General features: G+C 46.3%; 1 pseudogene; it reads right to left on the minus strand.

Moving 5' to 3' along the window:
- Positions 1-10,293: 10,293 nt before the first annotated feature.
- LOC115385811 (GTPase IMAP family member 9-like) lies at positions 10,294-35,036 on the minus strand (annotated as a pseudogene).
- Positions 35,037-72,089: the final 37,053 nt, after the last annotated feature.

Consider the following 72,089-nt stretch of genomic DNA (forward strand, 5'->3'; position numbering starts at 1 on the left):
CGTTCAAATTTGTTAAATTTATAGTATAAATCCTCCAGTGCAGTGGTAGACAGGTAACTAGTATCAGTGGAAAGACTGGAAAATTACCGTGTCATATAGTGATAGTGTATGATCTTTTTGGCTGTGTGCGGGGTTTTGGAAGGTGTTTTAAGATCATAATTGGCTTGCAGGAGTAGTGGTCACGACTGTGTGTGGGTGGTAGTTAATTCAGACCACGATTCGGAATCACTGTGTTATAATTTGTGTAGGAGGAACGAGGCGCAAAAAATGGATGGCGAATTTGACTGTGAATTGGAACATTTTGATTGAAAGACGTGCCGGATGATGATGGGCACATCCAAGTGCAATTGGAATCTGTTGAAAAAGGTGTTTAAAGCATATAAAAAAAAAATAGAAAAAATGGGTAACTGTTGTTGTCAAAAGAAAGAAAAATTAGAGGGAGATGCTAAATATTTGGAAAAAGCATAACCTGGGTCAACCCATAAATTGAAGAGATGAAAAAGTAAATATGAGTTAGAAGATAAAAAAAAGAGCCCTGCCTGCAGTCGCTGCCGACAGCGAGGCTGTTGGGAGGGGTGAGAGAGTCTGACAGTCTGACTCAGTAAATCGGCTTGGAATTCGTTAAAATGCCAAATTCTAAACTCTTAACTATGATTTAGTAATATGAAGAAAGAAAACGTTTTATGAGAAACCACATCCGACATTTGATTAATCTAAAAAAAAAAAAAAGAAAAACATTTGAGTTCACATGCACTGTTGAGCTGACCTGGAGACACTGCAGTTTCCTGCTGTGATCCAGCCCAGGAGATAAAGGGGGTCAAATGGTGCAAACTGGAGCTGTTGAATTTGTGGTGAAATTTTTAAATGTTCTTTAGAAAATGATGTTGAATAATCTGTTTAAAAAAATTGGAATGCTTATTATTATTATTATTATTATTATTATTATTATTATTATTATTATTATTATTTTATTATTTTTTTCTTTAAAGCATTGATTGAAATGTCAAAAAATGAACAGTTTTTTTGACTTAAGGATATTTTGTTTGGGTAATGATTAATGAGAAGGAGAGAGAGAGAAGTACAGCGATTGGAGAAAGGTTTGGGAGCTTGCAGAAGCGGGGCTTCGCTTATCTTGAGAGAAAAGATTCATGGGTGTGTTGTGGAATGTTGGCTGAAAAGGCTGGAGGAGTTGAGAGGTTCTTCCGTTCTGATGAAGGGAAAGCAGAGCTAAGATGCAGGAAAAGCCCATAGCTGCGTGTATCGGCGACTCCAAGCCCACCTTGTCGCCCTGAGAGGAAAGGTGAGGGTTCCGGTTTGTCCGACGCGCTGCCGCGTCCTCCAGAAAGCACACGATGACGTAAGTGCAGTTCAAATCGTTTAATTCACGTCCGTCAGCACAAACTGTCGGCTGCACCTCCAATGACCTCTTTGTGTGAACGTGCATCAACCAAAAACGGGCAAAAACACAGCAACGTTCAGCAAAAATGATGGCGACCCCGCTCTCCTCTCTCCCTCTGCCTGCAGGTGAACACACCTTTTAATAACTACCGGACAGTGACCGCCCACCACCGCATGTGAACACACAGGTCCGTGTATTAGGAGACTAAATCTGGCTACTGCACTGTGCAGATTCTGGACAGATAGTTTTGATTTGCGTATCATCATCGTATCATCATATAAGTTATTCAGGAAAGGGCAACAGCACAAAATAACTCACTAACAGCACAAACTCACCTCTGTCTGCGGTCCGGGGCAGCGGAGCGTCGCTGTCTGGAGAAAGCCTGGGATTTCCGGTTCGCCGAAAAAAAAAAGATCAATCTTGTCCTTTCAGGGCTTCCGTAGGGACGTAGTTACCCGGATGTTGCCTGCGAATTTCTGACTCCGAATTTTGGACACTGAATTTGAGACGTCGAATTTTTTTACACCGAATTTTTCGAGACGTCGAATTTTTTTGCACTGAATTTTTTTACACAGTTAAAAGAAGTCAGCGCTGGAAATTCAAATGCTTTTAAAATTCAAAGTCAGATTTCGATGCAAAAATAATTCAGGTCTAAAAATTCAAATTCAGAATCAGATGGCACAGATTTACTTCCATACTGTGTCCATTCAACTAGGCACTATTTTCTTTTTTTTACTGTGCAACTTTTAACAGTGTGACTGTTCATGCACGAGCTTGTGCAAGGACAGGTTGTGCTGTGGTCACCCACAGGCAGGGAACAGCAAGGATGCATTGATAAGTTGCATAGGAAATATAGAAAATTGTGCAGAGTGACTGCATTTTTTAAAAGAAATAAGTCAACAATACAAATGCAACAACCTTTTTTTGGAGTAAATGTAAACCAACCAAATCAAAACTCTGAACATAGGACTCAGGTCATTGAGTAATACCTCTCCATTGACTATATTGACAGTAAGCATTTTTACAATTTTACTTTTAAATTGAGAACATTGGGTTTTTTAACAAGAACCCAATTTAACATAAAAAAAAAAAAATAAATTAAAAAAATCTGGTTAAGTACTTCTCTTCAAACTTCTCAGTGAGGTGTGACACCAGGATATGGACAGAAGACATCTCTGGCTCGTTGTGATGACATCATCATCATCCAGGCTCTTGACAGTTTGCTTGCCATCAGGTAAGCCTATGAGGATCTGATGGACATCCTGAGAAAATTGCAAAAAAAAATACAAAATTTCAGATATAATTATGAATGGATGGAAGGATGATATGAATTCAAATAAATAACCATTATTCCAAATTTTTTGCCTTGATCATACTTCATGAATGGTTATAAGGTCAAAGTGCATCATAATGTGTTGTGAACTTGTAGAGCTATTTTCACTCTTTTAACGCACCACCATTGCATAGCAGAATATATATATATATATATATATATATATATATATATATATATATATATATATATATATATAAGAAAAGTGAAATTAGCTGATCTACAAACTAAAAGAGTTGAAATGCGATGCATTGTGAACTTGTATATCGGCAATTTTCAATGAAGATATGGACTCCAGCCAAAGAAGCACTGGGCTTAAAATGCTAAACAAATAAATGAAGATAATTACAATAAAATTATTTATGATCCAGGTGGATTTGCCATTTTTTAAAAAAAAAGATTTGGTTTCGATTAATTAGCCAGCCCAGTGTTGATAAAAATAAGCGACATTCAAATCTTTAAAGTAGAACTTACAAACTGGGGAATGACGTGCAATGTCTGAATCACATGATTCACTGGGAGCACAGCTGCTGCTTCTTCCTCCATGGGGATTGGAGATGAATCAGCATGCTGTAAACTCTTGTATGGATAATGAACAAGGTGACATATGAGGTGTGGGTCAATATGTAAATCAGTGCATGTTTTGCCACACTAGAGGAAGTCCTCAGACGCTCCGTGAGGATGTGAGGAGGAAGCAGAGCGTAGTGGCGGAGTGGAGCCGGTTGATCCACCACCACAGAGCGCCAGCGGACACGGCGCTGCGCCTCACGCAGTTTCTGGAGAAGAATGAGATGAATCTCCTCTCCCATCCGCCTGATTCTCCAGATGAAGCCTCCAGTGACTTTTTCTTGTTCCCCAGGTTGAAGAAGCAGCTGAAGGGACAGCGGTTTGCAGATGTGGAGGAGGTGACAGACAAATCACAGCCGGCAAAAAATGGCACAATTACGCACGGGTCTGACGACGCATTGGTGAAGTGGGAGACACGGCTGGAGTGCTGCATTAATGCGGATGGAGATTATTTTGAAGGCTACGGTGATTTTTTTATTTTCAAATGTCAGAAATAAAAAATTACAATCAAATTCCGGGAACTTTTGGGTACACCCTTGTATATATTAATGTGTGTGTGTGTGTGTGTGTGTGTGTGTGTGTGTGTGTGTGTGTGTGTGTATGTGTGTGTGTGTAAATTGTAGAACACATTATCAAAGCACAGATGCAAAATGCACAATTTCTCTGACTCAACCAAAAAACAAGATTCAGGAGAAAGCTTAAGATTTGACTGCAGCATCTTACCAAAAAAGAAAAAAACAACTGCCCATTTTTTAAGTCTTTATTTAAAGTAATATACAAAATTAAACATATTGGACACTATAATTTCACATTCACGCACACAAATGACGGTGATTTATAGGTCTGTCATCATGTCCTTGTTACCAGCATGTTTACCTTGTGTGGTTTGAGAGAGGATCTGAAAGGGGTGATCACATTTCCAGCGACACTGAAGACCCTCTCGGATGGTGCGCTTGTTGCGCAAATGCACATGTACTTGGTTGCGACTGTGGAGAGCAAGGGAAATCTCTCCTGGTTGTTGCGCCACCACGCCAGGGGGTTGTCGTTAGGGTGGAGGGGTTCCTCCTGCAGGTAGCGAGTCAGCTCCAGGTGGACTCTGACTCTCTTCGGGACAGCTGCCGATGTGCTTGTCCGTGACCTCAGCAGGTCTCCGAGTGTTTTTTTCTTTTTTGCCTCCGCTGGCTGCGCTGGCTGCACCGAGGCCTCTGGCTGGACAGCAGCCGATGCACAGGCCCCGCCCCCTCCATCTTCCAGGTGTAGTATTTCCTCCATCAGCTCGCTCTTCACCTCCCCATCCTCATCAGAACTGCTGCTCTGATATCTTGGGTCCAGCAAGCAGGACTTTGCCAAGGTTTTTTGAAGAGCAGCTGATCGGTACTTCTCCTCGAGAACACTGCACACTTTCTGTTTGATTTCTGAGGTCAGAGCGGTGTCTTCATCTGATGCTTGTAAAATATCTTCTCTGAGGAGTTTCAAGACAGGTTTGATTGATGAGACCGTGACAGAATTCTCGGCAGACAGCAGATCCGTAAAGTCAGCTGCCGGCTTTAATGCCGCGTTCACCGACTCCAGAACTGCAATGTCCTGCCAGCTGGGGAGGAGATGCTGATGTCGCCGATCATCCAGAACCCTTTTGATCGCGGGGATTTGCTCCGAGACTCGGTCCACCATTTTCTGCTTGGAGCCCCGTCTTGTTGGACAGTCCTGGATGGACGGAGTAATGGACAGAAATTACCTTCTCATTTTTTTTTAGGTTAAAAGTAAACATATTTTTCGTTTCATTGTATTTTTTTCTAAACAAAAATATTTTTTAAAATATAAAAAAGCTAGCAACTGCTATTTAAGACTGGATGTTTAAGCTCTGAATTTTGGGCACCATTTGAAACATTTTTTATAAGTGAATATGTCCGAAAATTAGGAACAATAACAAATAAGAAATGAATCAGTACAAAAATAAATTCGACAAGACATGAGATATAAAATAGATCTGAAGGCACACAAGCGACTCTGTTTACATTAACACAGGCAGAGGAGGCTGTGAGATCAGACCAGAAATTTCGTAAAACGGGAAAAGGTCATTTCGGATTTTTTTTCTTAAACATTAATTTTATATTATTATTTTTTATTAAACAAATTACGGACAAAACTCGTATGATACTATCTTCCAATGCACAAAGTCAATAAGGAGTTAGAAGATAACAGTAAAAAGAGTAAAAATCTTAAAAGCCCCTCCAAATTATTTCTCTATATTAATTCAAAGTATTTCATTTTAAAAAGCTGCTGAATTCGATTTTGGTCATAGTGCGCTTGACTTCATTATCGGCCTTGATGGACATTCAATGTCTAAAAACTTATATAAATCCTTAATTTATTTGAATCAATTCTTAGCACCTCCAATTTCTTCAAATAACCCATATTTATTTTTAAAAATGATATTAATTTTGTCCAGCCTAAGTTAATATCATGTCAATATTGGTCAGAGAATTACAGAAACCACCGGCGGAAAGTCAAAGTAAACGAGGATAAATGATTAATTTAAGGGACTTCGTCCACATTAATTATATATTGATACCACAGCGACTAATAATAATAATAATAATAATAATAAAAAGAAGAATACAAAGCAAAACTGGGATATTTTTATTTTATTTTATTTAGTTTGACCATAATAAAGGACAGTTACATTGCTTCTAAAAGCGAGCTTACCATTATGAGTGTGTGCTGCGGGATTTGGAGCTCCTTCTGCGCCTTGGCCAGATCCCTCCTCTTCAGCCAGCTGTGGGAGAATGCACCCACTAAGGAGCGGCACTGACCCATCGCTCGGGATGTGCGATCAGTAACGCTGGCCATTGCGTTCGTCACTGCGAGGTGTAAATTGTGCCCGAAGCAGTTCAGCCACGTCCACTCCAACTGTCTCACTGCTGCAGCGATGTTTGCCCCATTGTCCGTAGTAATGCACGCCAGCTTCTTTTCATCCAAAGACCACTCAGCAAACGCGCCGCGTAGAGCCTCTGCGATGTTGTCGGCCGTGTGGTTCTCCGGCATAAACACTGTTTCCAGGCAGCGTGATTTCAGAGTCCAGTCTGTGCTCAGGTAATGTACAGTCAGACTCATGTAAGGAGCCATATTTACGCTTGACCACATGTCGGTGGTGGCAGAGAAAAAGTCCACATTTTTTAGCTCACTCTGGACCGATGCTCAAACTGTGTTATACATCTTCGGCACAGCAGTTTCAGAGAAGTAGGTTTTACCTGGCAACTCGTACTGTTTATCGAATTTCTCGAGAAGGGACCGGAACGAAGGTTTCTCCACTGTAGAAAATGGTACCATCTCCTCCACTAGGTACCGTGTAACAGCGGTTGTTAGACGTTTATGTCTGTCACTGTCTCTGTTATATTTTCCAACTCTCGCGAAGGCTTCGCCAAGTCCAAGTTGTCGGCTGGGACCGGCATGAGCCCCGTGGCTCTGCGTGGCAGGTGGCGGCGGCAGCTTCACAGCCGGGTGGTAGCAAGCGAGGTGAGCCCTTCAATTCGATGTGTTGCCGCGTTTAACCTGAACCATTTTGCCACAGAGTTTACAAATTGGCTCATCTAAATTGTCCGGCTCCCCCTTCTCATTTGGTTTAAATCCAAAATGCTCCCAAATGGACGAAGTAATGTTTTTCTTTGCTACCAGCGTGTGCGCCATTGCTCCCTGCTCAACGTGGTTGTGGCACTGCGGTGTTGGCGATGGCCCATCATGCACCGCGGTGGGCTTCGTGACATCGCGATATTTAATTTTTGCGATGACCGCGACAGCCCTATCATGCACAATTCACTTTTTGTATGTTTTAACCTTGTTATATAGTTATGTGTCACGCCCTGTGCCCCTGCGTCCTCGTGGAGGCGCTGGGGTCCTGTTCTGTTTGTCCTCATGTTCTCCCGCCTCGTTACTCCCTGATGTGCCTCACCTGCCCTGCCCTGTATTTAAGTCCCGTGCTCCAGGTGTGTCTTGTCGGCTCCTTGTGGGTCTGTCTGTGTGCCTCCATGTCCCTGCCTGCACCGCCGCTCCGTTTGCCGTTTTGTTCCTGAGTTCCCGGTTTTCCTTGAGTTCTGGATTCCCTTATTTTGGACAATGAACACTTTTGTACCCCACCTGGCTGCATGCGCCTGGGTCCTTCCACCCTGCACCCGTGACATTATGTTCTCACCAAAAACACCTCCAAAGCATTTTTTTCCTTTGTGCCTGTGTGTTTGAGCTTTGCTCCTGTTTGTGCTGCTCAGAGAGGCAGCCCCTCCCGCACCCGTGAAAACGCTCTGTTTCCCATGGTCACGTCACCCGGTGAAGACGGCTCCCCTGAGCCCCCCTCCCGCAGGCCCTCGGCAATCAGCGTTGCTGCTTTTTTCTAACTCTGGTTACGGAGATAAACTTTAACCATCGTCTGAAAGCAACAATCAAGCAAGAGCAAGAGTCTGAAGGGTCTGAAGGGTCTGAAGGGTCTGGAGGGTCTGGAGGGTCTGGAGGGTCTGAAGGGTCTGAAGGGTCTGAAGGGTCTGGAGGGTCTGCGCTTGGTGAGTTTCTAACAGGAAAAGATGTTTTCGTGTGTCTTTGTGTGTAGAGAAGCTAGAGCTAAAGAGCCAAAGCTAGCTAGCGTATTTGTTTTGAAGCTCTGATTGGTTGAAGTAGCTGTCAGTCAAAGTCCACAGGGGGAGAGGCGGGATTTCAGTGACACAGAGCGTTTTCTCTTCCGGGTTTCAGAATTAGCCCCAGAAAATCTTATATTTCACACAAAATGACTTTTCCTTAGCGCCAAAAATAAACTATAACCATGTTAATGCCATTTCTAGGGTTTGGACGAGCTAAAAAAGCAGGATACAGGCCCTTTAAAGTAAGACTCACAAAAGACTTTAAACTGATACATTCACTGTAACTGTCGATAACCGACGTTTGCCAGAATGACTACAACAGGGCTACTCAACCCTGGTCCTCGTGGGCCGTGTTATGGCAATTTTATTTAATAAAGGGCATCAGCCGGTGAGTTCGTTTTGGTATCTTTTATTATGCTGTACAGCAGGAGAAGTCACGCAGTCAACAGAGTAACAGAGTGAGTTCTGCCCTCGCAGGGGCGTGCACGCCTCTAATAACTATCTGCTACGTTCACTCCCAGGGGCCTTGACCGCACCCAGCCATAGGCTGGACACAGGAAGACTCCCACGAGTGCCCGCAGCTGCTACGCTAAGATTATCAGGAAAAGTAAATTCTAGACAAAGCATTCGCGGTTCCCCACACATCTGAGTGTGTGAGAGCTACGGGTATTTATAACAAATAAATCTAAGCACTGCAAAACAGTTAAGCATGCACTCAATAGAAATTTCCACCACAGGCCCAAAGAGGGGAAGGCTCCATGACGAGGTCCCCTGCTGACATTGATTAGCATATGAAAGACCAAGTCACACCTTGTAAGGCAGACTCCTGAAACTGGCTGTCTGCAGCCTTTTGCTGGCACAGGGCAGATATACCGGCTGTAGGAGACAGAATTAGGTGTGGGTGCACTGTTTGTTTAAGCGTGGGTGTGTGTGTGTGTGTTGCGGAGGCGGGGTTCACTTGGAGTGGGTGTGTGCACGTGTGGATGGTTGTGCGTAAAGGTGCGCGCTCACCTGTGGGGCAGGAGGGAGAGTCAGGGTCGGGGAGTAGCCGTATTTTTTGTTGGCCGCATCGTTTTTCCACATCTTTTGTTACAGTTCAACTTCTGGTTTCATGTCATCATCCTCCCGTTGCTGCGCCCTGATAGCTCTGTCTGTTTGCTCCGCAATAAATGCACCAAACTTATCTTTGGATCAGAGCGTATTTTTGCACCTATTAAACAATCTGCGCGTCTCAAATCTACGACCCCGGGACCCGACCTCACACTCTCGGCGGCTACAAGGCTTGGAAAGGGGAAGCCGCATCACCGGCCATATGCTCCTTCTGGGTACTCCAGCATACAGCCCTTTTTTTGCTGTAACAGCAGCTTTGGGCTTCACGCACAAATCAAACTCATGCTGCCAGTTACCAAAACCTCCACTGAAAGAATAATACTGCGTTTCATACATCTGATGATATAGTAACAAAGATATTGACAGAATACATTTATGATGCCAGAATACATGCAGACATTTTAGCTGTTTTATTGTTAACACTAGTTTACATTCATTGACTCTAGTCCAAGAGCTCTGGTGAACAGGAAGTAGGCTGGAAGTTAATGGATGTGATGCACTCTTTGGCTGAATCAGACCACACCAGTTTTAGAAACATTCAATTCATGTTTTTTTTTTTGTTTTTTTGTTTTTTCAATGAATTGAACAATTAACCTACGGAGCCCCGGACATGACATAGCAAAAAAAAAAAAAAAAAAAAAAAAAAATTTAATTGTGGCAGATAGCACAAAAAAACAACAACAACAACAAAAAACGTAATACCACCACTGGGACTGACTACAGTGTCACCATAATCACTACAACCTTCATTTGTCTTTTTTCGAATTTATTGGATATGGTATTTGTCTTCACTGTTGCAGCATCTTGTAAATTGTAGACGGTCCCCTAACCCCGCAGCACAACACGGCTGCTCCGGCTGAAATCAGTATTGTTTCTGCTGCTTGATAGACAGATACTTTTAGTAAAAATGAGCTTGTAGCTTATCGTCCACCTCACAGCGATGGGATGGAGGCGCCCTTTGTGTGTTACTGGCGTTTTGTTAAAGAGTTAGTGAGACTGAAAGTCCGTATCTGTCCATATGCTGCCAACTTTACTGGACTGGTCAGGATATGAGTGATATAACTAATTCGTGGGAACGAATTAGTAATTCGTGCGCACAATTTAATTATTTCGAGGAAACGAATTAGTAATTTGTGGCCACAATTTATTATTATTTTTTTTTACCATGTCATGTCCGGGGCTCTGTATTAACCAGACAACAAATTACTGTTCACACAAAAACAGTCTAATACTCCTTTTTTAATTATTAAAAATCCACCTTTTTTAATTAAAATGTATGTCTTGGGTGCTATGCTGGTTCCAGGGGGCTACAGCACCACTAAACCACACCTGTAACACTGATTGTAAATAAGACCAAAAAGTAAGCAAAGAATTCAGAAGAAGAAGATTAAAAGAACTTCAAAATACAAAGAACAAAGTGTCAGAGACATCTCAGAACTTTTCTTTTTCTGGCTATTTGAGAAAAGCAAGCAATAACATTGATAAAAGATAAATGAAAATTAAACAGTAAGAGAGAGAGAGAGAGAGAGGTGTAACAACCATCAGCCTGCCTCCATGATAAATATCTGCTCAGACGTCCTTCTTTGGACACCAGAGGGCAGTGTGATGATCTGAGAGAACCTGCAGGAGCTCCACCTTCATTCTGTCAAAGCATGACAGAACTTGCAACTTATCATCTAAACAAATTTCCAATGGCCTCTCCCACAAGTCGAAAGCCTTGTACATCTCTTGCGGGTTCCTCTCCATCTCTTGTTTTTCTTTGCGCATTTTTCTCCTCTTTGTCCCACAGGATGCGTCTCTTCTCCTCCTGGATGGCCCTCTCAGCCTCCTGGAACATCTGGTTGGTGTAGTGGCTTCCTCCGTTCTTCTGCACCACGTTTCTGATCTTCTGCAGCAGCTCCTGGACCTGAGAGGGATCTTTGTTCCTGTTGTTGAAGACGTGGTACTGGTAGTTACATCTGGCCACCAGTTCCTGCAGCTCAGGGCATTCAGCCAGGAACTCCTCAATAGCGCAGTCTTCCAGACTGTCTCCATGAGTAAAGAGAACCATACAGTATTTGTCTGCAGCCTGGCCAAAGATTTCTTGGATCCTTTGCACCGTCTGCTGCTCCTCCTCGGTGAATCTGCCCGGCCTGATGACCACCAGGAAGATGTGCGGTCCAGGAGAAGCATAAGAGATGCACTGGCATAAGTCCTTGGTGGTTTTGTCCACGCTGGTGTAAAACAGGTCTGGAGTGTCAATGACAGCCACCTGCTGACCAAACACTGCAGCTTTGATTTTGGAGCACTCCACCGTCATGGACTTGGCACTGAACTTGGACTCAAAGCACTGGCGGCCAAGAATAGTGTTTCCTGTGGCGCTCTTCCCGATTCCGGTCTTTCCGACCATCACGATCCTCAGCTCACTATTGTTGGTGAAGTAAGAATCTGTGTGGAGAACAGAGAGAATGAAGGAGGAGTTACAAACTGCTCGACATCAAACACAGGTTTGAACACTTTCTGCTGGATGAGAAATTAAAAAAAAAAAAAAGCTACTCTAACAGAGCTAAGAGAGAGAGAGATTTTTTGAGTATTATTTTCTGAACTGGTTCCAGGCCAATGACGGCCCAAAGCAACAGTTTTGGTGACCTTCAATGAATTACAGTTTGTTAGTTCTAATCCAACACTTTAAAAAAAATGATCATGACTTTTACATAGAACCCATTACTCAAAAAAAAAAAAAAAGATTCATTGGATGAACGCAATTAAAATATGTGCAGGATTCCCATCCAATAAAGATATGTAGCCCCAACTCAAATCAAGTACATCTATACATGACTCTATGTTTGAGACTGTCCAACTTGTTTTGTTCTTTTAGATCCAACCATAACTAAATCATTCTGTGTAAACCAATTAGTTCTATGAGTTCTACTCATTTTTTTGTCAAATATGTTAAATAAGTTGGCTGCCCACTTGTAAGTAGATTTATTTCATATTAATCATATTGTTTTTTCTTGTTTTGTTTTTTTGTTGAACCTTAACATTGTGATTTTTTGGAAATACAATACTGTCATGGCCCGATGTAGACTGATGCTGTACAGGGAGCTTCAGGTTTCAAACTTTTCCAACTTTCTTTCTTGAGCTTTTCCTGCATTACAGTTTAGCATTTTCAGCTCAGCATTCACACATGCAGTTTCTTCAGGAACTGCACTTTTTTTTCTAGTTGCTTTTACATTTGTTTTGACTGATTTTTTTTTCTCTTCACTGTTCTGTGCCAGTTTTCTCCCTCCTACAGATGTTGATTGATAGTCTGTCCTCAAGTGATGGCAGATGGTTCCCCCTGGTGGCGGTCCTTCCTCTTGCAGCAGTGTATCTGGTCTTATTCGGTGATTAGTAGGTGTGGATAAGTCTGGGGACTGCCCTTCATTTTGTGTTGTCCATGCCACTTCAAGGTAACCTCAAGGCGACTAAGTGTCTGTGAGTGGCTGGTAGGCAGTATTAAAGCACATTTAAGATGACGCACGACTTGCTTTTTATCTCGTATTTCGTTTCCACACACACTCACACCAGTTTTACAATCACTACATTAGCTCCATGTGTGCTTAATAATTGATTTTTGATTGTTTATTTATCCGTATGTCTTTCAGAATTGCGTTTACCCTGTGAGCCACCACAGCCTCTGTGCTCCTCTGGCACTGGGCCATTTTTAATTCTGAAGTATAGAGCAAGCACACCCACAGCAAGGTGCCTTTGGAACTGTCTGCTGGAGGACCTCGGGGCCACAAAGGATGTTCAGGTTGATTTTCTCATCAGGTTTACCTGTTCTCAACCTTATGTTCATATTTATTTTTTATTATTTGATCATTTGTCGTGTGTGTGGGTGAGTACGTATGTGTGTGTGTAAGAGAGAGAGAGAAACTGTGAGGCCACGTATCATTTTACCAAATAAAATACTAACAAAAGAAAAATAAAAAGATCAAACAGTGTAAAAGCAGAGGGCAGTTTGTCATCATTGCAGTGTTGCCTGTCATGATTCATCTCCATTTCACACTAAGTTATAACAGCATCAGGTTTTAAAGTTTCCAGGACTTACCTTCAGGTTCTGAGATGTTTTTGGAGTGTTTCTCCCATACACCCATCAAGTTCATTTTCTCCAAAACTGTTTTAGTGACTTCAAGACTGCGATTGCTGTAGGTCTGCTGCATCGTATCCACTGTGTTTTCTCTGTTCAGTTTCTCCAGTTTACTCTTTGGGATTGGTCTGAATCCATCAAGAACTCCATCTTGCCACAGATACCACTGGAACCTTCCAAAATCTCCATCTACCAAATCATCCAGAATTCGCAGGAGGACTTCTTGAGGTGAGCTCATCTTTGACCTTATGGAGAGTCTGACTGATCTCACTAAACTTTCAGTCTGTCTTCAGAGTCCCTGGAAAGACCACAGTGAAGTGCTGGATTCTGAAAAACACAAAACGAGAATATTCATGAGGTCTGTCGCAGTCAACAATGTCATTTTGTCTGGAACTACCACTGACTTTGTCTTTTAGTCATATTGAGTGCAGACCAGGACATAGAGACCAGGTGTCAGAAATAAAGGCCAGGGGTTTTGATTGTAAACTGTACTTGGAAATTAGAATGGAAGTACCACAGAATCCTTATTCAAAGGTATATTGAAGGCATCAGCTGTGCCAGCCAGCCACATTTATTATTGCTTACCGAGTCTGACATTGTGAAAATCTCTAGGAAAGTCTGCGATGGAAAGTTAGAGCAATGCTGAGTGCTGTGAGCAATGAGGTGAGCAGTATGAGCCCCGGCGTTCGCTGGGCGTTTACTCTGGAGGAGTGGGTGGGATGGAGGGAGGGGGACAGGAGGGTTTTAGGGGGTTTTGATACCCTGGAGCGGCTTGGATCTGGGCTCTGGGATGGCTGTCGGTTGTCTGGGCCCTGAGGGTCTCTCTGGCCTGCTTCTGGCCTTCTCAGAGGTCAGAGGTCATGATCAAGCTGATCTTTAATCACTCTTCACATTCTATATGTGGACCCGGTTCCCTTGTTCTCTTGTGGTGGGTTAGACTAATGGAGATCTGTAGTAGGCCTCTCCTGATGCTCTTGTATAATTTGATATCTGGATCGCCAGCTTCTCGTCCCAGTCCACCACCAGCTATAATCTCCAACTGAAGTCCGTAGGATGCGCTCTGTCATCTCTTAAAGCAGGTGCAGTAGCCGCTCATCTGGAGTGTCGATATTAATTTTTTTTTTTTCCTTTTTTTTTTGTCTGCATTCATCTCGAAGTCAAACAACACCTGCTGTCAACTTCTAAGATCACTTTGCAATTTTATTCTTTTTGCAATTTAGTGACCATCACCAGCCCTCATATCTATGATAGAGGGCAGTGTGACACCACGTGAGGGTTGTGAAACGTTGTGAGGGTGAGGGAAAAGGGTGAGGGGGGACTGACTAGATGGAGATGATAGAGCTGAGGGTACCGATGATAGAGGACACCAACCAGTGTCTGGGCGCTGAAGGGGAACAACCGGTGTGTTCAGGTAAGTTCTATACTGCACAGTGAGTCTAAGCAGAGGCTGGAATGATCATATAGACGTGCATGTGATGTTACCCAGTCGACACCAATCCACGCCACCGGAGCCCCCATAATGCCACGCCTCGCGACCCAGGGGGGAACCGGGAAAGGCCGCCACCCCGGAGGCCCGGAGGCAGCCCCCAGGGCGGCCCCCGAGGGAGGCAAGGAAACAGGGCGAGCCCGCCGCGCACCCCCCCCCCCCCCCCCCAGACCCCCCATCCGTCCCGCCCCCGGGGCGCCAGGGGCCAACCAGGACCCACTGGGGCAGCCAGGGGCACAGGCGACACCCAATGAGCAGCAGCGACACCAGCCCAGGGGAAACCCACCCTAATGCTGGACATGTCTCTGGGGCCCAGCGCCCCCAAGAGGGCCAGGAGGGAACGCCACCAGGACCCAGTCGGGGTCTCTCCAGCGCCGGGGACCAGGGACACGCCCAGATAAAATCCTGCCCCCCCACCCCCCCCAAAACAAAAAAAAAAACAAAAAAAAAAAAAAAAAAACAAAAGAACAGAGGGTGCACCCCACACGCTGCGGGGGCCCAGAAGACACAGCAGGCCTGCCGCCAGGACACCCAGGCCCCCCCCCCAGTCCCACCCCCGACAAGCACCCCCCACAGGGCCGACCTGCATCCGCACCACAGGTACCCGGGGCCAGCGGGCCGACCCCAACACCCCAGCCCCACCCGAAGCAAAGGGCCACCAGAGACCCCCCGTCCCCCGGAGTCCCATCCAGGCACCCCCCCCACGCCCAGGAACCCCCGCACCACCAAGGAGCAGCCCGTGAGCCAGAGTGAAGCCAGATTTGATCTAGTGGTCTGGCCAGGGAGGGGGGGCTGGTCCCCACGAGCCAAACCGTATTGGTTTGTTGTTCACCTTCCCTACCTATTAATATGTGACCCGGTTCTTAGCGAGCTACATTCTCCCGACCATGTGAGTTGTGATTAGAAAGTGCAATGTGGTGCATTAAAATTGGGCGGAGGAGTGGCGGGGGGCCCAGCCGAGGGCTCCAGGGCATTCTTGTCCTGAAACCTACCCAGCCAGGCAGAGCCCCCGTCCCCCCCAAACCCCCAACCCAGGTTATGGATGAGTGAATGTGGTGCATTAAAAAAAACAGGGGACCTTTCCCCACCTCCCCCCAGGTGTGATGCATTAAAATTGATGTGTAGCATGTAGTATGTGGATAAAGTGACTGTGTTTGTGATGTATGAGGTGAGGCCCGTGCGGGTCCAGCCCGCCTAACCAGGACCACCGGAGGGTGGGACGCGGCAACTATCCCCCAGCAATGCGTGAGCCCAAGTGCAGAGAGCAAGAGGTCCAGGAAAGACCCCCGGGAGACAGAACAACCCCCGGCAGGACCCACAGAGTGTCGATATTAATTAAAGACGTCTTCACTTTGTACTCTCTTCCTTCTCCTACACTCTTGTTGTTGTTCTTTGCTTGTCTGTTCACATGTTTGTTTCCTTCTCTCTCTGTCTCTCCTCGCGTCTTTCTGTCCCCCTGTCGAGTCCAGCAATGTCATGTATCAGTGCTCAAAATAAATAAAATGAAGTAAGAATCCATGTAAACAAGAGGAGCTTTATACTTATCAGCTCCTCTTAAAGAGCAGATCTGTCTGGAACAGAACAGCAGCCAGAAGCTCCATTCTGCTGCCTCCATGCTGGACAGGACAGGTTAGAAAAAAATATGAAATAACTAAATAAATAAATAAAAAGATGGGGGGAAAATGTGTAAGTAGGCCATGTACACAACAGTCAGTCATCACTGTTGATAAATGCCTCTTGTTCTTAACCACCATAGTCGTGGACTTTTGAGACCATTTGCCTTCAGAAATGTGTTTCCAGTGTCAGTGGCCACTGTCAGGTTATGTGTGGAATGTGGAACCACAGCTCTGCCTCAACTTGAAAAAAAAATCAATCCTGAAGATACAAAGGACAACTCTATTCTTCTCTTCTTTGCTTCTCCAATAAGCAATTTCATTCAAATAAACACCCAATGAATATTTCATAATTCCAACAACTGTCCCCATAAAGCAAACAGTTATGAAAAGTTTCAGCTTTGTTCACTTAATGATTCAAGTAACAATATTAAACTTCAGTTATCATATTTAATGTTTACGTTAACATGCTTTAACTTGCTGTTTTAAACTTCAAGTATTCACCTTTTAAAAGATGGCTATCAAGTGTACACAACAGAGGGCTGTGAAGTAAACACATCCAGCCTTGTCTCCCCTCCTCTCAGGTTTATCAGGAGACGTGACCATGTCTTCCAGTGAGCATGGGCGACAGCCACCAGAGCTGCCACCAAACATTTGGTTTTGGTGCACATATACGGCTGGACGGAAGCGCTGCTGCAACAGACAAGTCCTCCAGTGGTGGTGGTGGGGGGGGGGGGGGGGGGGGGGGGGGGGGGTGTTGGTGTAGATCTGTCACTGTCTGGGAGAGACTCTGGAGCTGCTCTCTGTGTCATTACGCCTCCATGTCTGCCTCGGGAATTTCCACAGATATTTGTGACTATTGTACATCCACCTGAGGGCTGATGAAAAAAACGCTCGTGAGCTTATCCATCAAGTCACTCAGAGGCTTCAGTCTGTCTCCTCACATCATCCTGGGTGACATGAACCACTGCACCCTGAGAACTACGCTGAGAGACTTCTACCAGTCCATCACACGCCCAGCAGACAGAACAAGACCACTGATCTCTGTATGGAAACATCAAAGGTGCCTAGAAATCCATCCCTCTGCCTCCTCTCGGTTCCTCCGACCACAGCTGCATCCAGCTCCTCCCTGTCTACTGGACTGTGCAGAGCCTCAGAGTGAAGACCTGGGACCATGATGCCTGCCTCACTCTGCAGGGGGGCTGGATGCTACTGACTGGAACACATTCACTGAGTCCTCTGCCAACATAGATGAACTTACTGATGTGGTGAGCTGCTGGGTTACATACTGTGAAAACTGTGTTATCCCTGTTAAAACGGTAAAAATATATCCTAACAACAAGCCGTGGGTTTCTAAAACACTCAAAGATCCGTTACAACAAAAGAAAGCAGCCTTCAGGGAAGGGAATAGATCATCTCTGTATAACTTGCAGAAACAAAAATATAATATGAGATCAGAGCCTGTAAAAAACCTAACGAGAAAATTGAGAGTCAGCTTTTTAAGACAAATGACTTGGGTTCTGTTTGGGACAGTCTGAAAACGATCACTGGGGTGAAAGAAAGTAGCCGGAAACACATTCAACTCAACGGCTACAACTCAGACTGAGAACTCGCTCCGAGCCTTAGTGGCTTTTATGTAAGATTCGATGATTCTGATTTCCATAGAAAACACACTGAGCTGAAAAACCACCTCTCATCTGCTCCTCCTTTAAACCCCTTCTTTGAAGGGGAAGATGTAATTAAGTGCTTCAGAAAATGTAAACCAAAGAAAAGCCCGGGCCCTGATCATAGAAGCGGTCACCTGTTAAAACTTGCGCTGAACAGCTTGGCCCTATCTTTAACTATATCTTTAACATCTCTCTCTCTCTTCAGACTGTGCTATCTCTATGGAAACAGTCTATTGTAGTACCTGTTGCTAAAACAAGACATCCCAGCACACTGAATGATTTCCGGCCGGTGGCGCTGACCTCCACAGTGATGAAACAGTTTGAGAAGTTAGTTAAAACGGAGATACGAGCAAAAACCGAGGCTCTACTAGACCCCCTCCAATTCGCTGGTAGGAACCACAGAGGTGTTCAAGATGCCACAGATACTTTACTCAACCTGGTATGCAAGCATCTCGAGGGCAGCAAGAATCATGTCAGGTTTTTTTTTTTAATTTCTCATCAGCTTTCAACAGGATCCAGCCTCACATCCTAGTAGAGAAACTCGTAGACCTGTTTGGTCTGGATGGAGTCTTGTGGGCTGGATTCTGGACTTCCTCACTAACAGATCACAACAAGTCAGAGTGACTGGAACACTGTCCAGCCTTCTACCATCCTCAACCGGTTCACCTCCAGGCTGGGTTCTGCCTGCACTTCTTTACATTCTTTATACTAATGACTGCTGTAGTCGTCACACAAACAGATTCATTATAAAGTACGCTCTGTTATAGTCAGCCTGCTCCATGATGAGGAGGTCGGCCACGGCCAGGTACTTGATGATTTTGTATCCTGGTGCGATGAATTATTCTTACAAATCAACGTTCCTAAAACAAAGAAAGTCTGCATTGATTTTAGATGCTCGACCATCCATAGTCCAGTAATTGTACCATCCATAGTCCAGGACCATCCATAATCAGGGAGTGGAACTGGTGAGCAGCTACAGATATCTGGGCACTATAGTAGATAACTCGCTCAAATTCACTCTGAACTGTGATACGCTCTGTAAAAAGGGTCACCTCTTTCATCTGACGAAGCTCGCCAAATTCCAGGTAGACAGAAGCCTGATGAAAATGTTTGACTATTCTTTTATCGAGTCTGTTTCCTCTTACATCCTGTGTTGGTACGGTAACCTTGCTGTCAAGGACAAAACGTTCTCTTATTAGTTTTTAAACGTCTTAATGGCCTTGCACTGTCTGACTTAGCTGATCTGTTTTTACCCTATCCACCCTCGGGGCCCTGAGGTCCTCTGGCAGCGCCTTATTGTGTGTTCCCAAAGCTAGAACCAAGACCAGAACCAAGACCAGAACCAAGACCAGAACCAAGACCCATGGTGAGGCGGCTTTCAGCCACTACGGCCCCCGCCTGAGGAACAGCCTGCCGGAGAACCTCAGGACCAGAGAACCTCAGGACCAGAGAACCTCAGGACCAGAGACCCTCAGGACCAGAGAACCTCAGGACCAGAGAACCTCAGGACCAGAGACCCTCAGGACCAGAGAACCTCAGGACCAGAGAACCTCAGGACCAGAGAACCTCAGGACCAGAGAACCTCAGGACCGGAGAACCTCAGGACCCTTGAGAACCCCAGGACCACAGAACCTCAGGACCAGAGAACCTCAGGACCAGAGAACCTCAGGACCGGAGAACCTCAGGACCAGAGAACCTCAGGACCGGAGAACCTCAGGACCAGAGAACCTCAGGACCAGAGAACCTCAGGACCAGAAAACCTCAGGACCAGAGAACCTCGGGACCGGAGAACCTCAGGACCAGAGAACCTCAGGACCAGAAAACCTCAGGACCAGAGAACCTCGGGACCGGAGAACCTCAGGACCAGAGAACCTCAGGACCACAGAACCTCAGGACCAGAGAACCTCAGGACCACAGAACCTCAGGACCACAGAACCTCAGGACCAGAGAACCTCAGGACCACAGAACCTCAGGACCAGAGAACCTCAGGACCACAGAACCTCAGGACCACAGAACCTCAGGACCAGAGAACCTCAGGACCAGAGAACCTCAGGACCAGAGAACCTCAGGACCAGAGAACCTCAGGACCGGAGAACCTCAGGACCCTTGAGAACCCCAGGACCACAGAACCTCAGGACCAGAGAACCTCAGGACCAGAGAACCTCAGGACCGGAGAACCTCAGGACCAGAGAACCTCAGGACCGGAGAACCTCAGGACCAGAGAACCTCAGGACCAGAGAACCTCAGGACCAGAAAACCTCAGGACCAGAGAACCTCGGGACCGGAGAACCTCAGGACCAGAGAACCTCAGGACCAGAAAACCTCAGGACCAGAGAACCTCGGGACCGGAGAACCTCAGGACCAGAGAACCTCAGGACCACAGAACCTCAGGACCAGAGAACCTCAGGACCACAGAACCTCAGGACCACAGAACCTCAGGACCAGAGAACCTCAGGACCACAGAACCTCAGGACCAGAGAACCTCAGGACCACAGAACCTCAGGACCACAGAACCTCAGGACCAGAGAACCTCAGGACCACAGAACCTCAGGACCACAGAACCTCAGGACCACAGAACCTCAGGACCACAGAACCTCAGGACCAGAGAACCTCAGGACCACAGAACCTCAGGACCACAGAACCTCAGGACCACAGAACCTCAGGACCAGAGAACCTCAGGACCACAGAACCTCAGGACCAGAGAACCTCAGGACCGGAGACCCTCAGGACCGGAGAACCTCAGGACCACAGAACCTCAGGACCAGAGAACCTCAGGACCGGAGAACCTCAGGACCACAGAGACTGTTGATGTTTTTTAAGGGAGGTTGAAAACACACCTTTTTAACCTGACTTTTGATTGACCTTTCATAGTTCTGATCTCCATCATTTTAAATCTTTGGCATTTTTATTTTTAATCTACTTATCCTATTTATTTATTCTATTTTTATTATGTTCTTCTAACTTATTTTACTGTTTTACTTTATGATCTTATCTTACTTATTTTCTATTAGCTTTGTATCATGTCTTTATGTCTTTAGCTGCTGAACTCCAGTGTTTCCTCAGGGGGGTCCTTCACACTGAGGGGGGTCCTTCACACTGAGGGGGGTCCTTCACTCTGAGGGGGGTCCTTCACACTGAGGGGGGTCCTTCACTCTGAGGGGGTCCTTCACACTGAGGGGGGTCCTTCACTCTGAGGGGGGTCCTTCACACTGAGGGGGGGGCCTTCACACTGAGGGGGGTCCTTCACTCTGAGGGGGGTCCTTCACACTGAGGGGGGTCCTTCACTCTGAGGGGGGTCCTTCACACTGAGGGGGGTCCTTCACTCTGAGGGGGTCCTTCACACTGAGGGGGGTCCTTCACTCTGAGGGGGGTCCTTCACACTGAGGGGGGGGCCTTCACACTGAGGGGGGTCCTTCACACTGAGGGGGGTCCTTCACACTGAGGGGGGTCCTTCAGACTGAGGGGGGGGCCTTCACACTGAGGGGGGTCCTTCACACTGAGGGGGGTCCTTCACTCTGAGGGGGGTCCTTCACTCTGAGGGGGGTCCTTCACACTGAGGGGGGTCCTTCACTCTGAGGGGGGTCCTTCACACTGAGGGGGGTCCTTCACTCTGAGGGGGTCCTTCACACTGAGGGGGGTCCTTCACACTGAGGGGGGGGCCTTCACACTGAGGGGGGTCCTTCACACTGAGGGGGGTCCTTCACACTGAGGGGGGTCCTTCACTCTGAGGGGGGTCCTTCACTCTGAGGGGGGTCCTTCACACTGAGGGGGGTCCTTCACTCTGAGGGGGGTCCTTCACACTGAGGGGGGTCCTTCACACTGAGGGGGGTCCTTCACTCTGAGGGGGGTCCTTCACTGAGGGGGGTCCTTCACACTGAGGGGGGTCCTTCACTCTGAGGGGGGTCCTTCACACTGAGGGGGGTCCTTCACACTGAGGGGGGTCCTTCACTCTGAGGGGGGTCCTTCACACTGAGGGGGGTCCTTCACACTGAGGGGGGTCCTTCACACTGAGGGGGGTCCTTCACTCTGAGGGGGGGTCCTTCACTCTGAGGGGGGTCCTTCACACTGAGGGGGGTCCTTCACTCTGAGGGGGGTCCTTCACACTGAGGGGGGTCCTTCACTCTGAGGGGGTCCTTCACACTGAGGGGGGTCCTTCACTGAGGGGGGGGCCTTCACACTGAGGGGGGTCCTTCACACTGAGGGGGGGGGCTTCACACTGAGGGGGGTCCTTCACACTGAGGGGGGTCCTTCACTCTGAGGGGGTCCTTCACACTGAGGGGGGTCCTTCACACTGAGGGGGGTCCTCCACACCAGGAGTTGGTCCTGGTCCTCTGCCGGGGTCACTGCACTCCAGTCCTCTGGTCCCGGCTGGCCTGGGGGGCTCCACACCTCGGTGTGCGGGTTCCCTTGGTCTGGCGGGGTCGGGGGTCGAGCGCTGGGGCCCCAGTATTATTGACCTTTGCCCTCTCCTGGTGTGGACGGCCCCACTGGTAGTGTTTTCCCATGATGCTTAGTGCCATGCCATGTCTCCTCTGCTTTGCTGTAAGCAAAAATTGGGAGTGTGTCTGGGGGTCCGTCTGAGCTTCCTCCTGTCCTCCACATCACATGACACCCAATATAACCCTGTTTGGGCTGTGTGTGTGTGTGTTTGTGTGTGTGTGTGTGTGTGTGTGTGTGTGTGTGTGTGTGTGTGTGTGTGTGTGTGTGTGTGTGTGTGGTGAATGGTGTATACTTATTGATGGTGCGATTGTATTCTTTTGTTTTATGACTGTTTTTTACTGTTCAGCACTTTGTGTTGTTTTTGTTAATATGAAATAATGCTATACAAATAAAGTTTGATTTGATTTGATTTGAAAAACTTCCTAGGGAGAATTGTGTGCATTGCTTCTAAAGTAGCTTCAGCAGCCTGGAGGACATTGAGAACACTCGGCTGCTTGGGAAAGCCAAATCCATTCACAGAGATGAAACTAACCCTCTGCACCAGGGGTACAAGCTCCTTCTCTCTGGCCTCCGCCTCACTGTTCCTCTAGCCACGAAAAACAGATCTAAAATTTCTCTTGTGCCTCTCTCCATCCACACTTTAGACGCTGAGGAGAAGAGGAGGTAATAGCACCTCATGTCATTTCTCCTTACTCGTTGGCGATGTTAACCATGCTTTTTACTGTGCACCGACTGTATACTTGCTGACCAGTTGTCTGTTCCTTCTCTTTTACTTGTTTGTACTGTTAACCATGCACTTGGTCAGAGTTGGGTATGTAACGACATACGTAAGCGTTACAAGTAGTTAAATTACTTTTGATGGGAACCAGTAGTGTAACAGCACTACTCCTTCTCGATTGGTAGTTAAACTTGCGTTACAAATGAAACGCTACGATCGTTACTTTTACAATGACTGCAAATAGAGCAACCAAAATCTTACTATTTTAAGCGGAGGTTTTTTTATGGCCACACAGTGGTTAGCGCTCGTGCCTCACAGCAAGAAGGTCCTGGCCGGCCCCCGGGCCCGGAGGGTGTGAGAAACTTTGCGCTCGCCGGCGGGCCCACCGCTGGGGGTGGCCGCCGCACCGGGGGGCCCGGGGGTACGCTGCCAGACCTCCGGAACCGACTCGGTGCGACGCCCGGGGCGGACCCGCTCTGTGGGACCGCTGGGTGAGACCGCGCGTCTCGGTCCTGCTGCCGAGCGGGTCGGCGGGGAGCCAGTCGGAGCGGCGGGGGCGGCCGGCGGTGTGATCCGCGGTCGCCCGCCCCCAAAGCCCGACCGGGCCTGGAGGCCGGGCCGCCGGGTCGGGGGACCCGACTGCCACGGCCACGCAGCTGTTAGCATCGTAGTTAACTTAGCTCGAAGCTAAGCTGGAAGTCAGTCAGAGCCGGACTACGCAAGTGGACAAAATCCTCCTCCCAGTGGTCCAGGGGAGGCGTATCAGCACGTGAACTAAATCCAAATGGTTATAAAACACGCTCCCCGACAAGTTGCGAGGGACGGCGCAGGTAGGTGACGTGTGATGTGGTAAGTGACGCACTTCCTGTGAGACGGCAGATTCAAACTAAGCGCGCTGACAGATTCATTTGTTTACTGAATTTCACTAACTCGGCTCTAAAAAGTCGTAGAAGTAGAGAAATTAGTGTGTTTCAGGTTCACCCTGGAGCACAGTGAAGAGGATTCGACCAGCCTGACAGAGTACATAGATCGCTGCTTCAACCGGATCGTCATGGGGAAGCCGAATCAAACATCCACCCCCTCTACTTCCTCGTCTAAAGCCAAGAGACAGCGGGAGGAATCGTCTGGAGCTATTTCTCCACCTGCGAACGACTCGACGGACGTTCTTATCTCCATAGATAAGAAACTTTCCAGCCTCGATGCTCGCCTGAACCTGTTGGAAATCCTCCACAAGGAGTTCCAGGCTGTGCGCGAGTCGCTGGAATTCAGCCAGCAGCAGGTCGAGGCGCTGGCGGCGGAGAACGCCAGCCTCAGAGAGTCGGTGAAGACCCTCACGGAGGGGCTGACCCGACTGTCAGAGGAAAACAAGAAGATTAAAGAAACGGTGATCGATCTCCAGGCCAGGAGCATGAGGGACAACTGAGTGTTCTCTGGAATCCCGGAGCAGACGGAGGAGGACCCCGAGGCGACGGTGAAAAGTTTCATCAGAACGCAGCTGAAGCTCCCGGAGGAAGCGGTGAAAAACATCTCCTTCCACAGGATCCACCGCCTGGGAGGGAGAAGACCCGGCGAGTCCAGACCCAGACCCATCGTGGCCAAGTTCGTCAACTTCAAACAGAAGGAGCAGGTGAAGAGCCAGGGCCGGCAGCTGAAGGGAACCCACTACGACGTGAACCATCAATTCCCGAAGGAGATCCTGGATCGGCGCAGAGTTCTGTTCCCGATCAGGAAAAAATCCATCTCGGAGGGCTCCCGCGCCGTCATCGCCGTGGATAAATTATTCATCAACGGCCAGCTGTTCCGTGACCCAAACATCACTCCGTGGCTCTACTGATCTCAGGTGCTGCATTCTCACTATCCCATAATCACTCCGTAATATTGATACATAAAACAGCCATAAATTAATTAATAGTAAGTCACTGCCCGTCTCCACTGCACTGCTCACCGTGGATGTGTTTTTTTAAGCATTTGTTTCTTTTTTCACTCTCACTTTTTTCTCTCTTCACCCTTTTTCACTCTCACCCTCTCACGCTTCACTGTAGCTGCACCCGTTACCATAGTAACCCGACACGCGGGGCGCACCGGGACATCGGCTTATTGACACACATCACTGTACAGGTTCACGCGCACTATAAGCATGTTGATAGACAGATTCAGAACGCACACTCAGCTGACATGCAGGGTGCACACCAGGAAACAACGGGCTCCATTCAGACACCAGGTTCAGTGAAATGCATGTAACACTCATAGCTGTCTAGTCATGAACACTCTCAGTTTTGTTTCCTGGAATATCCGTGGGGCTGGTACAAGGGAAAAGAGATTAAAAATTACCCATCGGCTTCAGGAGTTGCAGGCAGACATTGTCTTATTACAGGAAACTCATCTAACAAACTCATCAGTAGATCTTCTCCGATCAACACAGTTTCCACAGGTGTACTCAGCCTGTTACAATTCCAGGCAAAGAGGAGTAGCAACTCTTATCAGTAGAAGGTTAAACTTCTCTACTGACAGTTCAATCATAGATCCAGAAGGCAGATTTGTTATTATCACATTATCTATCCAGAATGTTAAACTCTGCATTGCTAACGTGTATGGACCTAATGTTGACGACCCCTCCTTCTTTCACTCCCTCTTCTCCTCACTGGATGATCACTCAGGTCACACATTGATTATAGGAGGGGATTTCAACATGGTTTCTGACCTGCAATTGGACAGACTGAGTACCACAGGAAGTCAGCGACTCTGGCAATCCTCAGAAACTGTGAAACAGTACATGAAGGATTCTGGTCTTTGCGATGCCTGGCGCTCTCACCACCCCACTGCAAGAGAATACACATTCTTCTCTTCAGTTCACCATTCCTACTCTAGATTAGATTATTTCTTAACTAGCAGCACACTGATGAATGACATCTCAGAAATCAAAATTCATCCCATCATCATAAGTGATCATGCACCAGTTTCATTTACTCTCAGAAATAAGAAGAATAAACCACCAACTAGAAACTGGAGATTTAATACATCATTACTTAAAGATCCAGAGTTTATTAGCTATCTAACAAGAGAATGGTCTATATATTTAGAAAATAACGACTTGCCAGATACTTCAGCATGTGTTCTTTGGGAGGCAGGGAAAGCGGTGATGAGGGGAAAAATAATTTCCTTCTCCTCACACAAGAAAAAGAAAGAAGCTTCAAGAACTTTAGAATTGGAATGAAGAATTAAATGGCTGGAGGAGGCTTATCATGTCTCCCCACAAGAGAACATACTGAAGGATATAAGGAAAGCTAAACTTGAACTGAATGAAATTCTAGATAAAAAAACTCAATTCCTGATCCAACGACTCCGTTTAGAGAACTTTGAGCATAGTAATAAATCTGGAAGATTCCTGGCGAATCAGTTAAAAACAAACAAGGAGAAAAACACGATTTCAGCTGTTAAAGACTCAGAAGGAAACATCAGCCATGACCCGGACAAGATCAATAATATCTTTAGAGATTTCTATCAAGGATTATACCGATCACAAATAGACACAACAGATGAGGAAATTAATACTTTTTTTAATGATATTAACCTTCCAAAACTGAAAGATGAAAACAGAATAGTGTTGGATTCTCCTCTTTCAGTGGATGAACTCCATAAATCTCTGCAGGATATGCCCAACAATAAAGCTCCAGGTCCAGATGGCTATCCAGCAGAATTCTATAAAGAATTCTGGACCATGTTGGCTCCCACTTTTCATAAAATGGTAATGGAAATAAAAAATAAACGAACAGTACCCTCAAATATGAACTTAGCCAAAATAACTTTAATACTTAAACCAGGGAAAGACCCCACACTTCCGTCCAGTTATCGTCCTATTTCATTAATAAATGTAGATCTCAAAATAATCAGCAAAGCCCTGTCCAGAAGAATAGAAAAGGTAACCCCGCTCATAATACATCCTGACCAAACAGGGTTCATTAAAGGTAGACACTCATCCAATAACATGCGCAGATTAATTAATATAATAGATTACGCTACAATACACAATCTGGAATCCATAATTATCTCTTTAGATGCTGAAAAAGCTTTTGATCGAGTAAATTGGAAATTTCTATTTGGAATATTAACCAAATTTGGGTTTGGAACGTCTTTCATAGATTGGATTAAAATCTTATATAACAACCCAGCTGCATGTGTGAAGACTAACGAGCAGACTTCTCCAAGCTTCTGTCTGCAGCGAGGAACCAGACAGGGCTGTCCACTCTCTCCTCACTGTTTGCCATCTTTATCGAACCTCTGGCAGCTGCTATAAGACAAAATAAAGACATCAGAGGGATCCTGGCTAACAATAAGATAGAACATAAAATAAGTCTTTATGCAGATGATGTATTGCTTTTCCTGCAGAACTCTCCATCTTCTATCTCCCAGACAATCACACTTATTGACACATTTTCACTAATATCTGACTATTCTATCAACTGGTCTAAGACTACAGCCATGCCTATAAACTGTGATTTACAAAGTATACCCAATGCTACAATCCAGTCTGGAAACATTAGATATTTAGGCATAAACATTTCTCCAAGGATATCAGAACTTTTAAAACTAAATTACGTTCCGTTACTGAAATCAACAGAGGATGACCTCTTACGGTGGAGACGCTTACCTATATCTCTTATGGGGAGGGTTGCCACCATTAAAATGATGACTTTACCTAAGGTTAACTATTTATTTTCAATGATACCAACCAAACCATCGTCTGGCTGGTTCAAATCACTGGACTCATACATATCTAAATTTCTCTGGAAAAATAAACCATCACGTATCAGTTTAAAGACGCTACAACAGACTAAAGACAGAGGTGGACTAGACTTGCCTAACTTCAGTAATTACTTTATAGCCAGCAAGCTGCAATATATCTCCAAATGGCTTAAACCTAACAATTTAGATGAGCCATGGCTGGATGTAGAACAAGCATTATGTGAGGATCTTGTCATCTCTGACCTGCCATTCATCAGTCCCACCATCAAATCCCATCGCTGTTTTAAAAGTGTCAACATTAGTTCTTCTTTAATGGCTTGGTGGGACTTTCTAAAGCTAACCAAATCTTCTCTGATCCCGTGTAAACTCACACCCATCTGGAACAACCCGGACATCGTGCAAAACAAAAAGATGATCAACTTCACTCAGTGGAGAAATAAAGGAATCAGCCAGCTTGAACATATCATTGAAAATGGCAACTTTCTATCATTCAATACTCTCATCTCACAATATGGAATCAGCAGCACAGCATTTTTAGAATATCATCAACTTAAATCTATCATAGGTAAAAAGTATACCTTTAATCAATTGCAGGGACAGCTACCTCTCAGGGTCGAAGAATTCTTAAACCTCAGTTCCCCAAAGTTGCTATCAAAGATATATAAAATATTATCAAAGGTAGAAGATGAAATCTTCCTTCCAACCTTAAAATGGGAGGCTGACTTATCTAACAACTTTGACCAAAATGCGTGGTCACAAATATGTTTAAATACTTTCAAAATGACAAAGAATTCAAATATACAACTAATACAATTCAAAATTCTGCATAGAATTCATTACACAGGACGAAGGATGTTCCAGATGGGTCTATCACAATCTGATATCTGTTCACATTGCAATGATAACATGACTGACAACTACCTCCATGCCTTGTGGTCCTGCTCACCAGTGCAGAGGTTCTGGCTTCAGGTGTGTGAAGACCTGTCAACATGGTTCACATGCAATATCCCTGCAACTCCCACACTGTGCCTTTTAGGTGATCTGGGTGAAATTAACATGTCGATAAACTCTGTCTACATGGTTCTCACCATCTTGTGCATCGCAAAGAAAACTATCCTTGTAAATTGGAAATCCAGAAATAATCTGAGTAACGGGCAGTTTAAGAATCTTCTATTAGATCATATCAGCTTGGAGACGATGTCTGTCTGTTCAGAGGATCAATCAGCTGAATCTGGTTCCCTCTGGTCCCCTGTGATCAGCTCCATCACTTAATGTAAGGGGAAGATGAGGGCCTCTCCACTTTGAGGGTCGGTTGTTGGTGGGGGGGCCTCTCCTCTCTGGGGGTCGGTGGTTGGTGGGGGGGCCTGATGGCGGCAGGTGGTTGGCACTGTCTTGGGGTCGGGATCTGGGCAGCTTCGCTGGGGGCTGTCTTCGTGTTTGGTTTGGATTGGGGGTGGGGGGGCCGCCGGTTGTTGGGGCTGTCTGGCGGCGGTGGGGCGGGGGCCCCGGGGGGCCGGGGTCGGCGGGTGCCGGTTCATGTCCGGGCGGCCGGGGTGTCCTGGGGCGGGTGTGGCTGGGGGCCCTGGGCCCTGGTGCCTGGGGGCTCTCTCCTTCCGTGAGGGTGGGGGGGTCGACCTGGCTGGGGGGGCCGGTCGGCTCGGGCGTGCTGCCGCGGCCTGGGTCGGTGCACGCCCTGGTGTCTGGTTGCTGCCCCGGAATTCAGGGCATCGGGGTGGGGGGTTGTGGTGGTGGGGGACAGGGGGGGGGGGTGGATGGGTGGGGGGGGGCGGGGGAGGTGGGTGGGTGGTGGGGGACAGGGTGGGGTGGATGGGGGTGTAGATAGGGGGGTGGTGGGCTGTGGGGGTTAGGGGGTTGGGGAAGGTGCGTGTACGTGTATGTGTATATGTGTGTGGGTGTGTATGTGTGAGTATGTATATATGTTGTTGTATGTGTGGGTATTTATGTAGGTGTATGTGAGTGTGTGGGTGTGTATCTGGATATGTTTGTGTATGACTATGTATGTATGTGTGTGTGGGTATGTATCTGTGAGCGGGGTATGTATGTGTGTGAGGGTGTGTATCTGTAAGTATGTATGTATGTCTGTACGTGTGGGTGTATATGTGTGGGTGATTGGAGCTATGTATGAGAGAGTGCGGTGTCCTGTGGGGGGGGGGCCCCGGTGGGCCTGGGGTCGGTGGGCCCTGGGTCTGGGTCCTTCTGCTGCCCCCTGTCTGTCCTCACCTTCACTCCTCCTGATGCATGATGGGTGTGTGCTTCTTGGGTCGGTGGTTCTCTGGCCATGGTCGCTGTCCGCCCTGGTCCTGGAGGGGGGGGGGGGGGGGGCTCCTGGCCTTGTCCTTCATCGGGGGGCTCCTGGGTGACGGAGGTGCTGCGGCATCCCCGGACCCCCCTCTCCCCCCGCTCTCATGCACACACACGTAGGGCTTTGGGAGGCGGGCTTATCAAGTTGGGTGTGGTGGAGGGGGCCATCTAAGTGGCCCCAATCACTGCACCCTTCAGTGGCTCGCCTCTCAGTCTTAATTGCACTTAGTCATCTAACACGACCAAATACATACAAACACACACATCGGGGGGTCTTGGCGCGCTGTGTCGGGGGTGGGGCTGTTCAGGTGGATGAGACTGCTCGTTTGGCCTCACTCGCGGCACGGTGTGGTTACTGACCCTCAAATTTTAATCGCAAACAACATATACTCCATCAACACTCACGAGACGGAGGGGGGGGAGGGAGGGCAATGGGGTCTTCTGCGCCCCCGTTTCCAGATTCCTTCTGGTGGGGAGTGGGGCGGGGGGGGCTGTTGTTTTCCCCACAGGCCGGGGGTTTGGACCGGCTGTGGTTTGGGGGGCTGCTGGCTCAGGGGGGTGCATACCTGTCTGCGGCGGGGGGGTGGGTGGGTGGGGGCGGCAGTTGTGGGTGGCGGGGGGTTCTGGATGTGGGGTTCGGTGTTCCCTTGCCTTCCGGGGGTGTCTCCCACAGGATGTGACAGTTGGATGACGCGGGAATGTGAGTGTGTTTGGGGTAGGATGGACTGTGTGTGTGTGTGTGTGTGTGTGTGTGCGTGTGTGTGTGTATATGCGTGTGCATGCGCGTGCTTGTTAGCGTGTGCGTGAGAGGGTGTGAGTGTGTTGGAATGTGAGTGTGTGTGTGTGTGCGTTTGGTTTAGGGATGAGTGGTTGTGTGTGTGCGTGTGTGCATGTGTGTGTGTCAGTATGAGTGAGTGGGTATGAGTGTTGGGTTGGGGCGGGGGGGAGTGAGGCGGGAGAGGACAGGGGGTGGGAGGGGTGGGCCGGGCGGGGGACGGGCAGGGGGGTGGGTTCCGGGTGGGGGTCGTGGGGTGGGGGGGTGGGGTGGGGTGGGGTGGGGGGGTGGGGTGGGTGGGGGGGTGGGGGGGGGTGGGGGTGGTGGGGGGGGTGATGCCCTGGATCTCGGGGTGCGTGGCCGGAGCGCTGGGGGGGTGTACTGGCCCGGGGTGGGTAGCCGCCCGTGTGGGCTGGTTCTCCCGGGTGGGTCATAGCCCTCCGCCTGGGTGGGGGGTTGGCTCCTGGGCTCTTGGGCCTCGGGCTCTCGGCCCTGCCCGCCCCGGGCGTCCGGCGCCCGGGGTGGACCGGCTCCTGCCGGTCGTGGCTCCGCGGGGCCCGGGCCCCGGGACTGCCGGGGTCCCCGGCCGGGGCTTTCCTCTGCCCCGTTTCTGGACTGGAGCGTGGGCGTCTGCCTGGGGGGGCGGCTTGGATCCGGGCTCTGTGATGTCCGCCGGCTGTCTGGGCTCTGAGGGCCTCTCTGGCCTGCTTCTGGCCTTCTCAGAGGTCAGAGGTCATATATGCATGATCACTATCACCATCACTGTCACCATCATATTCACATGATCACGTTGATCTTTAATCACTCTTTACACACTGGGTTACCTTGTCTTCTTGTGGTGGTTAGATTAATGGTGATCTGTAGCAGACCTCTCTTGATGCACGCCCCTAGTTTACTACTAGTTACTACTAGCTATATTCAAAAAAAAAAAAAAAAAATACGGTTTGTGGTGTCCTTGCATTTCCCTCCTCCCCTACACCTCCTTTTATTTTTGTGGCCTGGTCTGTTCACTAATATGGTTTGGAAAAAAATGGGGGGAAAAAAAAAAAAAAAAAAAATGTATGTATGGTTCTGTAATTTTCTGTGTTGGTTGTCGGCTCTGTTTTGGTGTTGTCTAGATTGGGGGTTTGGGATTGTTCTAGGTTGCGTGTGGTGCGTCGACAACACTGTCTTGTATTGTGACTTTGTACATAGGTTGTGCCCCCCCCCCCCCCCCCCCCCCCCCGTTCTCCCTCTGTTTATCTTTCTCTCTTTCTGTCCCTGCTCTCTGAGCGTTTCCGTCCCGGTCCTGTCCGGTAGCCATGCCGGATGCCAGCTTTAAATAAAGGCAGCAGCAGGAGGAGACTCAGTCTCATCCTGCTGCTAATATTAAAATCTGTTCGGATAGTAAAAGGCTACAATCATACAATATTGCACGCCCCAGCTACCGAACAGGACAAGGGAAAAAAAAAAAAAAATAAAACATTTTAAAAGACCTGTTTTCTTTTAAATCAGTTAAAATAACGTTTTGATACACAGATCTGCGCGTGCGCAGTGCTCCGCGGAATGACATACCGGAGCACAGCTCCGCGGAGCACTAAGCAGTAACGAGTAGTGTAACTTCGTTACTATTTCCATGGAGTAATCAAGTAGTGTAAGGCACTACTTTTTTCAAAAGTAACGAGTAACGGGTAACTCTTTACTTTTTTGAGTAACGGACCCCAACTCTGCTCTTGCTCATGCAGCTACTGTATATTGGCTGACCAGCAGTCTGTCATTTGAAGGTTCAAGGTGTGTCAGAGCTGAACAACATTAAAACATTAGCAGGAATGGAGGATTTATGATTATAATGAGTACTTATCTTGAGGTCAAAGATAATAACTCTTAATGCACAACCACTTGAACACTGATCTGCATGATCAGACCTGTTTGGCATCAGTCCAGACATTCCTCCCTGAACAGTGCGCTGGGCGGGCGGCGGCACCACCAAGCCTGAGGCCACCTTCACAAGGGTTTGAGTGTGAGTGTGTGCGCATGTCAGTAAAGATAAAGATTCATCATGATCATAAATTCCTGTTAATATTTAATGTTGTTTAACTCTGACACTCCTTCTGAACCAGACCAGCCTCAGCCTGACAAACACACACACACACTGTAAAATGAATAATGTCCTCATCAGGACCTCCACAGTGACAGTACAGAGAAACACACACATCTGAAGGCTGTTCCTGATGTGTGTCTCCACTAGAACAACAGGTGTCCATAATGTAGGCTGGACAGACACACAGACACACAGCCAGCAGCCACACAGTCAGATCCAGTCCAACACAGCGTTGTGAAAGCTTTGTTGTAGCTGACAGAGATTCTCACCTGATCAACTCTCTTCACATCTTCTTCAGACTCTTTTGGAGAGAAGAAGCTGCTCTCCGTCCCTCCTCAGTCCTTCTGTCTGTCTCTGCTTGATGTGAGGACGCCGTCTCACTGTCTCAACCCACACTCAGAGCTGAAACGTCACACTATTTCCTGTTTCCTGCCAAAACCCGCCCCCCTCCATAAGAAGCAGCCCAGATCTCAACCTCTGCAGGGATTTAAGTTAAAACTGTAAAACCATGATGTGAATCCTGAAGAACACAATATAAACACACAACTGCTCTGAATAAACAAAGGAAAGAGGCAACAACAACTGGTTCAACACAAACAGACAACTGTGTGTGAAGAGAGGAGGAGGGGGGAAACAGGAAGTGAGCTCGATGTGTTTCTCAACAGAAGTCGACGTGACGTCAACCTGGTCTCATTCTGCTTCTCACCACAAACCACAGCAGACGAACAGACACAGAGTTCACACAACACTTCAACTCTCTCAGCTGAAGCTGGACTCTGTGTTCCAGTCCCTGTTATGACTCCACTGATCACTGGTTCTGCCGCAGGAGGGGCTGACCTGAGGTCAGTACCTCGGTGCTGCTGTAGCCCCAGGTGGTCCTGGTGAGCCTGGGACCACTGAAGACCAGGTGAGGCTGAATCAGTCATTTCTCAGTTCATAGTGGAGGAACGAGGCACACTCTGGAGCACAGCAGCTAACAACTCCTGTTCCTGTCATGAAGGCAAAGACTCAGATATGGAGCAGAACACCAGCAGAGCCTCAGAGAGAGTTCATTAAACCTCCAGGCTGTCAAACAATCCAACAGGCTGCAGCTGAGATGGAGTCGAAGGTCCAGGCAGAACCAGAGAACTGGAGGAAAGCAACACGGGTATCTGGGACGTGTCTGAGAGAAGGGATGGAGTGATGTTTACTCTCAATGCATGTGTGTGTGTGTGTGTGTGAGGGAGAGAGATGGTTTGAGAGGTGAGATGGAGGACTGAGGGAAGGAACTCCAGATCAAAACGGCGGCCAGGAAAAGACTACAGTTAAAACTGTGGATCAGAGGATGTGCTCGGTAACACAGGAGGGCTTGAGAGGGGGAGAGACCTGTTTCCTCTCTCACTATTTCCTGCTTGCTGTTCAAACTCAAAGTTAAACCGCCCAGCTCCATAGAAACATCTCAGCCTCTTAGAAAGTTATTTTAAAATCATGAAACTGTTGTGTGAGGACTGAAAAACACGACATGAACACACACCTGAACAGAGGAAACAGTATGTCTGTCTTTTCCTTGCTCGCTCTCTCTCTCTCTCTCTCTCTCTCTCTCTCTCTCTCTCATCCACCGTTTCCTGCTGTTCATCTTGAATTGATGTTTTTCTGTCAAAGTGTTTGCCGAAAACCGTGTTGAATTTAGTTGATATAAATAAAGTTCAATTAGGACTCATGGGTCCTGCTATTGTGTGTGTGTGTGTGTATGTGTGTGTGTGTGTGTGTGTGTGTGTGTGTGTGTGTGTGTGTGTGTGTGTGTGTGTATGTGTGTGCCACACAGTCAAATCCAGTCCAACACAGCGTTGTGAAAGCTTTGTTGTAGCTGACAGAGATTCTCACCTGATCAACTCTCTTCACATCTTCTTCAGACTCTTCTGGAGAGAAGAAGCTGCTTCAGTCCGTCTCCGTCTTCATTCTGTCTCCGTTCTTCACACTCTGCTCTGACAAACACGCAGCGGAAAGTTTTTCTTGTCTTTCAGGGAAATCACGTGTTCTGCAGAGGGTGGAGGGAGACAGGAAACAGGAAGGGTGTTTCCTGTTATGGCCTGTTTCCACCTCCCCTGCTCTGCTCTGCTCTACTCAGCTCGGCTGTGCTCGTCTTCTGGACGTTTCCATCAGCCCTCTTTACCACCACCCGGGTAGGTTTTTCGGCCTACTCGGCCAGAGGGACCACAGGCATCATGTACTCCACCCTCGCTGCACATGGAGAGACGTGCCTGCATGCCGCCATCTTGGAGAGGGCTCAGAGACGCAGCAGTGCATGACAGTGAGAGATCAGATCAGATCTCCTCCTTCACCCTGAAGTAGAATTATTTGCTGGATTTTCCACAGAATTCTAAATGATATGATTTGTAAAAAAAAACATCACGCGTGTGGCTCTGGTGTTTGGATGTTTTAAAAATAAAATCCAACACAATATAACTGGAAAAGATGCTGGATTGTTGTCCCTCTTATAGATGTTGTAATTAAGGCAGATACTGCAGAATCACTTTTCACTGGTAAAGAGTTTATAAAGAATAAGTTGGAGAGAGCTGCTTGTTAAATAGTGAAATAAACCCAGACGGACTGTTACGGCCCGGCTCAAGACCACAACACATAAAGAGGGGACAGGACAACGGCATAAGGTTTTAAATACTTTATTTAAACATTAATTAGGTTTCTACTCTTTAAATATTCTAAAAGCTGCAAATACAAAAGGTATCAGTGTGTTGTCAGTATAGATGAGAGCAGAGCGCAGTAAGCTGTGGTGCATGTTGTTTGTAATCAGTAGATGGAATCACCAGCAGGTGAGTGTGTGGTGTTGTAAGGGTGCGGACGTGCGTGTGGGAGATCAGTGTAAGTGGAGTAAGCTGAGGTGCATGTTGCGTGTGAGTGCATCAGTAAGTTAACCTGGAAAAGAGCGGCGGCGTGGCAGACTCAAAGCATGGCAGCGTCGGTGGAGGATGGCAACCCAGAGAGAGAGCGAGGCAGAGAATGAGCACAAGGAGCGGCAGCAGGGAGCGCCGAGGAAGCCTGGCCAGGAGACCTCCACACGAGCCAAACCTAATGCCTACCACAGACCACCTGCAGGGGGCTGTCACACCCCCGCCCATAAAGAGCAGGGTCCCAACAGGATCCCTGTGAAGACCACCAATGGTCAATAACAGAAATAACAGGACGCTTAACAGGATACAAAACAAACAAAGTCAACAATAGAACAAGGCGACAAGAAAAGGTAAGTAGTTCTGCTGTCCTCCACACTCTCTCCACCTCGACAGGCCTCCCACCCGGCAACTGGTGCACTCAGAAGGAATTTAAGGGAAAAAAGTCTGTGGGAAAGAAAAAGGTGAGACAACACAGAGACACTCACAACACCGGAGCGCGACCCGGCACATCTGCAAAAAGACAGGAAAATGTGTGGCTCAAATCAGCCAACTGCTTTGCACTGTTCTCAGGCAAATGAGAGAACAACGTATCTGAATTGCGTAATGTTTCAGAATTTTTCAGACGCCCATGCGTCAAAGCGCTATCCATGTCCGTGGTACTGACCTCCAGAGAGCCAACTGCACACGCAGCAATAGCAGTAAGTCCTGACTCTGCAGTTTCAGTCTTGCGCTCAAAATACGGTTTCAGCAAGTTAACATGACAGAGTTGTTTTTTCTTCCTACGTTCCGGCACCGAGAGTAAGTAATTATGATCTGAAAGACGCTCCAGAATAACGTAGGGACCTGCAAATTTTGCCTGGAAAGGGGAAGTGACAACTGGACACAAAGCCAACACTTGATCACCCGGTAAAAATGAACACACCTCTGCACGTCGATCAAACAGTGCTTTCATCTTTCCCTGTACCACTGCAAGTCTGTCCTTGACCAGATCTCTAGCCATATAAAGACGCCGTCTAAACCCATTGACATAGTCTTCCACAGGATCCCAAAAGCCATCTGCCACTACAGCCTTCACTGTGTGCCCGAAAACCAGCTCATTTGGGCTAAACCCAGTGCTCTCCTGAGTGACCTCCCTGGCAGCTAGCATTAGCCACGGCAGACCTTCCTCCCAGTCTGAACCCAGCTGTAGCACTTATGTTACACGGTAAAGGCTAATCAACCCCAGGACTGGATGAAGATAATTCCAATGATAACTACAGGCTAGCTGATCAGAAGATTCTGAGTTCGCTCATGGAGAGAGAAGAGGCAGAGACTTGGAGTTAAGGTTGCAAATAAAAAGGTACCATATATTGAGCTCTTCGAAACAAAAGGAAAACAAACAGGACAAACAAAACATAACAGATTTGCAAAACTTTAACCTGCGCGAATGGCCATTCGAGATACTCTCAACAAGTTACAATTGTGATGAATATTCGAAGGTGACAGGTATGTTATGGCAATTTTATTTTAATAAAATGCATCAGCCGGCGAGTTCGTTTTGGTCTTTTTATTAAGCTGTACAGCAGGAGAAGTCACACAGTCAACAGAGTAACAGAGTGAGTTCTGCCCTCGCAGGGGCGTGCAAGCCTCTAATAACTATCTGCTACGTTCACTCCCAGGGGCCTTGACTGCACCCAGCCGTAGGCTGGACACAGGAAGACTCCCACGAGTGCCCGCAGCTGCTACGCTAAGATTATCAGGAAAAGTAAATTCTAGACAAAGCAGTCGCGGTTCCCCACACATCGGAGTGTGGGAGCTACGGTTGTTTACAAAAAATACCTCTGTGAGCACTACAAGTGAGAAACAGCATGCAGACATGAGAAATTTCCATCACATTCCCCCCTTTTGATTAAATCAACCACGGTTTAATCAACTTCAACAGCCCCCCCCACATCAGTCAATCAACCCCAAATCATCAGCATCATCAACATCAGAATCATCAGAAAGGTGAGCGAACGAGGATGCAGACAGCTCAGTGGAATGAAGCAAAGTATAATGAGCCAAAGTAGCTGTGAACATGCGAGCAACCAGACAACGGACCAGGGGAATAATGCAGCAGGAGAAAACCCCCAGAATCAATAGGAAAACAGCTAGCATGCCAGCAACCTTAGTAAGCCAAGCCCGCCAGCCGGCCCCAGCCAGCCAGCCCCAGAAGTCCCATCCAGACGAGGGGACACCCGTCTCCTGAGCATGTAGTTCAGCCAGGAGAGAGGACAGCCGAGCATGTATATTAGTCATGTTATCAGAGACATCAGGAACCCAGGTGCAGCAGTGATCACCTATGAGAGCACAGACCCCTCCCTTCTCAGCGAGAAGGAGGTCCAGGGCGGGCCACCCTGTTCTGCAGGCCCATGACACGCTCGGCCTTCTGCTCATCTGTGAGGAGATCAAAACCGTCAGTGACGAGACCGGTGAGGTTCTCCAACTCCCATGCAAGCGAGTTAATCTCATGCTGGTTACGAACGGTGCCATGCCAAGGGAAAACCCCCCCCCAGAACGCCTGCCCCCACCCTATGCGTCTCTTGTCCTCCGGAACTGCAACAGCCCGCTTCCGGAGACGACGGACACCTGGGATATCAGCAGCAGAGGAATGCACAGTCACAGCAGGAATCAAATGGGCCAAATAGCAGGTACCAGACCAGTCTCTCGGTAGATAAATGCAGGATCTATGGCCACAAACCCACACCATGTCCGTGGGACACCCATAGCCCGCCCTGCTGGGGAAGGATACGATGTCCCCTTTCAGAACAGTTTTAGCATCCCACTGGAGAAACAACGAAGACATGTTAGTAAAAACAGAGTAGTTCAAGTAGATCACAGACCAGAGCGGTGAACCACCCCACCAGGTCGACGCATGGGGAGAGGTAGCATTAGGACATGGCTGATGATCCACAGAACAGGACACATTGAGAGTGAGCGCACAGCCAACAGTGTCACCCAAATGGGAACGGGTCCGAGCAGGTTGCCGCACGCACAAGGGAGGTGGGCCAAAAGGAGAATGTAGGCCCCTGAGCTCGTAAATAGTACCTGTGTGTGCACACGTGAAATTAGTAATATTATAAAAATGCATGGGCTCTCGGAAAGGGGTCAACGGGGGAACAGTTGCGTTTGGGTATCGCAGTGTAAGCAGGGTTTGATTTTTGCGGTAGCGGATAAAGGTGTATAGAGAGTCCGAGAGGGAGACGGGATGTGGGATCAGCAGAGTGTTAGCAGGGGTAGCATGAGGCATAAAAGCACACACAATACAACTAGAATTATGCAGTCCCCGAGCTACCGCGCGGGCAGCTCTCCACCACAGGTTGTCCTGGGGCCCGGCGAGGTCCTCCACCACGTGCCCACGGTGGAGCGGAGGAGCCATCACTGCTAGCACTGGCAGCAGCATCATCAGGACCAGGAACATTTCCATCGTTGCCTCGTGGAGGGTGGACTACCTCACACGGGAGCTGATCTCAGGGATTATTCTGCCCTGTGGCTGGGAGATCAGCTGTCGGAGCCGGCGGTGGCACCGTAAGGAGCTTACAGTGACTCGCGTGGATCCAGGTAGCTCGCTCTGCTACCTTCACGGCAGTGTGAGTCACCAGCAGGACTTGGAACGGACCGAGCCACCGTCTGGCTTTCCAGTGCTTCCTGCGGAAGTCCTTCACCAGGATCCAGTCCCCTGGGTTCAGTCGGTGTAGAGGGCCTTCAGCCGGGCGCGGAAGAGCCTCCTTCACGGTCTGCCTGATCTGAAACAGAGTCTTGGAGAGATCGGCACAATAAGACACCATGCTGCTGTCACACATATCAGTAGACAAGGCTTGCCAGCGCGGAGGCTCCAAGCCTGTCTGAGGCGGGCGCGCGAACAGTGTCTCAAACGGACTGAGACCTGTTCTGGCTCTCGGACGCATGCACATGGCCATCAGCACAAGAGGAAGAGCTTTAGGCCACGAAAGGCCCGTGTCCTCACAACATTTAGCCAGCTTGGCCTTCAAAGTGCCATTTTCTCTTTCCACTGCTCCTCCAGACTGTGGATGATAAGAGCAGTGTGTGCGTAACTGGAACCCCAATCTGTTGCTGACCTCCGTCAGAACCTTATTTACAAAATGGGTTCCGTTATCACTCGTGATTCTGGTGGGAATGCCCCACCTCGGAATGATTTCAGTCAGGAGTGCTTTGGCTACCGCTCCGCTGTCCGCATGTTTGGTGGGAAAAGCCTCCACCCATTTGGAAAACATGTCAACAACCACCAGGCAGTACTTCTTACCCTCTGCAGGAGTCAGTTCCACAAAGTCCATCATCAGGTGGTCAAAAGGGAACTCAGACGGCGGGTGAGCAGCGCTCCCCACAGGCCGGACATGGCCGACATTGTGAGCTGCACACACCAAACATGTCTTACAGTGCCGCTCCGCCACAACCGAGAATCCCCTGGTAAACCACAAAGACGTGACCTGTTGTACCATTCCCCCCTTGGAGACATGATCAACACCATGAGCAAGCTTAGCAAAATGAGGGAAGAGGCGACGAGGGAGACATGGACGTCCATCCGAAGACACCCACACCCCGTCAGCGAACCTGCACCCGCTTGAGGACCAAAGCCGGCGATTGAACCTCAGCAAGAGAAGCGGAGGGGGCCTCGGAGTCAGCAACAGTCAGCTGAGGAGCCGGAGGTGCACTCGCCGCCCGTCTGGCAGCTGCATCAGCAGCAGCGTTCCCCCTGGAGACTGAATCCGCAGAGCCTGTGTGTGCAGAGCATTTCACAACAGCAACAGCAGAGGGTAACAAAATAGCATCCAACAGATCAGAAACTTGAGATGCATTCAGGATCGGTTTACCACCAGACATCAGAAAATTCCTGTGCTTCCACAGGACACCAAAGTCGTACACCACGCCAAAGGCGTAGCGAGAGTCCGTGTAAATGGTGACAGTTTTCCCCCTGGAGAGCTTACAGGCCTCAGTAAGGGCCACTAGCTCCGCAGTCTGAGCCGAGAAGTGAGCCGGAAGGGAGCCGGACACCAGGGTGTCGTGATCGGAGCAAACAGCAAAACCCACCCGGTTTCTTCCGGTCACATCGCGAGAGGAGGAGCCATCTACATACAAGATGAGATCAGAATTAGGCAAAGGAGAGTCAGAGAGATCCACCTGCGGGGTGCAGACCTGTGACAAGACCTGATCACATTGGTGCGGCTCCCCATCTTCCTCGGTGGGGAGGAGGGTTGCCGCGTTAAGCCTGGTGCACCGCTGAACAGTGATGTTAGGCATGTCCAGCAAAACAGTAGTATACCTGAGCCAACGCGCCGCAGAGAGGTGCGAGGTACGCTGTTCAAGTAGAATGACCGACACAGAGTGTGGTACCATAACAGTGAGCTGAGAATAACCCACTATGTCTCTGGATGCCAAAACCGCCTTCTCCGCCGCCGCAACAGCACGCAGGCAGTGTGGGAGCCCCGCAGCCACCGCATCTAGCCGCGAGGAGTAGTACCCCACCGGACGAAGCAGGTCCCCATGAGCCTGTAAAAGAACAGATGACATGAAGCCATTCTTCTCATCCACCATCTGTGTGAATGGTTTGGTTGGATCAGGCAGAGCCAGAGCCGGAGCAGAGAGGAGGGCCTCCTTCAAAGCCACAAATGCAGCCTCGGCCTCCGTGGTCCACGGGACCGGTTCTTGCGCCGCAAGGTGTGACCCATAGATACACCTGGTAAGAGGGGACTCAAGAAATGAATAGTTAGGAATAAAATTCCTGCAATAACCAGTCATGCCTAAGAAGGACATCATTTGTTTCTTAGTGACGGGTTTTGGAATGTTGCGTATCGCAGCAACGCGAGAGTCTGACAGCTTCCGAGCGGAGCAGGAGATCACATGTCCCAAGAAGGTGACAGTGGGGAGAACAAACTGCAGTTTCTTCCTGCTGACCTTGTGACCCTGCTCACAAAGATGACGCAACAATGCAAGTGTGTCAGTTTGACACTGCTCCTCCGTAGGCGCACAGACCAGGAGATCATCCACATACTGCAGAAGGACCGAACCTGGGGACAGCACAAGGGAGGAGAGAGAATCACGCAGTGCTGCATTATAAATAGTGGGAGACTCACAATAACCTTGACACAGCCGTGTGAAGGTGTACGGTTTCCCCTCGAACTCAAATGCAAACCAGTACTGTGAATCCGGGTGAACTGGAACAGAGAAAAATGCATTTGACAGGTCAATCACAGAAAAAAACGTAGCTGTGGACGGTATCTGAGATAAAATGGTGTGTGGGTTAGGAACGGTGGGAGACCTGGGGACCACCGCCCTATTCACAGCTTGTAGATCCTGAACAAATCGCCACTCCACTGGTTCACCAGGGCCCCTAATTTTCTTCACAGGAAACAGCGGAGTGCGCACTGGTGAGGAGGGGCAGGGCACAATCACCCCTGCTTTTAGCAACGAATGAAACACAGGAGTTATGCCTGCCACGGCCTCCTGTTTCAGCGGATACTGCTTCTGACAGGGCCGGAAAGAAGATTTGGGTGTGATGACGACAGGCTCACACCCCCTTATCAGTCCGACGTCATATTTGTTTTCAGCCCACAGCTGCTTTGGCAGCGAGTCAAGGGCTGCTGCTGTGGAGGGAGAGGCACAAGGAGAGAGAGAGAGAAGTGAATCATACTGGCACTCCAGCCGCACAGTACGCTGACAGTGAACAGCACTAGGGAGTGCTTGACAATACACGCGAGCTGATGAGGAGTATAAAACATGTGGGTCAGAAGTGGGCTCCCAATCTTTAGCTCTGGAAGCCTTCAGCATAAATGCCCCTAAGTGTTTCCAAGCCCGGTTCGACGGTCGAGCCAGCGAAATGTGAGGTGAGGAACCTCCCCACCCTCGAAATAAGGGACTCTGAGTCGGTGTGAGTTGGACCGAGAGAGCACAGAAAGATTTGTCCCACACCAAGCACTGAAGGATGAGTCTATCATGTGTTTGCTTAAAGAACTGCTCCTCATACTCGTCATCTGGACCTTCACGACAGAAATAAGACGTGCAGTGCAAATCTGCCGCCTCCATGAAAACTGAGGAGGGTGCCACTCTAGCCCGACATAATTCCAGCCAATGCAAACTTGTCGGTTGTTGACCAATCTTCCATTGATACACATAGTTTGGGGTCAAAGGGCAATATTTGACCATTGTGAGTGTGCTCATGTTGTCCTCCTCAGGGCCAGTGGGGGGTCCCGAAATAGACAACCCCTCAGGTCCTGACACAACCGTGAGCCTGAGTTGACACATCAGATCCCTGCCCAGCAAATTGATCGGGCATAATTTAGAGAGGAGAAATTTATGAGTGAACTGCGATCCTGTAGAGGGTGAACAGGTTAATGGAACCGTAAACCGCTCCCTCTGCTGATGTCCAGATGCCGATATGGACAGGATGGAATCCCCACTCAGTCCTGGGGCGGGAGTGAGGACACCATCCTGAATAACAGAATGGGTGGCACCCGTGTCCACCATGAAATGTACATTTTGGCCATTAACCACCAGGGTGTAAATGGGAAACTTCTTGTATTGCTCTTGTGATAGGAAGATGTGTGTGTGCATCTCATCCACATTGACCATGTGTGTGTGTGTCGTCTCAGCATCTACTGTGTGTGTGTGTGGCGTCTCGCTATCTACTGTGTGTGTGTGTGGCGTCTCGCTATCTACTGTGTGTGTGTGTGGTGTCTCACTTCCCTGTACCGCTGCAGCTGAAATATCAGCGGTGTAATCCTCCGTCCCTGGGATCGCCTCCCCCCACTCGCACCATCAGTCCGCGTGTGGAGCTTCCTTGCCACTCTCGCGTTCCTCCCGGGCCTGAGGGCATTTCTTTGCCCAGTGTCCACGTTGCCCACACAGAAAACAGCAATCCCTGTCGACCGATCGACGACATTGCTTGCGCTGGCCACGTCCCCCGCTCCTGCGACCTCCTCGTCCTGTACCCCGACTGTCCTGTACTCCTCGCTGGTGGGGGTCCCGAGTACATGGTCAAGGCAGCCTTATGAAGATCAGCATCCCGTCTCCCGGCCTGCTTGTTGACCTTATCTCTGATGATGTCCTGAGCGTGGCAGCAATGCCGTCTCAGGGTTGCGAGGCGGACTTCGTGTCTCATGCCCACATACAGCTGTCGTACGAGGGCCCCCATCTCGGGTAACAGTCCGTCCACAATAGTGGCACACAAGAGCTTCTCCCAGGGTTCAGCATCATCTCCCAGCCTAGGAGGACGCTGTAGTCCAGAATGGCGATTGAAGACCTCTTCAGCTCTGTGCAGAAAATCCTCAACCAGCTCCTGAGGCCCCTGTTTCAGAGAACGCAGTGCAGCGAGATCGGTGCGGTGGGGAAACGCCGTATTTATCGATGCGGTAAGTACTGTGATGGCATTACGGAAACCCGCATTGCCCACATGGGCCCATTCCGGATCTTTCAGACGGGCTTCATCCCCCGGTATACTTTCCCGTATCTTGGCCAGGTCACAGGGCTTCAGCTTCAGGGCAAGAATTTTTCTTATCTCCGCTCCGGTAGGTCTGTATTCTTGGCAGAACGCTGAAAATTCAAGCCCGAATTTCTGTCCATTGTCAACCGGATCAGGGAGTTGTTTTCCGTGCAGCTGAACTTCCTCTGGAGACCATGGGCGGTACACCAGAATTGGACCGTCAGCACCAGCAACCTCCACCATCGGAGCGGTCACAGTGGATGAAACCGCGTGTGGAGATGGAGATGTATAACGCTGCTGGCGCCGGCTGCGGGTGCCGATAGGAGACCTGGTGGGACTCGGAGTCGTAGTTGAATCCGGGGCAGGTCCTCCTCCCACAGCTCCATCTAGCAGGGGTGGTGGCTGGTCTTGAGGATGACGGCGTCGAGGGGGATGCGAGTCCAGGTCGGGGTCCACCTTCATGGCAGCCAATGCCTGTACAGCGGGAGCATAAGGCGAGGAAAGTGAAACATCATATGTTGGCGGTACTGATTTCAACATATTATCTTTTCTGTTTCCCACATCTCCACTCATATCCAATGCCCCCGCCATTTTGCGCATAGTCGCTTTCTTCTCTCTGTTTTCTGCTTCCGTTTTCCAAATTGTAATACACTTCTTGTGCATCTCCAGTCGCTGCACATGTTCAGGCTTCAACTTCCCCTTCGAAGTCATCATTTTATCCCATTCCGCCTGAATGTCTCTTTCGACCTTCTTTATCTGATTCACACTCAAACTGTCCCCCTCGGGGAAACCAAACCTTTCACTCCATTCTCTCACACAGACCACACACTCAGACCCATACTTTTTCGACATGTCGTTACATATTGGGGTGTCTGGAGGACTCTTCTCTTTAACAGATCTGTTACCCATTTTCAATTGGACGTCTCCAACGGCCTTTTCGCCTCTACGGTCCCAGCCCAGACCCGAGGGTGCAAAAGTGCTAAAAAAAACCCTCTCCAATCTCTCTCCCACTCCAAACACTACTCTGGGAAGATTGAAGTTTTATGCTGTTATTGTAGTGACCGGCACTACATCAGTCACTCGCCCTCCAACCAGTCCAATATGAAAAGAACTCACCGGGTGCTTGTAGGAGTTTTCCCTCAAAGGGGGAAAACCAGTTCGTGGATCCTAGCGGTGGTCCGGTCGGTAGGTGCGAACCCAGTCCCCATAGAGTCCGTCAATGGCGGTGGGGCTGCAGCAATTTGTCCGCAGGATGGCCGATCACCGGGTCCCCGTCCCCCGCCGGATTCCACTCGTAGGATCCTGTTCGTGACGCCAACTGTTATGGCAATTTTATTTTAATAAAATGCATCAGCCGGCGAGTTCGTTTTGGTCTTTTTATTAAGCTGTACAGCAGGAGAAGTCACACAGTCAACAGAGTAACAGAGTGAGTTCTGCCCTCGCAGGGGCGTGCAAGCCTCTAATAACTATCTGCTGCGTTCACTCCCAGGGGCCTTGACTGCACCCAGCCGCAGGCTGGATACAGGAAGACTCCCACGAGTGCCCGCAGCTGCTACGCTAAGATTATCAGGAAAAGTAAATTCTAGATAAAGCAGTCGCGGTTCCCCACACATTGGAGTGTGGGAGCTACGGTAGACAAAGCAGTCGCGGTTCCCCACACATCGGAGTGTGTGAGCTACGGTTGTTTACAAAAAATATCTCTGTGAGCACTACAAGTGAGAAACAGCATGCATACATGAGAAATTTCCATCACACTTCTCACAATGATTCTCCCAAAGGATTCAGAAAATAAAACACTCTCGATGCCATCAACACGACCAATCATGCAGCTACAACAGAAAAAGAAGGAAAAGAAAAAGGAAAAGAGGAATTACTCCCTGCTGTCAGAGACAGAGACGTCCTTCCTCCAGAGGACACAGACTCACTGAAGAACCAGAGTACCAGAGTTGAAATCCAGCACATAGAGGTTGAGTGAATGTGGTGTTGAAGGTGTAGAGGTGGATCAGAGAGTCAGAGGAGACTCTGAAGAAGGACAGAGAGCCAGCAGGACAGTCCACATACACTGCTACTCTACCAGAGGGGGGGGAGGAGGAGGAGGAGGAGGAGGAGGAGGAGGAGGAGGAGAGGGATGTTCCTCTGTTATTGTGCCAGACAGAGTACCCTCCATTCCAGCACTCCAGACTCCAGGACTGATGATTCCCTCCAAACCAACACTCCCTACTGTCTCCTTTCCTTCTGATTCCTCTGTAACTCACTGATATAGAAACATTTCCGCTCCACTCGACCTCCCAGTAACATCGACCACTCAGATCATTTCTACACAGCAGCTGTTCCCAGTAATCAAATCTGTGAGGATGATGAGGATACGGCTGCTTTTCCTCCACATGTGTCACCTTCCTGTTGTTGTTGGACAGTTTGAGCTTTCTGCTCATTGAGTTTTCATCCAGTTGAAGTTGAGAGAAATCTGATGGAGAGAAAAAGAGTTCAGTCCTGATGTGACACATGTGATGGATTTGTTGTTTGTGGACTTCCTGACATGTTGTTGATGGAGAGAAAGTTTGATGAGGACACTTTTTGTCAGGCTTCTCTTGTCAGGAATGTTTGAATGAATCCAAAGCTTTGATTGAAAGACAAACGGACAGTGATGAGTCCAACTTACACTTCCTCAGTCCAGGTTTGAGCCTCTGCTGTCCACCATGGTCCACCCTGCAGGGAGAGAGAGAGAGAGAGAGAGAGAGAGAGAGAGGAGAGAGAGAGAGAGAGAGAGAGAGAGAGAGAGAGAGAGAGAGAGAGAGAGGGAGAGAGAGAGAGAGAGAGAGAGGTTAATCAGGTGTCAAATAAATTCATGGCGTTAATAGGAATGTGAATGAAGTGGTTATTATGGGGTGTTTCTAACAGCCCTGCTATCAGTCCATACATCCTTCAATGTGTCTATACCAACACATTACTAGAGGAAGACACACTAAATACAGCATGTAGACATCACCCGACTACTCAGAACATGCACACACACACACACACACACACACACAGCCCAAACAGGGTTATAACAGGTGTCATGGGTGATGTGGAGAACAGCAGGAAGCTGAGACGGAGCAGGACAGAACAAAGACAGAGACAACACTAAACAGACTGGGGTGAGGGACAGAGACAGAACACCATAGATAGATGAGACCATTGAAAGACTGAAACATGAGGTTAGGCAGACACACACACACACAGGTGGGACTGACAAAGCACACAGGGATGGACGAGGACACAGAAGAGGACGAGGGACCTGGACACCCCGACCGGGACAGCAGGAAGTTACCAAGAGTGGTTCTGATCATATTTTTTTTTCTTTTAAAAGAGAGTTTTTCCTTTCCAGAGTCACTGTTGCTCATGTGGACTTTTCAGTCTTCTTTGAAACACTTAAAACAAGATGACAACCAAAAAGTTAACAGAGGAAATGGCAGAGATTAAAAATTCCCTCAACTTTATGTCGGAAGAAATCAGCACTATAGGGAAGCAACAAAAAAGCCTCACTGGCCTAATGGAGGAGATTCGTGAGTTGAAATTAATAATCAAGCAACGAGATCAGAGAACTGAATTACTGGAACAAAGGGTTGACGACTTGGAGCGGCATTCCCGAGCTGACGGCCTGATAGTCACTGGACCAGAGACTCAACATCGAAGCTATGCTGGGGTTGCCAGCTCAGCTGGTGACCAACAAGGTGAGGATGCACCATTTGAGGAGCTGCACACCCTGGAAAAACAAGGTGTTCAGTTTCTGTCTTATAAAGACATTCACCTGGAGAGTCATCAGATCTCAGCTTGCCACACTCTTCCACGTGAGGATCATACAGCTAACCCCGCAATTGTGGTTAAGTTTTTAAACAGGAAGCACAAGGTGGAAGTGTTGAAACAAGCCAAAAAAACTTAAAGGCTCTGGGGTGTATATGAATGAGCACCTGACAAAGAAAAATGCTGAGATAGCAAGAAACAGCGGCATCCTCAGAGAGCAAAGCAAAATCCAAGCAACCTGGACAAGGAAGGGAAAAGTGTATATTGGGTTAAATGGACCCCAGAGCAAGCTGAAGTGTCTGTGGTCAGAAGTTTGAGAGATCTGGATCATTACAAGTCATGATGAATTTAGTTTTGTTTTTTGTTTCATTCGTTTGTTTGTTTGTTTTTTGATTTTTGTTTTCTGCCGAGATTTGTTTGAAAGCCTGTATTATGGAGTAAGAACTTAAGTTTAAAGAGAAGGGAAGAAAAAGAAGGAAAGAGGAAAGAGAAAGAGAGAAAAAAAGACAGGATATAAATTACTTTTGTTTAATGAATTACACACTTAATAGTCCTTCTTTTTTTAAGATCGGAATACACAGATCGTAGGATTTATGATTTTGAAAAGGATGTAGATCCAGAGAATCATGTTTTCAGTCACATTCATGATTCTTGCAGATATTATACTGAGGAACTTCTTCAGGACAGCGTTGAGCTCGATAAGACCCTTTCATTAAGTCATTTCAATTGTAGAAGTTTACCTAAACATTTTACGGAAATGAACGAATTTTTGGACACGTTTAAAAATCATTTCAGTTTAATAGGTTGGTCTGAGACATGGATTAATGAAGAGAAGGATGTTGATTTGAGCATTAAAGGTTATGATTTATATGTGACCAATAGAACTAACAGGAGTGGAGGGGGTGTGGCTCTTTATGTTGATAAGAATTTAAAATGTAAACCAGTGGAACGCTTCACAGTTGTAATTGACGATCTAATGGAGTGTACTGCAGTGGAAACTGAATTAGAAAAAAGGAGGAACATGGTTGTTGCATGTGTTTATAGGAAAACCAGGATCAAATGTAGAAACATTTAAGGATAGTTAAGATGATTTAATGGAAGATTTAAATGACAATAAATCACTTATACTCTGTAGTGATTTTAACATCGACCTTTTAAAGGTATCTACACATGAACAATCTTCAGACTTTCTGGACACATTATACAGCAGAGGACGAGACCCATTGATCACAAAGCCTGGTAGAGTTACATCCTTCAGTGCAACACTAGTTGATAATATTTTCACAAATGTTCTGGATAACAGCATTACTAGTGGCCTTGTGATAAATGATATTAGTGATCATTTACCTGTATTTGTAACATTTAATTATGAACTACAATGAAAGAATACAGAAAATTGCCGTAGATATAAAAGGGTGAGGACTCGTGACCGACTAAATTCTTTTAGAAATGATCTCTTAAAACAGGAGTGGAATGGGGTTTACACAAACGAAGTGAATACTGCATATAATACATTTTTACAATGTTATTTAGCTCTTTACGATCAGCGCTGTCCATTATGTAAGCGTAGAACTTCTAACAAAAGTCCCCGGATATCAAGGAGCCTACAAAATGCATGTAAAAAGAAAAATAAACTTTATAGAGACTTCATAAAATCCATAACAGAGACTGCTGGAAAAAAAATATAAAGTGTACAAAATTAAGTTAACCAATATATTGAGAAAGGCAAAAAAAGAATATTATAATGCAATTCTACAAGAAAATACAAACAATATTAAGGGTACATTGAACATATTAAATAGTGTAATGGGTTATAAATCTAGCGCATTAGACCTACGCAATCATTTCATTAAGGACAGTAAGGTGATTCATTACATGAATGAGGTGGCATTCATGTAATGAAAAGCGGAATGACCTTTGCTGTTTTCATCTTTCATCTTTGCTGTTTTCATCCCCCCCCCCCCCCACAGGGCGCTGAAGTCCGGACCCATGCTTGTATATAAAAAGCAAATGTGGACCGTCAAGATTTGTATTTGAGGACCCCGGGTTTAGAGGTTAAAAAGGAAGAAAAGTTTTTTAAATCAAAATACAGCGCCAAAACACATTGGGAGTAAATTATATTATTCGTCTAAGCTATAATATGTCAGTAATAAAACGTGTTTATATAAATATATCTGTATTACTTTAGGAAATTCATAAAAGAAAATGGCTTGGAAGGGGAAGTTACAGCCCAGCAAGCTTCAAAAAAGTGGGAGAACCTCAAAAAGAAATATAAGGTAAATAATAATACCATTATTAAAAAATAAAAGTAATTTCTAATGTAATTTCTATCATTTCTAATATCCATAATTTTTTGTTGTTATAGGAGTGCGGCGGGGCTTAAAGGGCCAAGGGGTATCCCAATTCATAGTGCTGCAAAGATAGCCCTAGCCCTCAGCCCTATTCTAAAAGGGGTAGGAGAGTGATAGGGGTAGGGCTAAGGGCTAAGGGGTAGGGGTAAGGGGTAGAATTGGGATTGGCCCTTAGTGAGATTAGTGGAAACCAGATTATCTCAGTGGTAGCTAATGCAAAAAATAAGATGTCAACCGACAGTGATGGAATAGACATGAAAATAGTAAAAATGACGACTGACTGTATAATAAAACCACTTTATAATCTTTCATTCAAAACAGGTGTTTTTCCAGATAAGATGAAAACAGCAAAGGTCATTCCGCTTTTCAAGGCAGGAGATAAACACAGCTTTAATCATTACAGGCCGGTATCTTTACTTTCTCAACTTTCAAAAGTGTTAGAAAAATTGTTTGTTCAAAAATTAGATAACTTCATTGAAGAAAACAATATATGAAGTGAGAGTCAATATGGTTTTCGGACAAATCGGTCCACTGCTTTGGCCATAATGGAAATAATAGAAAAAATCACAGCAAAACTGACAGAAGGAAATATACAACAGGAGTATTCATTGACCCAAAGAAGGCATTTGACACAATAGATCATTCAATTCTATTTGCTAAATTGAACGCATACGGTGTGAGGGGAGTTGTTCAAAATTGGTTCACTAGTTATTTACATAACAGACAACAATATGTGCAGTTTGCTGGTCATCAGAATGTTTGAAGATTGAATGTGGGGTCCCACAAGGTTCAGTGTTGGGGCCAAAACTGTTTATTTTATATATCAATGATATTTGTGATGTTTCGGATCTGTTACGGTTTGTTTTGTTTGCAGATGACACAATTTTTTTCTGTTCAGGAGATAATTTAAAAACGTTATCTAAAAATATTGAAAGTGAAATGGTGAAACTTAAAATTTGGTTTGACGTAAATAAGTTATCGTTAAATTTGATAAAAACGAAGTTTATGGTTTTTGCTAAAAGAAATAAAGTTGAAGTGTCATTATCCATGAATGGAGTGAATATTGAGAAGGTATCGGAATTTAAGTTTTTGGGAATCATATTGGATGAAAATTTGTCATGGAAATCACATGTATTATATGTTGAAAAGAAGTTGTCAAAGAATATTTTTATATTGAACAAAATCAAGTGTGTTTTAGATTGTAAAACAATGAGAATCTTATATTGCTCACTTATATTGCCTTATTTGAGTAATTGTGCAGAAGTGTGGGGTAATACGTGTACGGGCAGAATATTGCCTTTGTTCTTATTGCAGAAAAGAGCAGTGAGAGTCATTTATAAAGTTAAATCTGGAGAACAAATGGTTTATTTATTAAACCAGGTTTATTGAAACTTAACGAGATTATAGAACTTCAGACTAGTAATTATGTTTAAAGCCAAAAATAGAGTCTTACCAGAAAATCTGCAAAAGTTGTTTGTGTTTAGCACAGAAGATGAAAATCATAGAAGAAGATTTAATTTCAGGCACCAAGTTGCTCGGACCACCATGAAACATGTGTGTATTTCAGTTGTTGGTGAAAGAATATGGAATTCTCAATTACAAGATTTAAAAGGTTGGATAGATATTTATAGATTTAATAAAATGTATAAACAAAGGAAAAAATTGTCAATATGGACTTGAAATTTAAAATGAACGTTGATGGCGATGATGATGAATAGTTCTGAGTTTTGTTATATTCAGAGTGCTGTTGGTGAAGGGATTTGTATGTGAGATTAGACTTTTTTTTCTTTTCTTTTAATTTTTAAATTGAATGTGTTCAAGTAGGGGCAGGCACATACGAGAATTGTTTTCTTCTTGCTGCTCGTTTCCAATCATGGAGGTGTTGATTTGGAAAAAATGCAGAGTGCATTTATTCTTAATTTATGTTGTCCACTTTCATGGAAGGAACAAAAATAAACAAATTAAAAAAAATAAAATTCTTGGGTTTTCTCTGTGAAAGTGCCGAGAAATGACTGTGGTGTATTTTTTGAGCAAAAATGAAGCTGAATTTAATTGATTGAAACTATAAAAATCTCAAATGAAGTTGACTGAAACCTTCTCATTCTCAAGTAGTTCTGAAGTCTGTGATGATGCTGTTCAACATTAAACACGCTTCTCCTCCCAGAGTCTTTCCAACCAGTCTGATCATCAACTGGAGACATTGTGAAGAACATCTCAGTCTCCATGAGGAGCTCCTGCTGTGTGTCCATACCTGAGAGTCTCCAGGGAGCAGTGTGGATCCTCCACTGCCGCTGACAGCTCCTTCACTCCTGAGTCTCCTGGATGGTTGTAGCTCAGGTCCAGCTCTCTCAGATGGGAGGACTTGGATCTCACAGCTGAGACCAGAGAAGCACAGCCTTCCTCTGAGACCAGACACCCTGACAGACTGGAGACACAAACATGGCTGCATCAAGTCAAGAAGGAAGAAGGAAGATCCTCCACATGATCAAGCAGCAGCTGGATCCTGACCTGAGAGCTTCCAGTTTACAGTGAGGACTCTCCAGTCCAAGAGACAGACGCTTCACTCCTGAATCCTGCAGGTCGTTGTTACTCAGGTCCAGATGTGTCAGACTGGAGGACTGAGAGCTGAGAACTGAGGACAGAGCTCCACAGCTTCTCTCTGACAGACCACAGCAGCTCAACCTGAAGAAGAAGCAACAATGAAAACCACATCAATGTTTGTCATGGACTCAGTTCTACATCTCTGACTTGGAGCATCACAAACACAGTGAGTGGAGGATGGAAAGCTGCTGCTCTGCAGCTCAGCTGAGACTGGAAACTTGAATCTGCCCACATGGAAAAGACATTTAAAAAGCTTCTGAGGAGTTCCAATCCCCCCCTCCACCCCCCTGAACCCCACAGTGCTTTACAACAGCTGTGATGAGGAGAACAGAGATGAAGACCAATGTTTTCAGAGAAGACGCTCATCCAGTCAGCAGAGAGAGAGAGAACACAGGGAGAACATGCAAACCACACAGAAGGACACCAGGCTCTGGCTGGGGTTTGAACTCAGGACCTTGTTGCTGTGAGGCAGCAGTGCTGACCACTGCTCCACCGTGCAGCCCTGTCCAAAGGTTTAGTGTATTTCCAGTGTCTAGAACCTGCAGGGAGATTCAGCTTTTCTCCTCTGCTTTCTATAATCGTCCAACAGCTTCGCTCCCAAATATAAAGGAATCCTTCAGTTTGTGATACAAGCATGAAATTGGGTCCACGTCCAGCCAAAGGCATTCCAAAAAGATCTAGATATGGAGCATCATGAATTTTCAGCATGACGCCCATGGCAGCTGTTTTTCAAAATGGCCGCCAGCAACAACTGTTTTCCAGAGAGATGGATCCAAAATGTTCCTGCAGACAAGATTTGTTGAATGTATTCAGCATATTGACTTGGTAATGTGTTGTTTTGATCATTGAACGTTTCATTGAAAATTCAAAATGGCCGCCATTTCTTCAGACTGGTTCCATACGGATGATCTCTTTGTGGAATTATGCATTTTTCTTGATGCAGTTTTTTTTTTTTTCATTTTTCTCCTTTCTTTGTAAGATTTTTTTTAGTTTTTTTGAATATTTTTTGTTTGCGCAGTCCGGCTCTGGCCAGCCTTTCTTCTCTTTGAATCTGCGCTCGCCTTTCGATGTGCTCTTCATCTGTACACTCTGGCTCCAAACTGTAAAGACGCTCTTCATATTCAAAGTTCTCGTCCACAACATCTTCATCCCATAAATATTCCTCCATTTTGCACTAAACTGGAAGAAGAAAGTTATTGTGTCGCCTCCGGTTGCCCCGGAAACAATGAGCCGTACTGCGCATGCGTGTGGCAGCCATAAACAAAGCTTTCAGTTCAGAGGTCAACAGAATCACTACAACATGTATGTGGCGACACCGGGCTGTCATGGAGGAGTGGCGCTAGGGGACCATGATGAAATACTGGTGAAACTAATGAGTTTTTGGACGATTGAAGCCGTTTTAGGAGCGGCGTTACCGAAGCCCCGTCTGCTAGCTGTATACGGATGTCTGCCGCTCCATTCTGGATGTAAATTTTGCCAAAGCACTGTTGGGATCAGAAAAGTCTTCTGGGTGAGGATGTTGTTGTACTTCATTCTATAGACAACGTGAAAACTGTTTAAACTGTACTTTTCCTTTAATGCAGAGTTTGAATTACAAACGTTTTAGCTCCCAGGAGTCTTCAGTGAGGCCAAACCTAAAGCTGCGTCCAGACCTGGATGGCTGGAGCCACGTCATTACATTCAAAGTGAATTCAAAGAGGAGACGACACACGACTGAGCGCAGCGTTAACGGAGGCGGCGCAAACGATCCAAAAGGGGTTCGGGGTGGCCAGTTGACGAGAACTCCACCCACGGTGTCCTGACGGCCAATCAGCGTTGATGTTGTCTGGAGACAGACAGGATTTTGGTGTTTGGAGTTAGAACTGCTTTTTTTCTGGGTGTTTGGCCTTGATTCCAACGGGACATGATTCTTTTACCAACGCAGACCGGAGTGACCAAAGTGAAGCAACAGAATCCACTAGAATAGAAGAGAATAGAGGGTTGAATCCAGCTTTAGGTCTATCACAAGGAAGACTCTTCACACTCGCCTTCACAGGAACAGAGGGCCGTGCTCTGGAACTGCCCAGCGCAGCCCTGCTTACATCTGCAAGTGATGAGTTCATAACTGGACTGGCCTCATCTGGTAGGCAGGTCCAGAAGGGGATCTGAAGGGAATCTGAATTCTGCATCATGAAAAATGAACGCTTTGACACCGAGATCACCTATATCAGGCAATCATACAAGTGACGGCTGCCATCTTGAAACTAGCGGCCATCTTGAATATTCATGACAACTTTTCAATTATCCATAAGACATTTACCAAGTACTAAGAATGGTCAATATGTCTTAAATATCATATTATGTCCATTACTCATAAGAAAACTGTTGTTGCTGCCGGCCATTTTGAAAAATGGCTGCCATGGGCGCCATGTTGAAAGTTTCTGATGCCTCCATATCCAGTTCTTTTTGGAATGCCTTTGTCTATATGTGAACAAATTTTCATGCTTGTATCACAAACTGAACGGTTGTTTTGGTGAACCGCTGCGCTATGAAGTGTGACGGAGCGGCCCATCACTGACTGTGGACAGCATGCTACATGCTACATGCTACATGCCACATAGCAAACATTTTAATCCCCCTGCTTGGGGTCCTTTCTTCTTCTGGTGTTCAGTTGGCGTCCAGCTTGAAGATTCCAGGACGAGGCTGTTGGGCATCATGAGGCTCCGTCTGCTGGAAGCCTTGAGACCGTGTTGGTCAGAGCAGCATCGGCCCTGCTGAAGCAGGACACACACACTTTAACACCTGACACACCACACACACCCATTCTCTGACTGCCCATGCAGAATCTGGTCCTCCAAGACGACACTTTATCAGCCCATCATGCCTGCAGTGACACCTGGATATGAGGGTTTCCACTCTAAGACTGAACCTTGCTCTTTTCCACAGGTGCTGTCAGGTCTACAGTCTATTCAGCCTGTCAGGCTCACATGTTATGGCTCCCTGTAGAGCGTCCTCCAGACAGGGAGGAACTGTAGAGTCCAGTCAGAACCCTGGGATGCTATATTGATGCTACCATGGACATTCATTCCTCTGAACAGCTTTGGTCTGTTCTGGAGGTCCTGATGGAGGCTCTGCACTGTAAAAAATTTCCAGCATTTCACAATAATTAACAGTATTATTTTACAGTAACTTGTTGTAATGAAGTTTCCCTGTAATATCCCAATGAATACCTGTAAAAACTACAATAGACTTGGATTTTATAGCATCTCACTGTTATTTTACAGTAATATCCTGCAATCTAAAACCCCTGTTATATCACAACAAGGTCTGTAATATCACAGCAACACAGTAAAACAATGCAAGGCCTTCACAGCATTCAGTAGTAACATTACAGTCAAACATTGGATTCAATATTCCTTGGTAAGTCACATGACTTAACTGAACTACAGAATAATGCCGCTGCCCCAGTGACTGTGGACCGGGCCGCTAGGCATCATGGGTAACGAGATTGTTTTGGGGCCATTTCAGGGCCGTTTTAAGTGTTCTGTTTTGTTTATTTGTGCTTGGTTGTGTTATAGTCATGTTGGGGGTTGTTATTGTGTGCTGTTGCCACTTTTCTGTTCTTTTAGTGTTGTTTTATTTTCATGTCCTGTCAGACCGGGACTCAGAGGGGTTGCCATGGGGGTGGCCTCGACCTGCACGCCTTTAGGGGGCGCTTGTGTACTTGTCTGGTTGCTTAGTTGTTGTAACAACAAAGGTCCAGTGTGTTGAATCTAAAGAACAGTCATCCTTGTTTTCTGCTGCCACCGCTCCATAAACGCTACAAGAAGTTGATAGGTGAACATATGGCTTATCTAACTGACAGCATTTACACTTCCTACACGGAGCATTGAGCCAGTTTGTGGAGGCGGGGCTTTGGACGGAGCACTGACGGAAGCAGAGGGTGGAGCTCAGAGGAGGCGCCACTTTCACTTTGTCGTCTGGGCTGAAAGGAAAAGGTGAGCTGCCTGCAAAACGTCTGTTAATATTTACTTTCAAATGAACGTTTATCGCATGACACAGTTTATATTTTGTTGGCAGGAGGCCGAAACTGTTAGAAGTTCTCTCATGTCCTCCTGTATGTAATGAACGGCGAACGGTAGCTACCTAGTGAGAGGCTGCTAGTGACACCAATAGCAACGTTTAGCACCATTAGCTAACTAGCAACGTTAGCGTTTGTCTGTGTGGTCAGATGAAGGCTAGCTTACGCTAGCTATTTAACGCTAGCTAACGCTAGCTAGCTAACGTTAGCATTTGCCTGTGTGGTCTGATGTAGGCTAGCTAACGCTAGCTAGCTAACGTTAGCGTTTGCCCTGTGTGGTCTGATGTAGGCTAGCTAACGCTAGCTAGCTAACGTTTGCAGTGTATGATCACTGCTATCAGGAAATCTCCCCTTAATCCTAATAAAAAATGCATAAATGACCACTTCTGCATCATATGCAAGCTGAGACCATGAAATGGGCCTGAGATGAAGGGTAACTCCTGTTTACTGCAGAAAACACACAGAATGGTCAGAACCTCATGCAGATGTCAGGCTTGTACTGTGGCTCTCTGCCTCACTGCAAACACAGAGAGCTTTCAGTCCAGACACACCAGGAGAGTGGGCCATTTCTGCAAATAATGTAAATAATATATTTTATATCATCGTTGGAGCCTTGGTTATTTTTCTCTTAACCCCCAAGACCTCAAAGAAAAGCGATATAACATTTCACTTCTTGATCATTTTCTGTGCGTTTGCGATATATATGCGTGAAATTAATTTTTGTTTTTTTCCTCTCTCTATTTGGTCATATCTATTTTTCTACATTGACATGACACCGCCACAGCATGCATATTCTTAAAGCTCTGGTTGTTCTGAAAAATAAAAATATGTTAAATACTTCATTGTTCTTCACAGGGTTGAGGATTTATAAGAATTCATACTCAAATAGAGCCAGAGGAGAACAGGAGTGATTTCATAGACCATTAAGATGTCAAAAAATGTCCATTAAGTTTTTCTTTTTTTCTCATATGTATATATATATATATATATATATATATATATATATATATATATATATATATATATATATATATATATATATATATATATATATATATATATATATATATATATTCATATATGTTTTTTGTTTGTTTTTTTGTTTTTTTACAAACCAGCAAATATGTACAGATTTCATCTTTTCAATACATGCTGATGATCATAATCTGCTTTCCAACTTCAATGTGTATTGTTGGTTTCCTTTGTGTAATTTCTCTTTTTTCCCTTTCTTTCTGGGTCATCAGAGGACGAGGCTAACCATCCTGTTGACTGTCAGGCTAAGAGTGAAAAATAATTTTATGGTGAGAGGAAGGTCCAACAAGTTTGGATGATAGCTCTATGAGGGTGTGGCATGGGAAAAGGCTCAGCTGAACACTTTGATAAATGTTGACTGCAGTACATAAGCCTGTTTAAACTGACACTGTCTTTGCTCATTAACAGGAGCTTCTTGAGCATCGATCCTGAAAGAGGCTCCAAGACCAGGAAGTGGACAACAGTGAACCCTCATGTGGACACCCTTTGAGGAAACTACTGGACTTTAAGTGGGCATCATAGTTTGTGTAGCTGCCATCAGAGACAGTTGGTATATTTTTTGGTTTATTATTTAATCACTTAGGTTAAAGAGGCTTAAAAATACACAATAAATAAATCAGTAAGTTAATTTAGATAAAGTTCATTTATTTTGTTAAAATGATCTTGTAAATTAGAGAGGAACCTATTTTTTGTTCCGTGTTCGGTTGCTCGTCGGACCACATTAAGGGGCGTACGCATTTAAAGCCACAGGCGGTGCTGTGCGGGAGAAGGCTGCAAGAGACGGCGGCTCAATATGTTTATTTAAAGACAACAAGCGTCTTTTCTTTAAGGAAGGAGCCATTAAAGATCATCTTTACCCCCTCATGAGTTAATGAGGCCAATGAGGTACAAGTTTTTCCTTTGTTTTGCTGTGTTAAAGCTGATGTTATGAATGTATTAAGTTTGTAACTCGGTTTTTTGGATCTCATGTTACTGTTTCATTTATTTCATGTGGATGTTTTAAGTTATTGATGTCAGTTTCTGTTTTATTCTCAGTTCTGACGGCATTGTGAAGGCGGTTAAAGCAAGCAACGTGTTCAATAAATGCCTGTTTGAAACCAAAGAACTCCTGACGCTTGATTTTGAACTCGAGGGGAGTAACAGTCAGAACTCAGCCTGCTTCGTGCTGGAGAAGAGGAGAGAGGAGAGCGGGTCCTGTCGCGGCTGCGGTGCCGACAACGAGCAGCTCGTTTACGGATGACGTCGCTCTCAAGCATCGCAAGAAAGGACTGACTGCATGCGGGCTTCCCAAAGCAGAGGAAGCCAGAGTCCAGGAGTGCAGCGTGGTTCTCCTACAACCAAGTACACGTTTAAACAAGTTAAATGTGAAGAAGTGGGTTAACTGTGCTAACTTAAAAGGGACTCTAAGTGCTTTAATTGGGTAACCTGCTGTGGTCTGAAGTACAAGATTAAGTTAAGAAATTGTTTTTTTTTTTAATGCAAACTGGCTGTTGTTAAGGTAATTAAGGTAATTCTAAGTTAATCTGAAGTGCTTGACAATCATAAAGGGTAAATCTAAAATTATTGAAAGGGCAATATTTCGCAATTTTGGTTGAGACTAAAGGTTATAGTTTCTGATTCTAATAAGGGAAGGAAGATTTATTATTTACATTTTGGAGCTTTGACAAGCATTTAAGTTAATTCTTTAATGAGAGAAGTGTTTTTCAGTTCAAAAGTACATTTAAGAAGTGGCATTTAAATTGAGTTACAGCCACATTTCTGTAAAGCATTTAAGTTGAGAGAAAAAACTCTGAGAAAAAAAGGAAAAACTTGTACCTCATTGGCCTCATTAACTCATGAGGGGGTAAAGATGATCTTTAATGGCTCCTTCCTTAAAGAAAAGACGCTTGTTGTCTTTAAATAAACATATTGAGCCGCCGTCTCTTGCAGCCTTCTCCCGCACAGCACCGCCTGTGGCTTTAAATGCGTACGCCCCTTAATGTGGTCCGACGAGCAACCGAACACGGAACAAAAAATAGGTTCCTCTCTAATTTACAAGATCATTTTAACAAAATAAATGAACTTTATCTAAATTAACTTACTGATTTATTTATTGTGTATTTTTAAGCCTCTTTAACCTAAGTGATTAAATAATAAACCAAAAAATATACCAACTGTCTCTGATGGCAGCTACACTCCCACCAAATCACTTGTGATTTCTATTATTAACCTATGAGTGGGACTATTCTGCTTCTAATAAGGTGACAGTCTTGTGGATAGGTCTGTCCAAGTACACTCTTTTACTGAGCTTCTTTCCTTTGTCATCTAATGCATCATCACTGATTAACAGCTGCACTTTGCGTACACATCCATCTTCACTTGGGTACACTGCTGTGACTTTAGCGAGCTTCCAATGGTTTCTGGGGGCTGTGTCATCTTGCATGATCACTATGTCGTTGATCTTTGCATTTCTTCGTGTTTTCTGCCATTTCTGTCTTTGTTGTAGGCTTAACAGGTATTCTTTCCTCCATCTGTGCCAGAACTCATTGGCCAGGTATTGAACTCTACGCCATCTCTTGCGATGGTACAGATCTTCCCTGACGAAGTCTCCTGGTGGTGGCAGTATGACTGACGACTTCATGGTCAAAAGAAGATTGGGTGTTAGTGGTTGTGGTCCAGTAGGGTCATTAAGTAGGTGAGGTTTGATGGGTCTACTGTTTACTATGGCCATCACTTCATACAAATAGGTTCTTAACGATGAACTGTCTAATGTATGTGATGACTGATCCAGAATTGAGGTCAACACGCTTCTGATTGTACGAATTTGCCTCTCCCACACTCCACCCATATGACTGGCAGAGGGAGGGTTCATGACAAACTCACAACCGAGTTGTTTCAGGCTTTCTTGATCCATTTCTTTAATTGCGCCCAGAAACTCTCGTTTTGCTCCTACGAAGTTGGTACCTTGGTCCGAGTGAAGCTGACGCACATTTCCTCGTAGGGCAATGAAAGCACGGAGTGAGTTGAGAAAGGCATCAGTCGATAGATCCTTGAGTAACTCAATATGCACTGCACGTGAACATAAACATGTGAACAGCAGCCCATAGCGCTTCAGCTCTTTTCTTCCTTCTTTCACATAAAACGGGCCAAAACAATCCATACCACAATACGTGAAGGGAGGAGTTGTTTCTGTTCTCTCATTTGGTAGGTCCGCCATCCTTTGCTCTTCAGTTCCTCGTCTGAATTTCCTGCATTTGAAACAACTGTAGATAACAGATGATACTACTTGACTGCACCCAAGTATCCAAATGCCGTTTGCTCTGAGTTCGTTTATTGTCATGCCACGCCCCTGATGCTGCACTCGCTGATGATAGTGATCAATCAGCAACCTTGTGATGTGGCTCGTTTTCGGTAGTATAGCTGGGTGCTTGATGCATGGATGTAAAGTGGATTGCTCTAATCTACCTCCAACTCTGAGGATGCCTCTTTGGTCCAGGAAGGGATTGAGTCGATACAGCCGACTCGTCTTGTCTTTAGTCAACTCCTTTTGGGACTGAAGCTCTTTGATTTCTTTGAAGAAGGCTGTTCTTTGTACAATGGCAATGATTGTTAGTTCAGCTTCTTGTCTCTCTTGAAGACTTGTTGTTTCGTTGATTTTCGTTTGTTTGTTCTTAAACTCTTTCACAAATCTGATGAGTCTTGCAATAGCTTTGACTAATCTTGGCCAGCTGGAGAATTTGAGAAAACGTTCTGCCAGACAATCCATCTTTGCTGCTGTGTGATGTACAACAACCTTGCGTACTTCAGGGTCTTCATTGTCAAGTTCTCCCACCTTAACCTCTCCGCTGGGAAGCTCTTTCTGCCAGAGAAAATTTGATCCTCTAAACCAGTTCGAAGCGATGAGCTCTTTTGCCTTTAGCCCACGGGAAGCATGGTCCGCAGGATTGTCTTCTGATGGAACATACTTCCACTGTGTTGGTTCAGTACTCTCTTTGATCCGTTGAATGCGGTTTGCAACGAAAATGTGAAAGCGTCTGGCATCATTGTTGATGTATCCCAAGACAACTTGTGAATCCGTCCAAAAGAATTCTTCTGCATTTTCGATCTCCAATTCAGTCTTGAGCATGTCACTTGTGCGTACAGCAACAACTGCTGCAGACAGCTCCAACCTTGGTACTGTAGTTATTTTCGTGGGTGCCACTCTGGACTTCGCAAATACAAGAGAGCAGTGGATTTGTCCCGATTCACTGATGGCTCTTAAATAGGTACAAACTCCATATCCTGCAACGCTTGCATCGGTGAAATGGTGGAGTTCATATTTCTGAACTGCTTGAAAATCTTTGGGAATGTAACAACGGTCGATCTTGACATCGGCAAGGTTCTTGAGATCCAACAACCAGGACTCCCACTGTTGCTTGAGTTCACTTGAAAGTGGCTCGTCCCAGTCCGCCTTGTCACGACACATTTGCTGTAGTATTTGCTTGCCAAGTAGAACAAAAGGCGCCACAAACCCGAGTGGGTCGTAGACGGAAGCTACGGTAGCCAACACTCCTCTTCTGGAGAGTGGACGCTCATTTACAACCACTCGAAACTGGAAATGGTCTGAGGCGACACACCACTTGACGCCTAGTGCTCTTTCAATCTGTTGCTCACCAAGTGTGAGGCCTTGGTTTTGCATCGTCTCTGAGCAATCTTCTTTAGGAAGAGAATCGAGTACTTTCTGGCTATTTGAAATGAACTTATGAAGCCGTAGTTGTCCACAATTGCAGAGCTGCTTCGCTTGATGCACCAAACGGACTGCTTCTTCTTCTGAATGAAAACTGATAAGACCATCGTCCACATAAAAGTTCCTCTCGATGAATCTTATGGTTTCTTCACCGAACTGACCTTGACCTTGTGCTGCAATGTACTTGAGGCCGAAGTTGGCACAGGCCGGTGATGAGGCAGCCCCAAACAGGTGTACACACATGCGGTAGACAGATGGAGTGGAGTGGAAATCTCCATTGTCCCACCAGAGGAAGCGAAGGTAGTCTTGATCTTCAGCTCTGACTCTGAACTGATGAAACATGCGTTCAATGTCGCACATCACAGCCACTGGACCTTTACGAAATCTACACAGGACTCCAACCAGTGTGTTGGTTAACTCTGGTCCTGTCAACAGGTGGTCATTCAAAGAGACTCCTTCGTATTTCGCCGAACAATCGAATACCACTCTTATCTTTCCCGGTTTTTGGGGGTGGTACACCCCATGATGTGGTATGTACCAGGCTGGACTTCGTTCCAGTTCTTCAAGTGGCACTTTCTCTGCATCTCCACACTCTATGGTTTCACTCATGAACTTTGTGTAGTCTTTGTGATACTGTTTATCCCTCTCAAATCTTTTCTTTAGACACTTGAGTCGGTGTTCTGCACAGCTCTTGTTGTTCGGTAGTTTTGGTCTGTCCTCTTTAAACGGCAACGGTAGCTCACAATGACCATCTTCTTGTATTTTCACTTCTTCTTCCATTAACGAAATGAAGCGCAAATCTTCTTGTGAGAAATGAGAATCTTCTACTTTCCTTTCATTGAAATCAGACTCGAGTATTTTAATCACATCTGATGGTGTGATTACTTCCTTGACTTGTGTGCGACAGATGTAATGCACCTCCGTTGACAGCTGATCAGATGGTGAGATGGGTGTCACTTCCTTGACAATGATCCTGTGGCTGCATCCAATAGCATCTCCATAATCCACACGAGGATCGGCACCTCCAACTATTGTCCAGCCAAGATCTGTCCTTTGAGCGAAGGGCTCATTGTCTTTTCCTGACACAACTTCTCTGGGTATCAACATCTGTGAACAGTTGTAACCGATAAGCAGACCAACATCGCATTCAATTAGTGGAGCGATTTCTTCAGCGAGGTGTTCTAAGTGTGGCCATGCTCTTGCTGTCTTGGGTGTAGGAATATGGCTTGTATTGGCAGGAATAAACTCTCTTGTGTATGTGTTGGGAAGAGGGATTCTCTTTGATGAGTAGAAGCCTCTGACTTTTAACCCCGATAACCTTTGACTTGGAACAACCGCGTCTTTGGAGGATAATGTGGAAAGCCTTAGCTGTACATCTTTCTTCTCAGTGTCTAAAGCATCAGCCTTCTCTTGTAGAATGAATGTTGTGTCGCTCTGACTATCCAGAAGGGCATAAACCAGCATTTCCTGTTCTGGGTTGCTTGCAGTGGACAACCAAACTGGAACTATTGTAGAAGTGAGATCACTATTATCAGTCTGGATTACACGATTTGAGATTGCCTCGCTTGATGTTTCTTTAACTTGTTCTTTAGGTTGTTTGGCTTCCTTTTGTTCTTTGTCACCATCATTCTTTCTCAACTCTTTGTCTCGTTCTTCATGTAAACATGTTGGGTGTTTTCCCTTGCATTTATTACAAATACTTCTCTTTTCACATTTCTTGGAAAAGTGTCCAAAACTGAGACATCCAAAGCACAGTCCTTTTGACTGCACAAACTTCACTCTTTCAGATATTGGCTTTTCCATGAACTTTCGACATGTCTGAATTTTGTGGTTTAATTTCTCACAGAAAATGCATTTGCTTGTATCTGTCTTCTCTTCTGCATTACTTGCAAACGTCTTTGCTCCAATAGTTCGAGCTTTAGGAAGTTTCACTTTCTCCGAGTCATTTGCTTTGAGCGCATGCAGCGATGTCACCGGGTTGCATGCTATCTTGGCCTCTCTTGTGACAAAGTCAACAAAATTGCTGAATGTTGGAAATGAACCACATTCCTCTTCAATCTGAATGACTTTCCTATTCCATCTTGCTGTAAGCCAATCAGGAAGCTTGCTGAGCATTCTTTGGTTCTCACTGCAGTCGTTTAGAACTTCGAGACTCTTAATTTCAAACATTGCAGCTTCACAGCCTCTGAGAAAGTCTGCAAACTCTCTCAGTTCAACACTGTCCTTTGTTCCAATCTTCGGCCACAAGGAAAGCTTGTCTCTGAATGCTTTGGCGATTATAAATGAACTCCCATATCTTTCTTCCAAAGTGTCCCAAGCTGCGTGATACGCCATGTCCGTTCCCAACAGGAAGTAACTCTCGACAGCTTTTCTTGCAGGACCACTTATATACTTGCGGAGGTAGTAGATCTTCTCACTCACTGGGATGTTCTTCCTTTCAATCAACATTTGAAACGACATCTTCCAATCCTTGTACTTGATAGGATCTCCATTGAAAACAGCGGGTTCAGGCACTGGTAGACGACTTATGTTGATGGATTCTGTTAAAGCTTTAGCCAGTGCTGTTATTCCATCTTCCTGTGTGGCGCTGCTCTGAGGGTGCCCTCTTGTGGAGTCTTGTGGCATAACGAATGAATGTGCACTTGGATTGAGGCTTGCAGGTGCAAATTGGGTTTCAAACTGACCTGCAGACTTGGATTTGCTCCTTCTTGATTTCCTCCTTTCATGCAGAATGTCTGATATTTCTTCCTCTGAGTTGCTTTCTTCTTCATACACCTTCAGTCGTGCTTTGGCAGCGTTCATCTGCTTTACAGTTTCTAAGCGTTCAAGTTCTCTTCTCTTTTGCTCTAACACTCTTTGAGTTTCAGCATTCTCTGCTTCTTGTTTTACAAGTCTTTGTTTATTTTCCCATTCAAGATCTTCAAGTTTCTTTTTTTCAGATTCCATTTGTTCCATCATCTTGAGGGTGACTTCAGTTGCGGCCAGTTCTGCTGCTGCCTCTCGCCTTTTAGCAGACAACTTGCTTGAGAGACTTGAACTTCCACTGCTTGATTGCTTGGATCTTTGAGAGCCTGCTGAAATAAACACTGAACCAGCTTCACTCCAGTGCACTGATCTCTTTTCTTTTTCTTCAGCTGCAAGAGTTTGTCCTGCATGGTGTATGATCTTTTCAGAAACTGCATGACATGTGTCTACTCTGCGACGAGTGTCTCCATCAGGTGTTTCATAACTGCGTAGCTCTTCATACGCTCGCTTCACAACGTCAGATGTATTTTTTATTCGAACCATGTGATCATGCAAAGCTGTACTGTCACGCGCATCAAGAGCTTTTTTTGTTTGTTTAGCAGCAGTTTTCCACTTTTCATAACTGAGCTTAAAGCGAATTTGAAGCTTATTCAACCTTTCTTCATGCAACACCTGGCCTTTCTCAGTCCGCTTTCTCGGTCTCTCACTTCTCCTTAAGACTTCTTTTTCAGCAACTTGTCTTGCTAAGCTAGTGTCTGCAGTTACTACTTCTACAGCTTCTTCTTGCTGAAACTCTGCTGCTTCAGCGCCACAGGCTTTTGGGTCAGTCATGTTTATCTTACTTGGGCTCTATTTTTTCCTTTGTTTTGCTGTGTTAAAGCTGATGTTATGAATGTATTAAGTTTGTAACTCGGTTTTTTGGATCTCATGTTACTGTTTCATTTATTTCATGTGGATGTTTTAAGTTATTGATGTCAGTTTCTGTTTTATTCTCAGTTCTGACGGCATTGTGAAGGCGGTTAAAGCAAGCAACGTGTTCAATAAATGCCTGTTTGAAACCAAAGAACTCCTGACGCTTGATTTTGAACTCGAGGGGAGTAACAGTTTGTTTGTTTGTTTTTTTTTGCCACAGCAGTTTTCAGGCTCAGTTTTGAGTGTTTTTTTGTGCTTTTTTTTTGAAGACAACTTTGCATTATAAGATTTTTGCACAACGCTGTCGTGTTGAATGTTTAGAATGTTTGAGGCTGAGAGGAGCGCCTCATCCCTTCATCACTCTCTCTCTTCCTCTCTTACCTTTCCAGGCCTCATTCACATTGTTGTACTGTTATTATGTGTTAAGTTTATTTTGAAATTACATGCAGCAAAGCCACGTTCTAGCTTACGCAGTGACATCATCACGTGTGCCTGCGTGCACTGAGACGTTTTTTTTTTATACGCGGAAATAAATCCAGTCTGTGTGAGTTCCCAGACGAAAGAAACATGGAGGTCCGTCTCTTCTCTCATGGAAATGATTAACTTTTCTTTGGCAACCGGTGCAAAGAGACTGGAGCAGAGATGTCCAACGCAACAGGTTATGGGCCCAGTCATGCAGGCCAAAGATGGTTCAGACTTTTGTTTGATGGAGAGGAGAAAAGTTACGAGCTCTGGGAAACGAGGTTCCTCGCGCACATGGAGCTGCGCGGCCTCAGAGAAGTAATCACGGAAGACCCGCAGATACCCACTGATGACTATGAAGCTCTCGAAGAAGATGAAGCAAAGAATGGAGAGGCATATGCAGAGCTGGTGCAATGCCTGGACAACAAGAGTTTGTCGCTGATCATGAGAGACGCTAAACGAGACGGAAGAAAAGCTCTGGAGATCCTCCGTGAGCATTACGCAGGAAAGGATAAACCCCGTGTCGTGAGTTTATACTGTGAACTTTCCTCGCTCCACAAAGGAAGTAATGAATCAGTCACTGACTACATTATACGAGCAGAGACTATTTTCACGTCGTTAAGAGCCAACGAGCAAATCAGTGATGGACTTCAGATAGCCATGGTGGTGAAAGGGCTGCCTGATTCATACAAGCCTTTCGTCGTGCACATCACCCAAACCAATGACACTGTAACGTTTGGCGAGTTTAAAACAAAACTCCAAAGTTACGAGAGTACTGAGAAATACGGCAGAAATGACGCGAGTGCTGATGGAGATAATGTGATGAAGATGAGCGGAGCGATGAAGCCGTGGGGAAGAGGACGAGGAAAGAAAATGGACTTGGCTGATGTTGAATGCTACAACTGCGGTAAAAAGGGGCACATCACCAGGGCATGTCCTGATGAATACCAGACGAGACGAGAGGACCGAAAGTGGGACGCGCCACAGCGGGGGAAAGGCGCTGTCGCGGCAGAGGCCGTGACCAGGTGAGGAAAGCTGACGGAGAAACGGAGGCAGAGGCGGAGCCGACATCCTTCTGCTTCAGGATGAGCGACTGTCCTGCACGAGAGGGAGACAAGAGAGGTCTCATGGTGGACTGCGGCGCCACAACGCACATGATTAACGACGCTAAAAAGTTCATCACCGTGGACAAGAGCTTCAAACCAGAAGACCACGTGATCGAGCTGGCGGATGGATCAAAGGTGAGCGGAATGGCAAAGATGAGAGGAGACGCCGAGGTCTACTTGCTGGACAGCGAGGGGCGACGCGTGAAAACGAGGCTGAAGCAAGCGCTCTACATCCCATCGTTTCCACAGAACATTTTTTCAGTCAAAGCAGCCACAGCCAACGGAGCAGAGGTCCACTTCAAAGACGGCAATGACTGGTTAATCCACAGAGATGGCACAAAATTCAAGATGGATGTGTATGGTAAGCTGTATTACCTGAACACAGCAGAGGCTGAAAATGTTGATGGAGTGTTTAGTTGTCATGATATCCAGACGTGGTATAAAATACTGGGTCACTGCAATTTTGATGATGTTGCAAAATTAGAAAACGTGGTTGAAGGGATGAGAATAAAAGGGAAACATGACAAGATCAATCAAAACTGTGAAATCTGCACACAGGGCAAGTTCACACAAGGCAGAAACAGGCAGGCGGATGCTAAAGCTACAACAGTGCTTGAGCTAGTACACACAGACTTATGTGGCCCCATTGAACCAGCAGATAAAGATGGATACAGGTATGCTGTATCATTTACTGATGATTACAGTGGAATGATTTTTCCTTACTTTATCAAAACAAAAGGTGACACAACAAAAGCTACAGAGAAGTTCATTGCAGATGTAGCTCCACATGGAAAGATAAAATGCATCAGGTCCGATAATGGTACAGAATTCACCGGACAGGAGTTCCAGTCTTTACTCAGGAGTAAAGGGATAAGGCACGAGACAAGTGCACCCTACTCACCACATCAAAACGGAACTGCAGAAAGGGGTTGGAGAACCTTATTTGAGATGTCACGATGCATGTTACTGGAGAGTAACCTCCCAAAGCATCTGTGGACACATGCTGTGCAAACCGCAGCTCAAATCCGCAACAGGTGTTACAATAAACGGCTACAACAAACACCTTACTGTGTTTTCACAGGGAAAACACCTAACTTATCAAACATGAAGGTTTTTGGCTCTGAATGCTATGCATATAAACAGGATAAGAAGAAGCTGGATTCCAGATGTGATAAGGGAATTTTTGTTGGCTACGACAAATACAGTCCAGCATATAATGTGTATTTCCCTGAAACAGGAAAAGTCTCAAAACACAGGCTAATAAAACCCGTCACCAAATGCAGCACTGACAGCCAGACTCAGACAGGTTGTGACATGAGGGATGACATTGAGTGTTATGGAGATGCACCACAGAGGATTGTGAATCAAGGCCAGGGACAGCCGAAAGAGAGTAAAGAGTCCAGAGTTGAGGAGAATGTTGAAACAGGTGTGGCTCAGACTGAGAGCGCTCAGAAAGAAGAGGGAGAAAGAAGGTATCCCGAGAGACAAAGAAAAGCACCTGAGTATTTAAAAGAGTACCAGTGTAAAGCTGAGTGTAATGATGTCAAAGGTGGAAATATTGATTATTTGTACCGGGTGGCCTACGGCACACCTAAAACATTCAAGGAAGCAATGGACTCTGAGAGGTCAAAAATGTGGGCTGATGCCATGAAAGAGGAGATGAACTCTTTGACAGAAAATGAAACTTTCACTCTGACCTCACTGCCAAAGGGCAAACAAGCAGTGGGAGGCCGCTGGGTATACACAATGAAAGAAAGCCCAGAAGGATCCGAGCCCTGTAAAGCCAGGTATGTTGCAAAGGGATATGGTCAAGTGGAAGGGATCGACTACAAAGAGACATTTTCCCCAACTGCCAACATGACTTGTGTTGGAGCTCTCATGCAGGTCGCTGTACAGGAGGACCTCATACTACACCAAATGGATGTGAAGACTGCCTACCTCCACGCTCCAGTGGACTGTGAAGTGTATATGGAGCAACCGGAAGGTTTTGAGGTGAAATCAGAAACAGGTGAACATTTGGTGTGCAAACTCAACAAGTCACTGTATGGCCTAAAACAATCCGGGCGTAACTGGAACATGTTACTGCACGATCATCTCACAGAGAATGGATTTGTACAAAATGATGCTGATCATTGTGTCTACAGCAGAAAGTCTGAGAATGAAAAAGTGATCCTGTTAATTTGGGTTGATGACTTAATCATTGCAGCGAGTAACAACAAATTACTCCGTGATGTGAAAGAAATGTTGAAGCGAAGGTTTAAAATGAAGGATATGGGTCCACTTAAACACTTCCTTGGTATCAACTTTGATCAAAGAAAGGGAGAGATCAGAATGACTCAAAAGAAACACATCGAGAGGATGCTGGCAAAGTTTGGAATGTCAGAATGCAAACCAAGATCAACACCCTGTGAACAAAAGTTAAACTTTGACAGTGAGGGTGAGGTAATTAACCCAACAGGATACAGGGAGATGGTAGGAAGTTTGATCTACATTATGACATGTACCAGGCCTGATCTCAGCTGGGTTGTAAGTAAACTTTCACAACACCTAGCAGAACCAAAACAGCAGCATTGGACTGCAGTCAAACATGTGATGCGGTACTTAAAAGGTACTATGGATCAGAAACTGCACTACAGGAAAAGTGAAAAACATCTGCAGCTTGAAGGATACAGTGACGCTGATTGGGCAGCAGATAAGGATGACAGGAAGAGCACAACTGGATATTGTTTCAGTTTAAGTGAAAATGGTCCAGTTATATCCTGGAAGAGCAAGAAACAACCAACAGTGGCACTATCCACCTGCGAAGCCGAGTATGTTGCACTGGCATCCACTACACAGGAGAGTTTGTATCTTGTACAACTACTTAAAGGGATGGATAGTGAAAATCAGCATGTGCCAGTCAGGATATACGAGGACAACCAGGGAACAATTGCTCTCTCCAAAAACCCAGTATGCAGACAGAGAAGCAAACACATTGATATAAAGTATCACTTTGTTCGGTCTGCACACACAGAAGGGAAGATATCTGTTGAGTACTGCTGTACTACAAACATGGTGGCTGATGTCTTTACCAAGCCAGTGACAAAGGCTAAGATGGAGAAGTTCAGAGGGTATTTATTTGGAGAGTGATGTGAACTGTGGGCCGCACGGTGGCGCGGTGGTTAGCGCTCTTGCCTCACAGCAAGAAGGTCCTGGGTTCAAATACCGGCCGGGGCTCGGGGCCTTTCTGTGTGGAGTTTGCATGTTCTCCCCGTGTGTGCGTGGGTTCCCTCTGGGTACTCCGGCTTCCTCCCACGGTCCAAAAACATGCATGGTAGGTTAATTGGTCACCCTAAAATTGTCCCTAGGTATGAATGTGTGAGTGAATGGTTGTCTGTCTGACTGGCGATCTGTCCAGGGTGTACCCCGCCTTCGCCCACAGCAGCTGGGATCAGCTCCAGCCACCCGCGACCCCAAAAGGGATAAAGCGGCAGAAAATGAATGATGTGAACTGAAAGATGGAACTGTTTCATTTTTGTTTTTTTTTAAAAAAACTCTCAGTACCTCTGAAATTTTTCAGTTTGTATATGTATTTTTGTTTATCACCACAGTAAGCTACACACATGTCTTTGAGTGGGAGTGTTAAGTTTATTTTGAAATTACATGCAGCAAAGCCACGTTCTAGCTTACGCAGTGACATCATCACGTGTGCCTGCGTGCACTGAGACGTTTTTTTTTATATGCGGAAATAAATCCAGTCTGTGTGAGTTCCCAGACGAAAGAAACATGGAGGTCCGTCTCTTCTCTCATGGAAATGATTAACTTTTCTTTGGCAACCGGTGCAAAGAGACTGGAGCAGAGATGTCCAACGCAACACAGAGCAGATATATTGAGGAAGAGAGAATCAACAGACGCTAAACGAAAAAACAAAAACAAAAACCAAGAACAGTCGGGCCACCACTCACTGGCCATTCCACCAGCTCCGCTTGGCTCAGCCAGCAGAGCTGAAACGGACCGCAAA

Source organism: Salarias fasciatus, unplaced genomic scaffold (genome assembly GCF_902148845.1).
Source record: "Salarias fasciatus unplaced genomic scaffold, fSalaFa1.1, whole genome shotgun sequence".
NCBI classification, from domain to species: Eukaryota; Metazoa; Chordata; class Actinopteri; order Blenniiformes; family Blenniidae; genus Salarias; species Salarias fasciatus.